At 47.2% G+C, this 72,089-nt stretch overlaps 1 protein-coding gene across 4 annotated transcripts; it reads right to left on the bottom strand.

Moving 5' to 3' along the window:
- Positions 1-12,869: 12,869 nt before the first annotated feature.
- Positions 12,870-66,107, bottom strand: LOC144770962 (uncharacterized). 4 transcript variants are annotated; one of them, XR_013599071.1, is made up of 8 exons: positions 65,949-66,107; positions 57,630-57,756; positions 42,942-43,034; positions 38,240-38,350; positions 37,337-37,441; positions 35,769-35,864; positions 14,087-14,875; positions 12,870-13,668 (listed from the first exon to the last, which is right to left on the bottom strand). XR_013599071.1 is itself a non-coding variant. In XM_078655820.1 (7 exons), exons 1-7 carry the CDS (start codon positions 65,970-65,972, stop codon positions 14,172-14,174), a joined length of 1,257 nt encoding a protein of 418 aa, XP_078511946.1. In that variant the 5' UTR covers positions 65,973-66,097; the 3' UTR covers positions 14,045-14,171. The 4 variants fall into 4 exon arrangements, 3 of the variants coding, with proteins under 3 accessions (XP_078511946.1, XP_078511944.1, XP_078511945.1); XM_078655820.1 differs by lacking the exon at positions 12,870-13,668 and having other exon boundaries at positions 14,045-14,878; positions 57,630-57,750; positions 65,949-66,097; XM_078655818.1 differs by lacking the exon at positions 12,870-13,668 and having other exon boundaries at positions 14,046-14,878; positions 65,949-66,097.
- Positions 66,108-72,089: the final 5,982 nt, after the last annotated feature.

Below are 72,089 nucleotides of genomic sequence, written 5' to 3'. Positions count from 1 at the left end.
AAGGAATAGTTGACATGATTAGAGGAGTTAGCTCCTATGAGACAATGCCGAGCGATGAGACACTAGCATATATTGGGTGGAACGTGACTGGATATGAAGTTAGTCTGAGTGAGAAACAGCGAGCGAAAAGATCCTCTCCGATTTGGATTGTGCCCCATCAGGGTCATCTTTGCCTGCAAGGTGATGGCAAGAATCCGAGAGCTCAGTTAGGGAAGAGTATCTGCACGGAGACGTATGTCTTTGCGTCCCAGACTTCAACATTGTTTCTAGCAGCTAAGGGTACCTATTTTGTCTGTTACGATAGGGCATATACATGGTTGCCCCTGACTTCTCAGGCACATGTTTTGTCTCATTCCTGTTGCCTCCTACCTACACAGCTGCGGCAGATTACCACAAGACGAGAGTTGTTAGAGGTGTCTTCGGTACGGAAGATACTGCAGGACAAGAATTTGGAGATTTCTTGAAGGGTTTTCTGCCGTTTTGGGGACCGATGGTCAACAGCAGGAACATACAGCAGCTGACGAGAGTGGTTGAGTCCACCGTAATTGAAATTGCCGGTGCCCTTAGTAACCTGACTGCTGAGCTCCAGTCAGATCGTCTTATGACACTCCAGAATAGAGTTGCGTTAGACGTCATACTTGCAGATCGAGGTGGGGTATGTAAAGTGATCCAATCGAGCTGCTGTGTTTTCATTCCAGACAATGCTCCGACAGTATACCAGGCCATTTCCAAGTTACATAAGATTTCCGATTCTATACACCTGGATAAAGGAGATTGGTCGTTAATGGGATGGTTCTGGGAGCTGTTATCCACCTGGGGATGGAAGATTCTGATGGTCATTGGGATAGCTTTAGCGATTCTGTTTCTGTTCTGTCTTTGTGTACAATGCGCTCCTGCTATATGTGGCCTCTGTGCTACTACGTGCGCAAGGAGCCCTGTGCCAAGAGAGGTACGAAGCAATAGGATTATGCTTCAGCAACATCTTGATGATCTGATGAATATAGACCTGGACTCAGATTAACGTGAGTGTAGGTTAATTGCCTATGTAAGGGCAAAAGGAGGGTCTGAGGTTCCGTGAATCCTGAACCCGTTACATAAAAGTCATGGTTTCGCTACGAATTTGGTATTAGCGAACCGTAACCAGTTAGTACGACAAGCATGAGTGTTTTCGTCACGTTACGCCGACGGATTCACCACGTATTTAGAGATTCGTTCTGAACCCTTGGGTTCCATTTTGTATATGGCAGCCATTTTGTGGTTGCCCTCACATAGGCCGATGATTTCGGCCAAGCGAGTCCTTAGCACACGTACACTTTAGCTGACTTCTGAATGACCCGAGCGAACGGCCCTCTTGCCTGAAGCCAAACTTGTTAGACCAGTTCCTTTCCCAGTAGCTGATCGAGATTGAGGATCAAGGCATAGGAGATCATAAACCTTTTATTGCACACAACTATGTCTTATCTTACTCACACCTGTCTCTGCTCCTTGTTCCTCTGGCTGTTTACGATGGGGAGGTGCCCGGTTTTATGGTGGGTTTCGATCGACCTGTCTGATGAAGAATGTTGGGTTCGACCAATGATCGATCGTGGGCTGGGCAACTGGAAAGTGGGTTTTACCGTCATACGATACCTCTGATTTGGATACATGTGATTGGACAGTTTGTAAATGTAAGGTATTTGTCTGGAATGTGATTTTGTCATAAAAAGGATGGCTTGCTGTGTAAAAATTGAGCAGTCTCCTACGAATATACAGCCATTGTACTTCGTGGACCTCTGTTTCTGGTTGCAGCCAATAAATTCGATCTTTGACGTCACCAAGAAGAATCCTTGTCTCTGTGTTTAGAAGACAGGTGAACTCGGAGACTTTGGGCGTGTCCCCTGACGCCGCTGGGTCTTAAATAACCCGGTTCTTCAGCCTGACCTTACCTAGGACCTAGCACAGCCGTCGGGCCGAGGGCGCCATCCCAGCGCGGCCTTCCGAGACGGGGCCCACAGCTCTGCATCAGAGGGGAGCTTTGCCCGGGCCGCCCGTGAGGGGGGGTGACGACAACGCCATCATAGACTAAAGCACGGTCACCAGGGCCCGCCTGGTGGAGGGACGCGACGGCCCCCGTCTCTCTCGCCGCCTGGGGTCCCAGCTCCTGCGTCGGAGGCCGGACGACCAGCACGGTGGGTCGACCCTCGCCTGGGCCCTACATTAGGTGAGCTGCACTGGAGGCGCGGGCCGAGATTGGCGCCATCTTGGGGTGACGGGGACAGCACTGCTCCCGGGGTCGTCTTGTGAATAGACCCCCTGCTACAGTGGCTGCTACGCAAACACGCTGGACCAACGTAGTGCCTACTGGGACAAGAAGTCGGTGGCGTACTGCGGACCCCTGGACCCAGGCGAACACCCCTGCGAGGGCTGACTGCTCTGGCCACCCGAGGTGACCTGTCCCATACTGAAGTGGAGGCCTGTGGGGCGCAACAGGAGGCGAGACCCGGATCCCGCGGACCGGACACCTCGAGCGGGGAAGCACACCGGCTGGGGGTCGAAAAAGTTTGACCTACCGTTTGCAGAGGCCAACCCTGAGGCCCGGACTGCGCGGAGCGGCCAGTGATTCGGTGGGGCTCAGAGCCTGACCATGGCGGGCAGGCAGCGCAAGGACAAACCTACCAAGGAGGGGCCGGTCAAGGGGGGGCCCCAGCGGAATGACGATGAGGCCCCAGCCACTAAGGCGTTTATGGTCGAACTTTTTACGGCCATCAATGTGTACATTTCGGAGCTCCGCTCCCAGCTGGCGTCGGACCTCCGTGAAGTAAGGAGAGATGTGGATGGCATAGGGGAACGAGTGTCCCCCTTGGAAGACAATGATCTGGGACTAGCGGAGGACGTGTCGATCCCCGTCATGGCAGAGAGTGGGTGGCGCTGCAGCAGCAAGCAGACCAGACACCTCCGCCAGCCTTCAGGAAAGAGGGGCCGCGGTGGCCTTTGTGGCGCTGGTCACTGACGCTGCATCGCGAGAAGGGCCTTCCACTGAGTGAGCCCTGGGAGGCGGTACCGTGAGCGCCGGAGGGACACCTCTTCATCAGGTACCGAGAGTACTTTACGTTTCCCCCAACAACACGCCTTCCTAATGGGGTTAAGGAGTGTCTCCTATCGCCTCTATGAACCTCGACCCTTGCGGTCGCACTCAGGGACTTTTTCTTCAGGCCCTTACACCATTTTCTTCTGCTTTGTTTGGCTAGGCCTGAGGTTCTTCAATGTTGGGGAAGGGTGGGGAGGCCTGTTGGGAGCAGGGGGAGAGGGTGGGGGGGGATAGTGGTGGTAGCTGGGGTGGAGTATCACGAGTTTAGTTTCAGACGAGTCACGGCCCGGGTGGAGGGGTGGAAAGACTGAATGGGGGGATCGAGAGAGTGGCTGATACACAGGAATTGCCCCGCTCTGGAGTGCACAAATGGCTGGGCTGTATGAAATGAGGTTGGATCATGATTGAAGGGATAGGGAGGTGGCGGGCCCAGGAGCCCTCCTATATAGAGCTTGACCTGTCTTCCCAGTTGTAATGACGCTCATTCTGGGAACATGGAATGTGAAAGGGCTGAACTCCCCCCAGAAGCGTCAAAATATCTGGAAGTACATACTCGACCGTCACTTAGATGTGGTGGGTCTTCAGGAAACACACTTGACTAGGTCAGAAGACTCCCGCCTCAAGCATAAGCAATTCCCCCTCATATATAGATCCTCAGACCCCACAAAGCATAGAGGAGTGGCTCTCATGTTCCGCGCATGCTTGCACTTTCAACCCATGGTAGTTCTTAGCGATAAAGAGGGACGTTGGCTGGTGGTTAAGGGGGTGTTACGGGGTAAGCCCTGCACGTTTCTGGTCCTGTACGCCCCCAATGTGGGCCAGAACGGATTCATTCAGGGTCTCTTTAAGAAGATCTTAGATTTTGCCGAGGGGCCTTTAATTGTCATGTGGGATTTTAACCTCGTTTGGCATAGGGAGTTGGACAGTGCTCACCACCAGAGATCTGACACCGGCTTGTTTTCCAACGAAACACAGCAATTAATTATAGACATGGGGTTAGTTGACGGATGGCGGTCTCTCTATCCACACTCTAGGGATTATACCTTCTTCTCGCATGTCCACCGCTCCTACTCCCGCCTCGACCATTTCTTCCTTAGCCAATCCCTTCAGGGGGACCTGCGCGAGGCCAAGATCTTCCCTTTATCAGTATCAGATCATAGCCTGCTTACTATCTGCCTCCATTGGGAAGCGGTCGACCATACTCGCCGCAAATGGTACTTTACAGCCTCCCTGGTGCGGGATACAACTTCCTGCCTAGCGCCACGGAAAGCTGTCAGGGAATTCTTTGATCTTAACGCCATAAGCGACACCTCGATATTCAACACATGGGATGCTTTCAAAGCCGCTATACGCGGCAGCTGTATAGCACTAAATGCGGCCCTCAACAAACTACGACGGAAAGAGCGGAAACAATTGGAAGAGGAACTCTCTGAGCTGGAACGTGCTCATAAGCAGAACCCCTCCAGGAAGGCTATGCGCCAGCTCACGGCGATTAGGGGTAAACTTAGGGCCCACTATAATAACAGTGCGGAGCTCACTTTCCAGAAATTACGGCGCCTCTCATACTCCCAGGGGAATAAGGTGGGGAAACATCTAGCCCGTCAACTCCGAGACAAGAGGGAGAAGGAGTATATTGGGGGTATTCGAGACGCGACGGGGACCCTCATCCACCAGGACGGCCTCAAGGCAGGGCTTTTCAGCGACTTCTATGAAGCGCTTTCCACCGGAGACACCCTTAACGTCAGGGCACAGGAGGAATACCCAGGTGTCGGCTGAGTGGAACGAGTTGCTCACGGCCCCCTTCACCAGAAAGGAGGTCCTATCGGCCATCAAGGATCTGAAGCCGCATAAGGCCCCAGGATCCGACGGGTTTACCGCGATTTTTTACAAACCTTTCGCCTCTGAAATAAGCGACTTTCTGGTGCAATTATTTAATAGCATGGCGGTAGATGGTATGACCTCCGGGTCCATGGCAGAAGCAATAATTTTGGTTATCACCAAGCCCTGTAAGGACCTCTCGATATGCTCCTCGTATAGGCCAATCGCTCTACTTAACCTGGACGCCAAACTCTACTCGTCCATAATTGCCGGAAGGCTGAATGATCTAATGCCAGCGTTCATTCACCCGGACCAGTCCGGTTTCATCAAGGGCCGCCAAACCCACAACAACACCAGGAGGGTGGTGCACCTCATCGAAAAAGCTAACAAGTTTAAGATCCCGGCTGTCCTAGTGGGCCTTGACGCCGAGAAGGCCTTTGATAGGGTAGACTGGGGCTTCTTGTTCCAGACCCTGGCTTCATTTGGTTTTTCGCCCAAATTCTTAACGATGCTCAAGGCCAACTTCAGCTCTCCCCGATCTAGGGTGGTCGTCAACGGCCACATGTCGGCACCCTTTCCACACTCCCGCGGCACTCGTCAGGGATGCCCTCTTTCCCCCCTACTTTTTGGCCTGAGCATAGAACCATTGGCTCTCGCAGTGAGAGAGGACCCGGACATCAGGGGTCTTCCCGTTACTGGGGAATCACACAAGATCACCCTATTCGCGGACGATGTTCTGCTCTCCCTGTCGGATCCCGCCCACTCTCTCCCCCACGTCCAGGAAGCCTTAGTACGTTTCGAGGGTGTGGCTGGCTTTAAGATCAACTACGGGAAATCTTTTGTCCTTAATCTCACTCTGCCGCCAGCGGAGGCTGCTCGCCCCCAAACTCTCACTTCCTTGTCTTGGGCCTCAGCCTCACTCCAATACTTGGGGATTCACCTGACCCCCAAGGTTGAGAAGCTTTACTTCGCCAATTTTCCCCCACTACTCACATCCATCCAGAAGACCCTGGCTCGATGGCAACCGATGTTCATATCCTGGCTGGGGCGTATACATGCAATCAAGATGTCCCTTCTCCCTAAGTTCTTATACCTCTTCCAAGCCCTGCCCATTACCCTGGATGGGGAATTCTTTCTACGCATTAAAACCGTGATGCTTCGCTTCATCTGGCAGGGTGGTCGAGCCCGTTTCTCTTATGTCACTTTGCGTCGCCCGAGGAAAGAGGGGGAGGCAGGCCTTCCCGATATGCACCTATATTTCAAGGCAGCACAACTCCGAGTGTTAGTGGAATGGTCCCAACTTGAGTCGGAAAAACACTGGCTACACATGGACAGGAGCATAGCAGGGAGGACGATATGGGACCCTGTGTGGAAACCCAAGGGTGACAGACCCAGGAATGCTTATATCAGCACCCCCACGACCACTACCCTTAAGGTCTGGGACTCGATCTCTGGTGATGACCGCTGGACAACGTTCCCTTCCCCCTTTACTCCTATACACTTTAACCCAGCTTTCCCGCCCACAGCGCTTGAGGGCCCCTTTGATAGCTGGAGAGAGGGGGGGTGCCAAGCACTCACACACCTATTTCACGGCGTTGCACCACTCACGTTTGATAACTGCATGCGGGACTATGGAGTCCAACAAACCGAGAGATACCGCTACACCCGGCTCTTACATTGGGCGTTATCTCCCCCGGTGAGAGACGCAGCCACCAGGCCGCCAACACCTTTTGAGGCCTTCCTCTCAAGAACCTCTACCATGCGAGGGACCATCTCCTTTCTTTATAACCACCTTCTGTCAACTGTAGCATCCCCGAGACCACGCTACATGTCCATGTGGGAGGGGCTGCTTGACCGGAACACCACTGAGGCGGAATGGTCCCACCTGTGGACTGACTTGGCTAAACACAACCATTCCATGGAACTGAGGGAGGCACACCTCAAAACGATGATGGACTGGTATCTCTACCCAGCCAAGTTGCGACAGATTTTCCAGAGCTCCTCGGACAGGTGCTGGAAGGATTGTGGCCTGTTGGGGGACTTCCGCTATATCTGGTGGGATTGCCCCATCATTCGTCCTTTTTGGGCAGAGATTTTATCCCACATCAAGGAGATCCTGGGCTACCCAGTCGAGGACTCAATGGCTCACATTTTGCTGGGCCTTCGGGATCCAGAGCTGGAACACCAAACCAAGGCTGACAAGAGGATATTATGGCTATGTGTAGGGGCGGCTAAACTCACCCTGGTAGCAGCTTGGAAGCAGAAGGGGCCCTCGCGATTTCCCTTTGGCATGCAAGACTCTGGAAGTTGTTGAGTGTGGAGAGAATGGCTGACATCTTCCGGGACGATTTTAAAAACTTTGAATTTCGCTGGGGTCCACTGGTTAAGTTCCTCTCCAGGGGACTCCCTTCAGCGGTCTGCCCGCCCAGTGTGCGTGCTCTCCACCTGTTTCAGTTCTAACCTTTTTTGGAACAGTTCCACTCTATTAACTCGCTACCACACTGGGGAGGGTGGTCGTGAGGTGGGGGGGGTTATGTTCTATGTTCAAGCAGGAATACCGACACTATGATTTAGCGAAGCCCTGCCCTCGCACGGGGGTGTGACCTGTATACCTTGGCGACAGTACCTACTGACGCTCTGCAGCCCTCTCCACATCACGGACTTTGTTCTATCAACTAGTGGGACTCTCGACGGATTACTCTCGCTTCCCGATGCTAAAGACTTACTAGACCAGATCTCACAGCTTACCTTTGGAGTAAAGGGACTGTTTTTCTCGCCTTGACTCTAATTTGCCCCCTGCGTGGGAAGTTGTGAGGGATTGTCGCATATTCTCTCTTGCTTTAACTACCAATAAAAACACCTTTGACAAAAAAATAAATACTGAGTATAAAATTGAAGACCCGTAGCAGCTATCGAAAAAAATTTAAGGGATAGGGCGTATTGGAATACCGGGACAGATACTTGGAATATCTGAGGACTAAGAGGTCGAATTTTTATTTAAGGGACTCCTGGGCTTTCTCATAGCCCTTTCCCTGCCTTTCTAAGGAACCCGACCCAGTAAAGCGTTCAGCAATTCTAAGATTTCGGGTGGGGTTGAATCTGGTTTATGCAGGGCCTGTGGGAGAGTTAAGGTTATGGACAGAGGAAGGGATTTGTTCTTGCGTATTAGGAAAGCGCTACTCTCCAGTTCACATTTTAATAGATTGTTTATACCTTTTATCTTCAGGCTGTTGTGTTTTTTTAAAACCTGTTTTTATGAAATATGGGATTGTGATGAGGGCAGAGGCATTAAGACTTGTATAAGACATGAAATGTCTGGACAAAACCTATGCAGTGGATGTGTTTTGACAGGCCTAGAGGAGAGGTGGGGGGCTTTTAAATAAAAAAAAGTAACGTTTTGTATTGTATTTAAAACATAGTTTATCAAACCAATTGTTTAAATAAACAGACATCTACTACTACTTGAGGTGACAGCCCAATATTTTACTTCTTTGGCTATAATGAGAAATTCTAACTTGGCCTAAGAGAACCAGTTATCGCTTTATCACCTTCTTTTATGAGACAAAATAAACATTTGATTTTGGGCTCTCACTAACTCCGACTTAGTCTTCAATGGAGAGGGATCAACAGCATGATGCTATTGAGGCAACTCTGCCTCCTGTATCACAAATTAAGAGTTGAAGGTTATCATCAGTGCATCTCAGGGGTGCCCCTTTAACTCTCCATTGATAGGCACCGGAAAAGCTCATATTGGGAGGAGGGAATGTAAATAGCTGCCCATACATCTTCAGGTTATTGGCTTTGAAACTGCTCAACCAGAAAAAGACACTGCTGTGATGCTAAGTTACAATTCAGTTCAGCAAGGTTCAAGGACTGAAAGGGTCACCTCACGCTGGACAGCCCATGGTCGTTATTGTCAAGTAAAGACTCTTGTTTCTGAAAAGTCAGACTCCGGATCACACCTCTATAAACCTCACTCCCATCCTATAGCTGATCTCCAAAATATTCGATTGGGGCAGGAACCAGAATTTCATTGGAACCACTATTATCAGATTCTTTCGAATCCTTGACAGTCATCACCACTTTCTTTCTTCCCAGTGACCTTTGACCCCTCACCTTGCGTGCTACATATGAAAGGTACAGGGAGATAGTTAATCCTCAGGCAATACTGATCCACTCAGTGTTTTTTATGTTCCAACACAACATCAACCCTTGTTACTTATCTCTATTATTCCCTGGAACAGCCCTAAACTCGACCAGTTACAGATCACTCAAGCATGGACCTGTGCGCTGTGGGAAGAGATGCAGCAGGCCCACAGTCCAAGATGTGCTTTGTGGCTGGTCCCTCCTGGAGAATATTAAAAGAACCAGGCGATGGGTGTGACTCAATGTCAATCTTCTCTCTTGTCTTAGCTTTTGAAGATGGAATACTCTTTGAGGTTGATTTACTCCACAGACCCTCCCGGAGCCCCAGGGAGTGCTTCTCAGCTGTCCTGCAAAGGAGAGGGCATTGCTATTTCTGCCAACCTGCTCAGGCGCAATTTTGGTGTGCATAATTGTTTGTTTAGCTTTCTTTTTAGATTATTCAATATATTTGCCTTTTTATCTATGGAATCACCTTAGTAGGAACACTTATCCATTATCCCTTTTTCTGTCATGCAGTGTTTGCACATCCAGACTCTTACAAAATTTCTTCCAAAGAACATTCAACACTTTCTCAGATCTCAGAATCTCATTACTCTAATCTTGATGGGTAGCATCCTACCTGTGAACCTGGTACGTTAATGTAGTTTATCCTCTTCGAGGCTCATGACGAGCTCAGCTCGTCATGAGCCGTGGAACGCTCAGGTGCGGGGAGAATTCCCCTCCTGTGCTGAGCGTTCCACGGGAGGTAATGCACCTGTGACGAGCTGAGCTCGTCATGAGCACAGGAGCGCCGTGCCTCATGACGAGCTCAGCTCGTCATGAGCATGCGGGCTCTGTGCGCCCCCCCCAGCACAGCGGGGGAATAACCCCCGCAGCGAAGGGGTTATAGAGTGGTATTTGTACAACTCAACCTAGCTGGAGAGCAACTGAGAGGTGAACTCTAACCTCACAATGTCAAGTGAGCATTCAACAATCCCACGTGTCACTAAATGTGAAGGCACAGTAACGTGCCTGGGACGATGTGCCCTCTTTAATTTAAGATGGAGAAATATTGCAAATGAGTTTATGGAAGACACTGTTGCCCTCTCACTGGATGCAGAAAAAGCTTTCGACCGTATTGACTGGAGATATCTTTTTGCAACCATGAAACTCTTTGGCTTAGGCGATCAGTTTATTTCTAAAGTTCGTCTTTAATATGACAACCCGATAGCTCATGTCAATTGTGGTGGATTTCGCTCAGACCCTTTTCCAATCGGTAGGGGCACCTGCCAAGGTTGCCCTCCTTCCCCCCTTTTATTCTTACTAGCAATAGAACCTCTCACCTCACTTATTAGACATTCACCACAAATTCAAGGTATACCCATAGCAGGAGGTGATTCTGAATTATATTAATATACTGATGACATTCTCCTCACGTTGAAAGATATTCCTCATTCTTGACCAGCTTTACTTGGAATTATTGATGGCTTTGCAGTCGATTCTGGTTACAAAGTGAACGGGGATAAAAGTGAGTCTCTGTACTCTTCTGGTACCACAAAAGCATCAATTGACGGATATCCCTTCTGCTGGAATTCATCACAATTAAAGTATCTGGGATTCTGGTCAATAGAGGTTTGTCAAGTATGGCCTCAGACAACCTCTCACCCCTTATAACACAAATGGAAACTGATTTTGCTAAATGGTCTCTCTTAGGTTCCTCCATGCGGGGAAGGGTACAGGCCATTAGGATGGTCACCTTACCCTGCTTTACTTATGTACTTGGAATGCTTCCAATTGTAGTTCCCTTATCCACACTACGTCGGGAGGATGCCCGTATTCGGACTTTTGTTTCGGGATCTACATGCCCTTGATTAGCTGCTACCACATTAACGGCTCGCCACTCCTATGGTGGTTTGGGTTTACCATCTTTAGAACATTACTCTTTAGCCTTGCACCTATCTCAATTAGTTTATTTACTTCCAGATACTCCAAATCCACGGTCTTCCCCTCCGCACCCGGTGATGCAAGCCACTTAGGGGTAATGAGAGTATTCGAATAAATGGTCAAGCGCTCCAATGATCCCGTTGGATATCAAGAGGCATTCAGACACTTGATCAGGTCATATTAAATGGAGATCTAAAATCCTTTGATTGGCTTTGTGAAGAGTTTGCTCTCCCATTACACCAGACCTCGCTACACTTGCAGCTACAGCACAGTCTAAGATGATGTCTAGGCTCTCCTCCCTGGGCATTATGTCCTTATTTGGGGACAACATAAAGGAGTGATGTCAGGTCTGTACGGTGTTTTAACTTATCACCTATATTCACAACCACTTCTTAAAGTACTCCAAGAGAAATGGCGAGAGCGCCTACGCATTACTATTGAAGAAGATGTCTGGTCGGATATGTTAGAAGCCAGAAACAAAGGTACTTGAGAAGCTCGTTTGAAATTCTGCCTTTTTAAAACTCTACACGATTGGTACTGGAGACCTCTGAAATTACAAAAAGCGGGATTACTGTCACACTCTAAATGTAGGAGGTGCTCTGGAGTCAATCGTGACCTACCCCATATACTTTGTGAATGTCCTACCATGCAGTGTTTTTGGATTTATATAGGGGACACTCTGCAGGGAATAATCCCTTCCCTTAGTCGTCCCCTCACCCCTGCCATCATTATATTGCATGATCTTAAGAGTCTTTTGGCCATTACACGTTTGTAATGTTGTCTTCTGCACTCTGCACATTCTACAGCTAAAATTTGTATCTTAAAACATTGTCAATCACCTAGTCCTCCCACGCAGGAAGAATGGATGGCAGCAATGATTCAAACGGCATCCCATGAACGCATTATATATCGATTACAGGACCAAGAGGAAGTTTTCCAAAAAGTTTGGACTCCTTTTCTCCGAGATCTCTTAACATTTCCTTTTCCCCTCATAATCTTTTTTATCCTCTATCTTCCTTTTTTTTTATCTTTCTCTCGCCTCTACCTGGGCAAGCAGTCTACATTTATTTCCCTTTCCACATTCATTTACTTTATATATATATATATATATATTATATAATAATTTATCTATTTATGACTCTTCAATAATTATCCCCATCTCTTTCAATACTTAACCCATATTCCGCATTTTATGCTTCATGGATTTATTTTTACTTTCCCTTTTTCTTTTCCTTGTAATTCTTTTTTTATGCTCATAATCATATCCATGTTCCTCTCTGTCTAGCAATTTTTCTACGGTTATTTATATAATGAGATTTATGAATTTATAAATATATCACATAATATATCCTTTTTCTTTCACTATTCATCTTATATTGTCTATAAGATCCTTGATGCAATACGTCTTCCCTTTAAAATGGAATGACAATCCTTACTGATGACAATCTTTGCGAGCTCTTAATGTTATACGGTATTTCTTTGTATTTTTTTCTTCTATGTATCTTACATTTTTCCAATAAAAAATTATGAAACAAAAATAAAATAAAATAATAGGATGGAGAAATATGAATATCCGCAGGTCCATTACGTCAATTCTATGACTCCAAATGACAATCTTTCAGGCCATTCAATACTACACTAATTGCCATACGAGCATTTCATTGCTCAGCAGGTCAGGCACTGTATTTTGAGGGATACGCTCGCTGTGTGCTTCACTCGATGTTACCAGACAGCAGAGCACAATGTTCAAAGCGCACAGAGTGACTGAATGAGGCTAATTTTACACCACCAAATCCAAGCCATGCGCTGCCATACCATGCCAAAAACATTACCAGCTGCCAAACATCAAGAACAACCTGTAATCTGATGCGTACGCCAAGCCACCCTACGTCACAAGATGCATCCAACGCCGTGATCACTTGAAGTGTTAATTTTACTTTGACAGTGTTACAGGACACCAGCTTTCTGAAACATCACACGTGTGGGGTCAGCCTCTTGCCAAAGGGAAAGGGCATTACATATAATTAATTAGGGCAGTAGAAAAAAATTGCAGATTGATAAAGGATACCTGTGTTTTCATTGTGGGATTGTCTGTCAGAAGGAAGCCTCACTCACACATAACACCTTCTGAATGAGTAAAGATGTGAAGAGGGCTTCTGTTTGAACACGTGTTGATAAATTAAACATTTACATATTCTTTTTAAAGCAATTTTTACATCAAGTACAAGATAAGATACCCCTTCTCCATGTTTCAGTCAGACAGCACTTTACACAAGTCATAATATTAAAGAGCCTAAGCAGAGTCAAGGCAAGGAATAAGGTACTCATATTAGGTTTCCAAGTTCACTTCAAGTTCGTGATTGAGGCCTACTGTCAGGTTATTGTATGTCTGCTTAGACCATGATTATTTCCTGAAAACATTCTTAAGGCAGTGATATGTGACCATTCTGGTTTTTCTGGTAAAAAACCTTTTCACATTATTTTAATTGATATTGTCAGCTACTGTATTCACTTCTTGACGTGTGCTCTCTGCAGTATTGGTGACTTGAGGATGGCCTCTTTCTCATCTCCACAAGGAGAACGCCTTGGGGCTAGCTTCGTTTGCATCTTCACAGGGATGGTGCCTTCAGGCTGGCATCTTCCATCTTCAGAGGGGTGGTGCCTTCAGGCTGGCACCTTTCATCCTCAGAGGGGTGGTGCCTTCAGGCTGGCATCTTCAATCTTCAGAGGGATGGTGCCTTCAGGCTGGCATCTTCCATCTTCAGAGGGATGGTGCCTTCAGGCTGGCATCTTCCATCTTCAGAGGGGTGGTGCCTTCAGGCTGGCATCTTCCATCTTCAGAGGGGTGGTGCCTTCAGGCTGGCATCTTCCATCTTCAGAGGGGTGGTGCCTTCAGGCTGGCATCTTCCATCTTCAGAGGGGTGGTGCCTTCAGGCTGGCACCTTCCATCTTCAGAGGGGTGGTGCCTTCAGGCTGGCATCTTCCATCTTCAGAGGGGTGGTGCCTTCAGGCTGGCACCTTTCATCCTCAGAGGGGTGGTGCCTTCAGGCTGGCACCTTCCATCTTCAGAGGGGTGGTGCCTTCAGGCTGGCATCTTCCATCTTCAGAGGGGTGGTACCTTCACGCTGGCACCTTTCATCCTCAGAGGGGTGGTGCCTTCAGGCTGGCATCTTCCATCTTCAGAGGGGTAGTGCCTTCAGGCTGGCACCTTCCATCTTCAGAGGGGAGGTGCAGTGAGACAGGTTTCTTTGGTTTCTTCTGGGGAATGGCATCTTAAAGTAGCCTTCTTTGGAAACTTTACATAGATGGGGCCTGGAGGTTGACGTTTTTGGTACGCCACCATGTGCATTATCCGGTGCCTATTGAGGTTTCCTTTCATGCTGAACCGTTTCTTGCAATCGGTACACTGGTACGGTCTCTCACCCGTGTGAGTTCTTTGGTGTTGTGTAAGATGGTGCCGCCGGCTGAAGCTGTTACCACAAACTGCACAAATGAAAGGCCTCTCTAACAAAGCTGCCCTCTCATGCCTGCTAAGTTTCCATCTTGATTTGAAAGATGACTCTTGTTCAGGGAACATGTGTGGTGCAACACTGATCTGTGTGTTTGGGTGCACTGCGAGAAGGTTTGCGTTCCACACACTGCATTCAAAATCTTGGTTCTGATCGGATCTCTGAATGTTGGAAGTCCCGGGCTCGATCTTGCAATGTTCTGGAAGCACATAAACACTGTCACGTTGAGTCATTGCCTCTGCTCTCGGTTCCTCAGTACCTTCTGACCACAAATACCCTCTGGAATGTGTTCCTTTCTCTGTGTTCTTTACATCCTTCACTCTGGCTCTTCCCTGCACCTCTCTGTCTGCTGGTTTCTCAGTGCCCCCAACAGAGTAGTTGGCTTTCATTTTCACGTTCCTTCTTTCTTCAGCTGCTGGATAAAAAAAGAAGATGAAAGCATTTAGGTTCGACAGTATGGCAGAGTCCACACAAGGAAGGTATGGCTCAAAGATTATGATATGATGCTTGTGAAAGAAAACTAAGATCAAGCCAACAGAGAGAACGAAAGCCTATTTTTTGGTAAGCTTTCATAGATCCATTAAAGTTTTTGGACATGTTTTCAGTAAATGGTGAATATTACAGTTTTATTTAGTTGAGAGGAACTTGCTACTATTGAAATAACATCGGTATTCTTTTTACTAAAGTACGATCTCACTGAGAAGTGTTGTAGAAGAAAGGAAGTGATTTGAAAGCTGAAATGAAGAACAAATTAATAGCCATCGGTTTTACCCCGCAAAAAAAGCATCTCATTCTAGACATCAGAAAAAAGTCAGGTAACAAGGATGATGGTAGGAAGTGCTACTGAATATTTAATTTAGGATTTTGTTAACTATTAACTGTTCAATCCTCTTTGGAAATGCATACGTTTGAGGTAAGTGGACAATTTACTTTCTTCGGGATTAGCACAGAGGTAGTTTGGGGATGGCTGTAACAGTCTTCCATGTATGTTTATGAATTATCGCCTCAACTTAAAGGTAGCCTTTCTTCTCCAATATAACATCCGTTGATCTTGTTATCAGCGTCAAAATAAAAGTTTCACATAGTGAGTGTTGCAAAAAAGGATAGTTTCTTAGTAGGTTATCATATAACCTATGATCATATAAATCAGATCATATGATATAGCTTAATTGAAGAAGATAACCGGTTATAAGGTAAAGTATTTGACCCACCAGGAGCAGCATTCTACTGCTCAGCCCACTATTTTCAACTCACACTCCCACAAGCCAGGCACTCCTCAACATTTCATTACATCACTCACACTGGCCGAGTAGCAGGTAACAGGGAAACTAGAAAAAGAATGCATTACACTTAAATCAGAATATAAGTACTGGTATCTTTCATAGATTCACATGCTTGGATCATTCTCATTTGTCAAGCATTCACTTTAATAGCCTATATATGTTGTTGGTTTTTTTTTAAAAAAAAGAATCAATCGTCAGCTAATGATGCAACAGCACCAGCTAGAACACTGCCAAGAGAGGCTGCACCCTTCAGATTTTCAAGCACAAGCGGGAATACAATAATCCCGAGCTACAAGGGGAGCCTCTTTTGTGAGGGGGGTTGCATGTGAATCGATGAAAGATACCAATATCTGAGAAATGTATATACACACAAACATGCACACACATGTATATCATATATTACAATTTGCATAAATACATAAGCAAACACATAGAACCAAAGAGGCTCTCCTTATTGAGATCAGTGCCGTAATCAAACCGGTCCAACCGCTGTATCACTGCGCTGTGCCAATTCCAGGTGATAATGCTGCGTGAATGTATGCACACTCTTCCAAGTTGCAGCTGGACGTGATTCTTGCAGAGACACTCCCGCAAACAAAGCAGTTGTGGTGGAAAGTGACCTAGGTGAATGCGCCCTGGTTTTCGCTGTGAGTGGCTTGCTAGCCTTTGCATGGCAGGACTCGACCGCAGCTGAAATCCATCAGGCGATGGTTGCGTTTGTGACTGGAGCATTCTTTTAAGTGTGATCATACGAGACCAACAGTTGGTCAGTTGTCCTGAGTTGTAAAGTACAATGTAAGTAGATTTTGATATCTTTTGCTAACTAGCATATGACCAGACTGTCATCTGGTGATGATGGATTTGGGAAGAAAGCTCGAAATATGATCGGTTCATTGAGGTGATCCGAAGGAACCGTGGAAATGAATTTTGGATTGGTTCTGAGAAGTACCAAATTGCCTGTGAGGCGCAGGAATGGGTTTTGAGTTGAGAAACTCAGTATGCTCCCTTACCATCCTGGCTGAAGTGAGCGCTAGTGCCTTCACTTGTGGTTGTGCTGTTCTTGGTGGGACTACATGTCCCACGCTCCTGAGGGTCGCTGGAGGAGGCATCTGCAGTCCATACCACCGAAACTGGACGAGGTGTAACGTGCGTTTGCTGCTCCTGAAGCGCAGGGGCCTACACTTGTGGTTGTGCTGTTCCTGGCAGGACTAATGTCCCCGGCTCCTGAAGGCGGCTGGAGAAGGCGCCTACAGTCTTTACCGCCCGAAACCAGATTAGCACTATAAAGCGCTTTCACTGTCCAGAGGAGGCTGGGATGGGCCACCCTTCGAACATCTTGCTTTAAGCTACAGAATATTATGTTGCTGTGTTCTCCTTTCCCTTGTTTAGTCCTCCATGTCTTATAACAGACTGAGTGCAGGCGGGGAAGCATTTACTTTGACTTACTCTCCTGCCTATACTTATGAGACTTTGTGATGGGAAAGAGAAAGGCCTCGGCAGTGGTAACTGGGCCCCTCACTGCAAAACAAAGGCCATAGTTCAGCAGGAGGGGATTGTGCTAAGGATAGAATCGATGGCCTTTAAGAGGAAGTAGAGGAAATAATAAATAAAGTCGATGATTTGAATACGACTGCTCCACCCAGCTCACAGCTGATCCCTACACAGAAACAAGGTCTAAGAAGAGGTCCGAGACATGTTCACTAAGAAAAAGACTTTGACTATCTCCTAGAGAATCATCTTCAAGATAAACCCCGATTATTGGAACCGCTGGTTATAAAGGATGAAGAGACTTTAGTGGACCCGGACGCATTATGTGAAAATAGGTTAGGCGTTCTTTGTTCACAGGATGGTGGTACGCCTAGTGGAGGGAAAGAGGTTATTGACGTCCAGGCTAGTGGGTCTATAGAGATAGCAAAGCGAACGGAGTTGATCGAGGGATTAACGGGTGAGGTTCGGGAATTGCAATCAATTAGAAGATCCCTTGAAGGGAAAATCAATGAAGTCAAGCTAGGGAAGGGGATCTTAAAGAGCATCACCCCTGTTGCACCTCTGTGGGGGAGAGGGGCATGGGGGTGTCATTCTATACATAATCCCCGGATTACAAATCGCAGGTGCACAAATCCCGGATTCCCAAGATGCTGTTCGGCCTTCCTCAACAGAGGGTAGAAAAGAGTTGAGAGGGAGGGATCACACAAAGATGGGAGGGGCACTCTCGAACACCCAGGGCATCCCGTAGTATTAGATTTTCCCCCTGAAGCGTGCGCGCCCTTAGGGGCTTTAATAACTAATGTACCACGCCTGTCTGAAAATATTACGGAGTCATCCACACAGACCCAGATGAATAATAAAACACTTCATTGGATACGCGTGCATGCTAACGGCTCACACTCCATGGCATCTAGCATGTTGATGAAACATAGGGTTGGTTAGGTTGATGCTCCCCTGAAGTATTTCCCAGGTGACTGTGTGGTTCTAGATTTTAATCCTGTTTCCATCGTCCAACAATTATTGTTAAATTACCACAGTCTGTAACACGCAATCTGGCACAGTTCTCCACCCGCTGAACTTCTTTTATCCATCCCTGTAAACCCAAATCGCTCCTCCACTTCCAAATGAGGAGAAGCGTACAATATAGGGACGTCAATAGAGAGAACAGCAGAAGGGATTTACCACTGCAATGTAATGACCACGCTCTCTTGACTGAGACTGACTGACTCAGTAAAAATGGCCTCTCGAACTCTAAGGTTTCTTTGTCCCCTAGGCAGCCTGTTAGGTAACTAAACCCAATGACTCTTAGCACATATTCATTCTGACCAATGTACACCGGTCCTCACGATAGACTGCTGGAGTCATTCAGCACTGACACAGCGAGCTGTGGTTCTCTGCCTGTAGATACAATTCTGGTGGGGGCATGTGACTGTGAGGAACCTAGAGAACCTTCACTGGTTCCTTCCCCCAGAAGCCAGCAAATCGAGGCCCGTTCCCTAGTAAGTCCCTCACACAACCTGGTTGCTCGCTTAAGTTTGAATATTACGGAGGTTAGATCAAACATAGATAATCTAACATGGGGGGAATTCACAGACAAACACCAGTTATGTATCTTTCAAGACACATCGGTTTTAAACCCAATTCACATGTGCGGCTATAAGAGCTGAAATCAAATCAGGTGTATGTTAATCGCGACTACTCACCCGTAAGGGTCTCAAGGCGCTGGGGTGTGGGGGGATGAGGGAGTGTTCGCAGGTTCCAGTCCATCAAGGAGGGGGTCTGTCAAAGAGTCAGGTTTTGAGGTTTCTTGCAAAGATGGGAGCAATGTTATCTGTCTGCGGTGGAGCGGAAGGTCGTTCCAGGCTCTGGCCGTGAGGAAGGAGAAGGAGCGGCCTCCCAATCTGGTCTTTCTGGTGCGGGGGTCCACGGCGAAGGAGAGCTGGGCTGATCGTAGGGTCCTTTGGGGTGCGCGGAATTTGAGTCGGCTGTTCAGGTATGCGGGTCGGGTGTCGTGGAGGGCCTTGTGAGCATGAGTTAGCATCTTGAAGGTGACTCTAGCTTCGATGTGGGGCCAGTGGAGTGTGCGCAGGTGCTGGGAGATGCTGCAGAGGCTTGGCAGGTTGAGGACCAGTCTTGCGGCGGCGTTTTGGATGTTCTGTAGCTTGGGGGTGAGGTTTTTGTTTATTACGTCGTAGAGTGCGTTGCCATAGTCGAGTCTGCTGGTGACCAGGGCGTGAGTGACTGTCTTTCGGTGTTCGAGGGGGAGCCATTTGAAGGCCCTACGTAGGAAGCGGAGGGTGTGGAAGCAAGAGGACGAGACAGAGTTGATCTGGCGGTCCATTTTGATATCTGAGTCCAGGATGATTCCCAGGTTGCGTGCGTGGTCCGTGGGGGTGGGCGGGCTTCCGAGGGCGGGGGGCCACCAGGTGCCATTCCAGGCATCTGGGTTTGGGCCCATGATGAGTACTTCTGTTTAGTTGGTGTTTAGTTGTAGGCAGCTGTTTTTCATCCATTTGGCGACGGCTTCCATGCTTTCTCGAAAGTTGTGTCTTGGCGGTGTTGGGTTCGTTGGATAGGGAGAGGATGAGTTGGGTGTTGTCTGCGTATGACACAATGTTGAGTCCGTAGGGTCTGACGATAGGGGCGAGCGGAGCCATGTAGACATTAAAGAACGTAGGGCTGAGGTAGGAGCCCTGAGAGATTCCGCAGGTGGCAGGTGTAGGGTCTGAGAGGAAAGGAGGGAGTGTGACCCGCTGCGTTCTGCCGGAGAGGAAGGAGCGGATCCATTCGAGGGCCTTGTCTTGGATCCCTGCGTCGTGGAGTCTGCTTATTAGGGTGCAGTGAGAGACTGTGTGGAACGCCGCAGAGTGGTCAAGGAGGATGAGGGCTGCTGTTTCTCCTTTGTCCAGTAAGGTACCGATGTCGTCTGTTGCGGCAAGGAGGGCGGTTTCCGTACTGTGTTTTTTTCTGAAGCCGGATTGGGAGGAGTCGAAGATGTTGTGCTCTTCGATGAATGTGGTGAGTTGGCTGTGGATGGCTTTCTCGATGACTTTCGCTGGGAACGGGAGCAGGGAGATGGGTCTGTAGTTTTTGAGGTATGTGGGTTCCGCCGAGGGTTTCTTCAGGAGGGGGTTGATTTCAGCGTGTTTCCAGTCGTCAGGGAACGAGGCTGTTGCCAGGGAGCGGTTGATGGTGTGGCAGAGCATAGGTGCGATGGTGTCGGCAGCTCTGTTGAAAATATGGTGGGGGCAGGAGTCCGTGGCGGCCCCGGAGTGGATTGACTTCATCGTCTTCAGTGTGTCTTCGGTGGTGAGGGCTGTCCAGTTGTCGAACGCTGGCTTCAGGGTGTCGGGGGTGGTTGGTGATGGTTCAGTGTGTTGGTTGTCTTCTTTGAAGTTGTCGTAGATGCTCTTGATTTTTTGGTGGAAAAAGGTGCTGAGTTTGTCGCAGAGATCTTGTGAGGGTGGGATGTCGGTGGACTTGCTGGTGGGTTGGGCGAACTCCTTGATTATGTTGAAGAGTTCTTTGCTGTTGTGTGCATGAGTGGAGATTCTGTCTTCAATCGCTTTTTTCCTCGTTTTTCTGATGAGTTGGTGGTGGGCGTTAGTGGCGGCTCTGAAGTTGTTGTTGGCTTCTGTGGATTTGGTGTTGCTGCAGGCCTTTTCGAGGCGGCAGCAAGTGCATCTGGACTCTCGAAGTTCGGTGGTGATCCATCTAGCTTTCTTGGCGTGGGTGTTGTTTTTCTTGAGGGGGGCTATGGTGTTGGTGCTGTTGGAGATACATCTGTGCAGGGTTCGGGCTGTGGTGTTGGCGTCATCGTTTTCCACGATGGTTGGAGTGGAGTTGCTGAGTGAGGAGGTTAGCTGGTCGTCGGTGATTCTGGTCCAGTTTCTTCGTGGGAGCAGGTGCTGGTGTCTGTGGATTGTGGGTGTTCAGAAGGTGCAGTGGTCGCATCGATGGTCAGTCCATGGGAGTTCGGTGGTGTGGCTGAAGGTGATGGAGTTTCCTGTAGTGAAGAGAAGGTCGAGGGTGTGTCCTGCTGAGTGCATGGGTTCGGTCACGATCTGGTAGAATCCAATGCTGTGGAGGTTGTCCAGGAGAGATGTGGTGCTGGGGTTCAGTTGGTTGTCGAGGTGGAAGTTGAGGTCTCTCAGTAGGGTGACCTCAAGAGCTACTGGGATCCAGCCGGTGGATCGATGGCTGGTCAGCCGTCGGGAGGCCTCCTTGCATGGGTGAGTGTGTCATCCCCTGCCCTTGGAATGCAGAGATAGTCAAGGGTGCTCCAAGAGTGCTAATTAACTGCATATATAACAGAAGCACAGGGAAGAATTGTGAGTCTCCAATTTTCCAGGCACTGAATAATATCCTGGCGGGTCTACAAGGCTCTCACTGTACAACTGCTATGGGTGATTTCAACCTTGCCTTCGAGCCCAATGCCACAGTGCAGGATCGATCCTTAGAGGAGGATCAATTCTGGAGTATTCCGGAGCTGAAAAAATCTCCCAGTAAATCTGTTTCTAGGGCTGCCGTACAGGGGCTAGATATCCATTCTGCCTACATGCCGGCAAGGGTGGCTTGAACTCCGATACACCTTTCCCTACATTCTGGCGTGGGTCGTATATAGGATATTTTGATTATGTGTTACTGGATGTTAGATTATGGAAACAATGGGTGGATATGGTGGTGATTACAAGGGATGAGATTGATCATGAACCTTTAACACTTCAAGCCCACAGCCTGAAGGCTCCCAACACCTGCAGGAATGTAAAATGGAAGGCTATTAATTGCTCTCCTGATGCAGCCCGAACTATAGTCGACCGGGGTGGGAGTTAGGGGGAGGGGGCAGTTAAATGATCATCATGGAACATGCTAAACGCTTTAATCGACTCAGGGACATTTTCGTATTTAAAATCACTAGCTCAAGAAAAAGGAATACTATCACTGGATGGTTTAATGATTCCAGCAGGAAAGCCAAAGATAGTTTACCTAAAGCTATCAAAAACAGAAACCGCAGAGAGATTAGGGCAACAAGGGCGGCATATAGGCGGGAAATACAAGATGCAAATGCAGGCTGGGATAGTAAACTCTGGGCAAAGCTGCGGGAAGCTTCACAGAAAATGACCAGAAAAGCTTTGGGCGCCTGGTAAGCAACAGCAGAACGAATTTTCGTACTCCTGCGGGTCCTCCATACTTCCCTGCGATTGGATTGCTGGCTTTAGCAACCTTTATTCATGCCCACGTGATACTGACCAACAATCTGTAGTATCTGCCCCTTTCTCTCCTTGTGATGACCCTTTGTTACCTTAGAGTTCTCTCTTAAAGAAACCACTTTGGCAGTTAGTGCACTTAAGCTGGGGAAGGAACCCGGCCTAGAAAAGATTCCTGGTGACCTTTACAAATATAGTAATATGGTTTGGGTTCCATACATCAATACAATTACCAATATAAATGCAGCTGGTGCACTGATTCAATCTACCTGGAAGGGGCCGAGATCGTTCCAGTTTTCAAAAAGGGAAACCGGGGTGATCCATCCAACTATCGCCTTATCAGACTCCTGGATAATCTCCAAAGAGTCTTTTGCAAGTAAATCCCGAATCGTTTAGTGGAGTGGATTGAGGATAACCATGTAATCTCCAACCTTCAAGCCGGGTTTAGGCTTTTGACCAGCTCCATCAATTAAGTTTTCCCCTTTTTGCAAATAAAATGGAAAACTATTGACACAGGGGGTGGTGATCTTTTTGTGACCTTTGCAGACCACTGTACTGCCTTTGGCTTAGTCCCAAGGGACAAGTTATGGGCTACCCTTCAGGGGATAGGGATTCCATGTAATCTGTTGAGAATTCTACCACAAAGGTATTGTGCAGAGGGGGCAGGACTACAAGTCCCGGTAGCCTCTGCGGCTGTTGCCGCCGGTGTACCCACCCAGCCTGCGCCCAGAGGCGCATAAGTTCAGCAGTTGAGCCCCGCAGCGCAGGAGCCCGGTATTGTACAGAGGGGTCAGGACTACAAGCCCTGGCATTCTCTGTGGGATACTAAACTCTCCGTGCCCAGTCCGGGGCACAAGAATGACTTGTGCCCGGTCGCTCCGGATCTTCTTAATCACTCTGGGCAGACGAGGTATGTGCATAAGGCATATAGGAGGCCAGAACTCTACTCGCGACGCCTTAGAAACTCCAACGCGCAAAACAGCTGACATTGCACATTCTCTTCGGAGGCAAACAGATCTAACCAAGGCTCTCCCCACCGCTGAAAGAGACCGTGTGCCACCTCCGGATGGAGACGCAATTTGTGATCCGTAAGGCACCTTCAGCTGAGCTCGTCCCCCCAGGCATTCAGAGAACCGGCCAGGTGTTGAACCACCAGGGAAAATTCCCTCATTTTCCAGCCAAGTCCAGAGCCGCAGGGCCTCTTGACAGAGAGTCCACGACCCCACGCCGCCCCGTCTGTGGCAGTACCACATGGCGGTAGTGTGGTCTGTGAACACTTGAACAAGCCTTCCCTTTATGGATGGCAAGAAGGTTTTAGTGCCAGTCGGATCGCGCGAAGCTCCAGCAGATTGATATGGAGCTTGGTTTCCGCCAGAGACCAGAGTCCTCTGATCTCCACCTCTCCTAGATGGCCACCCCAGCCCAGAAGAGATGCGTCCGTCACTACTATGAGATCTGGGTGGGGAAGGATGAGGGGTTTGCCGTTAATCCATTACCGGTTTGTCAGCCACCACTGCAGATTTTTTGCAGTTTCCTCTGACATCTGGACCAGGTTGGCGAGATTTCCTCGATGCTGTGGCCACTGGAACGTCAAGTCCCACTGAAGAGCCTGCATATCCCACCTTGCATGGGTCACTAGCAGGATGCAAAAGGCAATGAGGCTGTTGGGTGAGTCTCAACGGTACCCAGGATAGAGGCTGAAACATCAGTATCATAGTCTGAATATCTTGGACTCGCCGTTCAGGAGGATAGGCCAGAAACTGCACCGTGTCCAGAAGCGCCCCAATGAAAAGAAGCGAATGCGATGGAGTCAGGTGTGACTTCGGCACGTTGATAGCGAACCCCAGCGAATGAAAAAGCTTTGCCGTCGTCTGGTGGTGGGAGATGACTGCTTGGGGCGAGCCCGCCTTCAATAACCAGTTATCGAGATGGGGAAAAACTGGGACCCAAATCCCCGCAGATGAGCTGCGACCACCGCTATCGCTTTTGTGAATACTCGAGGGGCACTGGTGAGGCCGAAGGGGAGCACTGTGAACTGAATGTGCTCGTGGCCCACAGTAAACCGCAGGTAGCGACGATGGGTAGGCAGGATGGGGACATAAAAGTAGGCATCCTGCAAATCCAGTGCTACCATCCAGTCTCCTGGGTCCCGGGCAGACAGGACCGGAAGCAAGGGTGAGCATTTTGAATTCTCCTTCTTGAGGAAGAAATTTAAGGTTCTGAGATCTAGGATAGGAAGAAGGCCTCCGTCTTTCTTGGAGATCAGGAAGTAGCGGGAGTAGCAACCACTGCCTACTTTGGGCCTGGGAACCCTCTCTATAGCTCCCTTGGCCAAGAGAGCATTGACTTTCTAGCGGAGTAAGGCAAGATGATCCTCCTTCAGCCGATCGTATGTTGGAGGCGTATAAGGAGGGGTAGTCTCGAAAGGGAGGGAGTAGCCCCACCAGACTATTTGCAGCATCCACCTGTCCGATGTGATGATTTGCCAGTGGTGGGACAGATGGCATATTCTGCCACAAACTGGCAGAGAGTGTACCTGGAGGATCGAACTAGCAAGGTTTTGCGGTGGTGGATGGGATGGTGGCTTGGCTCAATTTCTGGTTCCCAGACCCACGGCCCGCAGAGGTTGCTGAATTTGTGGTGCCCTCTGGCCAGAGTAGGGTTGGTGCGGCTGGTAGCCCCTCCGTAGCCACGAAAAGAGCGAAAGCTGGATGAAGCCCTGGGGGCAGTAATGAGGCCCAAGGACTTGGCCATGGCCAGCGAGTCCTTGAAGCGCTCGAGGACAGTATCCGCCTTGTCTCCGACGAGACGGGAACCATCAAAAGGCATGTTCATGAGGTTGGCTTGGACATCCCCCGAAAAACCAGCTGTTCTTAGCCAGGCATGGCAACGAGCTGCCACTGTCGTGGAAATCGATCTAACTAGTGAGTCCCTAGTGTCCAAACCATATCAGATGGGGACCATAGCTGTGTCTCACCCATCAGATATAGCTTGGGAGAACAGTGCCCGGTCCTACGAGACTCTGGGCAGCACCTGTGCAACCGTATCCCATATAGAATGGGAATAACGGGGGAAACAACCATTACAACGCAACTTTTACAACGAACTACCATTACAACGAAATTTTTACAACGCAAAAACGTTTACAACGCATACCATTACAACGCAGGATTTTACAACGCAAGTACCTTTACAACGCATACCATTACAACGTAAGTATTGGTAAGTATATAATTATTTTTAAAATATTATATGTTTGGGTTTTTGGGTAAAGGGGTATTTTTAGGGTTTAGGGTCAGTTTTCAGTTTTTGGGTAAAGGGGTATTTTTAGGGTTCAGGGTCAGTTTTCAGTTTTTGGGTAAAGGGGTATTTTTAGGGTTCAGGGTCAGTTTTCAGTTTTTGGGTAAAGGGGTATTTTTAGGGTTCAGGGTCAGTTTTCAGTTTTTGGGTAAAGGGGTATTTTTAGGGTTCAGGGTCAGTTTTCAGTTTTTGGGTAAAGGGGTATTTTTAGGGTTTAGGGTCAGTTTTCAGTTTTTGGGTAAAGGGGTATTTTTAGGGTTCAGGGTCAGTTTTCAGTTTTTGGGTAAAGGGGTATTTTTAGGGTTCAGGGTCAGTTTTCAGTTTTTGGGTAAAGGGGTATTTTTAGGGTTCAGGGTCAGTTTTCAGTTTTTGGGTAAAGGGGTATTTTTAGGGTTCAGGGTCAGTTTTCAGTTTTTGGGTAAAGGGGTATTTTTAGGGTTCAGGGTCAGTTTTCAGTTTTTGGGTAAAGGGGTATTTTTAGGGTTCAGGGTCAGTTTTGGTTTTTTGGGGTACAGGGTTAATTTGTAAAAATAAAATAAAATTATATTTAAATTAAATTATTTAAATGTAATTAAATAAAAATTAATTATATTTTAATAATTTAAATTAATTTAAATTAAAAAAAATATTTTTAGGGTTCAGGGTCAGTTTTGGGTTTTTGGGGTACAGGGTTAATTTGTAAAAATAAATTTAAATTATATTTAAATTAAATTAATTAAATAAAATTAAATAAAATTTAATTATATTTTAATAATTTAAAATAATTTATATTAAAAAAATATTATATACTTACCAATATTTACGTTGTAATGGTATGCGTTGTAAAGGTACTTGCGTTGTAAAGTCTTGCGTTGTAATGGTATGCGTTGTAAAAGTTTTTGCGTTGTAAAAAATTCGTTGTAATGGTAGTCGTTGTAAAAGTATGCGCTGTAACGTCATACATCCAATAACGGACCATGAGGCATGCGGTGTTCACCGACTGCAGCGCTAGGCTGGTGGTAGAGAAAATCTTCTTCCCGAAGTTTTCTAGACTCTTGATTCCCTGTCTGGGTGTGCAGAAAGGAATGCGCCTCAGGACGTGGAAGCTTGGATTACCAAGCTTTGGGGGTGGGGTGGGTGGTGAGGAAAAGTGGGTCCCCCGGGGTGATGGCGGCTGGTGATCGTCCTATTCACAGGAGCTCCTGTGCCGGGTTTGGACCATGTCCCCAAAGGACATCTGTCACGGCCTTACTGAAAGGCAGTAGGGGTTCCGAGCTCGAAAACCCAGGCTGCAGGACCTCTGTCAACACATTAGTCCTAACCGCACTGTAGGAAGCTGTAGGTCAAGGACCTCCGCAGCTCTACACACCACCATGGCAAAAGTTGCTCCCTTCTCCGTAGCCAGCGTAGGATGGGAAGGCATGCCAGAATCTGGGGCGCTATCCAAACCACTGGCGACATCAGACTCCTCATACCAGTCCAAGTCTTGCTGAGGTGGAATTTCTTAGGGGGCTGGCTCCCCCTCCCAATCCTCTTCCTTCATTTCTACCCCTTCAGAATATGACAGAAAAAAACAACATTGAGCTGTACGGCTCTGTCGGCCCCGGGAATGAGGATCAGGGAGGTGCTGCTGCGGACCTTGGTGCTTAACGCGACGCCGGGGAAGGGCACTGTGGAGGTGCAACCGCCATTGGTCCGGACCTGGGAATGGATTTGCTCAGAGGCCGTGGAGCCAGGATGGAGCCACCGGCAAGGGAACCAGGGGGGCCCCTCCATAATATCAGCCTGTGGAGCGTGAAGGAGCGCCAGCAGGGTCAGGCTGCCCAAATATGACGCACATGGCGTCAAAATTCCTTGAGTTGGGCAGGGGTCGCACCTAGCCCTGGAGAGGGAGGGAAATGCGGAGCCGACCCAGACACCCACTCTGCGGAGCAGCCTTGAGCGCCCTGAGGTTCGAGGGCAAAGTGCGCTTCGACTTCTTGTGCTTTTTGTTGTGCCTCTTACCTGACTTCGCCGAAGAAGACTTCGAATCGCCGGAGCGTTGCTCGAACCTTCCTCTCGACCGGGATGGAGACCGGAGATGCGACCTCACCGGTGCCAGATGCCGGGCTCCGAGAAGCTTTAGGGATCGCTCCCTCAAAGCCTTCGGCGCAATGGCCCGGCAGTGGCAAAGTGCCAATCGCCACAGACAAACTAAATGGGGGTCCGTAACTGACATGGCATGATGACAGGCAAAGCACGGCTTGAACCCCACGGTCTTCTTACTTGATAACCTAACACACCAATGAAGTCACCAAAAGTTGAAAAAAGTCTGTCATAAAATGACAGAGGGTAGCTCTCTTCAATGGATCGGCGCTGGCTGGTGCAGAAAGAACTGATGTCAGCGCGCCGGAGTGGCAGTTATATTGAGGGCTCGGACGTCTCGATTTTGACAAACACGACGATGTCACGCAGTCGCCCTACGCCACCTACCGGCGCGCGGGGTACTGCTATGAAAAATCTTTCGGATCCAGCCTGATGCCTGAAAGCTCATAGGTAAGGAATCTGCGGCAAAATATTACTGTTTGCAAGTAATGTTACGGGGGATTTGCTTTTGGACATAATTTTCACGGCAGTCTCAGTTGCTCCTCTTAACTTGGCATAGACACTATAGTTTTTGTAGTTGTTACTACGACATATGTTACTAGTTACAAATCTTTTACTCCTGAATATTCTTAAGGGTTCTGTCATTTCACCACCATACTTATTTCTCCATAGACTTCTTGGTTTCGAGCTTATCATGGACTCCTATACCCTGAGATATACTTAGCTATTATACTCTTTCATTGCCCTATGATTATATGCTTTTTGGCTGTTTTGTTACCTCATCCACGCTTCACTTCTATTCAACATGGGTTTTCGTTATTTGTTAATAATTAGTGAAGTGCATCCAGCATGGAAATTATGCAGAAAAACAGTTTATTTAATGTGTTGGTTGCTGTAACCCTTCCATCACCCAGGGAGGATAAGTTTTTAGTATATATTGTTGGGAAGCACATTTTCTATTTACGAGTACTAAAATGTGTTCCCCTTCGCTCGGTTTATTGATATACATGTTTCATTTACGGCAGGAATGACACATTAAGACCGTATAAGAATAGATACAGAACTGTCTTCACTTATCATCTCAACATTCGACTGATCACTAACCTCTTCTTCTATTTGAATAGCCCACTACGGCCATTTCAAGTAAGTTCTCTTCTAACAATGAGGCCATCCATTTCATCCAAAAGCTAAACTTACATTTCAATATCTGCATTTGTTGTTCACTAATATCCAATACCTGCGATACCACAAGATAAGACTATACTTATCCATATGACATTGCCCACTTACCGCTCCTACTATTTGGACCTTGATTTCTGTCCACTAATTTTGAAGGTTGGTTCCCTAATTTAAGGGGCCTCATCGACACTGACGTTTGTTCACATGGATTTATTATACAATATTCACAGTTCATTTGTATTTTCTTTCTTTTATTAACACATAAACGTTTCCTTCATCAGTGCATCATGGTTCATTTGAGCCATCTCCTCTATTAACTGCTATATCTTAACATAGCGTGTAACACTGGGTTTATTCCTGGGATAGTCGCGTTATTTTAAGAGCACTGGTTGTTTCCTCTCTCCTTGCAATGTTATTTTAAGTCTGGAATTCCTTGCTTATTACTCCCTATTTTCTTTTCTATGTCTCAAATCTCGACTCAGACCCTACTTTTTTCTACTTTACTGTCTCTATACAAACATAGTCAATGATTAAAGTTTATAAATTGATCTTTTTTGAACTTCTCAGAACCTTGATAAAGTCATTTTGTGACGAAACGTGTTGACTGTTTCTGAAGAAAAGAAACTTGTGAGTCTTTAAATGTACTAAAGTTAACTTATTTTTATAAAGATAAACTATAATTTATGTTGGAAAAAGAAGTCCTTAACGTTAGGACCCTATTTCTATGTTCAACTTTTTTGGAGTGCTTGGTTATTTTAAAATAACTGTTTACATACGGTATCACTAGGGTCCGGTGTATTAACCACCCCTTGAGCAGTAGGGTGTTTGTAACCTGATAGCACCACATTACTGTACTACATGAGAATTGCAATTGTAATGTACCCACTAAAATATAGTTCTTTTATGAGGTGCGAATAAGAAAGCCACCACTATCCCTTCCTCTTATTAATGAACATCCTGGTAACACAATAACAAGCAGAGAAAAAAAATCAAGTGGGTCTCTTCCACTTGGCTCCACCTGTGGCCGATGCTGCAAGTGGACGTCAGGAACAGTAGGTAATGCTCCTGCTGGCGTACATGGGCCCTGCAGGAACTGTCATTTCATTATAGGAGAAATAGTGGTCAGCGGAAAAGGTAAGATCCACCTAACTTAGCCCTCAAGTCCTGCTTGTATAGCCACACTAGCATCTCAGTCCGCTTCTCTAGAAGTGACGAGGAGAAGCAGAGAAGGGTGAGCGCTAAGTTCCGCTGTATTCTGGATGGAGTCCCTGCTCTTCCTGCTCCTTGCCAAACCCCATAGCTAATACAGACAGGTCAGGGCAAGGAAGTTGTAGTATCGTATCATTTATTGATATTTCAGACCATTGGTTTCATAATCAAAACTGAATTAATTAAAAACTGTTAAAACTAAATGATAAAACAGATAAAAGCAACAACATCTATAATTAAAAGACCCATGTACAGATATCCTCCAAACAATTATAGTGACATAAGAAGCGTTCAGTGCCCATCTTTAGTGGGTTTCAGTGCTTTACTTCCGATTATCCTTGAGTGCAGGAATGTGGAGACAGCCACAACCACAATCAAGGTGGTGTCACTTCTGCATATTCTATATGCCTCTCACCTCGTCAATAGACAGAGGGAGCTGCACATAAGGACAATCCATTTGGACCTTCGTTTCACATAAAGTGGACAAAAAAACTACACATGCTCATCACTTTAGCGAGCAGTTGTGCAGTGTGGGCAGCAGTCAGGCTCCTGATTCACCAACCTCCAATTCACAGCCGAAGACTGCGACAGGTAAACACCCATACCGGAATTGTAAATAGAGGGTCCGCGCCCATCCTGAGCGTATCAAATCCAGAAACTCCTCAACCTTGTAAGCATATGGAGGAGAAACACACTTGTCAAGCTCTCTGCAGAGGACATGTGGTCTCTAAGGCTGTTACAGGTAAACACCCATGCCTGAATTGTAAATATAGGGTTTGCGCCCATCCTGGGCGTATAAAATCTAGAAAATCCTCAACAATGCAAAATTATGGAGGAGAAACACACTTGTCAAGCTCACTAGAGAGGACTTGCGGTCCCTAAGGCTGCTAGCTTTCTCTTCCACCATCTTTTTCACTGCAACAGCATCCCCTCGCCGAATGGTTTGAGGCTCACTCCAAAACGTCCCTAGACCCACATCAAGCCAGCTCTTTTTAAGCCCCCTTAACCAACCAACTCTCCCCACCCCACCGGCCGAGATGACGTCCCTCAAACACTCCTTGAGGTGGCACAATTAGTCAGTGCTCCAAACTCGACTCCAGTACAGTAAAGATTTTAACCCTAACACTGTCGCTATTTCATGGATTTCTAAATCTAAATCGAGGGGGACCAATGACGTATCCTTCCCTAGACTCAAGAGTCCCCTGAGGAAGTTATTTCCTGCTGTGGTTAAGGGGCTATTGTTCCAATAGACTTATAGTTCTGCCCCATAAAGTGCTTACCCCCTAAGCTGTTTTTAGCAAATGTTTGTATGGCACCAGCCCAGTGTTTCACAATTAAGGTACTTTTTTAAAATCTGGGTGTTCCATAACCCCGTCTCATCTAGCCTGATACCCAGGTAGTCAAACTCCTGTACCCTTTTCAGTACCTCAGAGCCCACCTGGATGACCCTTTTCGCCCTCCTCTTCTTTCGTCTTAGAGGGGTTAATTTCAAGACCACAATCTCTGCAAAATTGATTGAAATTATCGACCAAATTTTGCAGGCCCCTCCTAGTTTTAGATAACAACAGCATGTCGTCTGCAAAGAGGAGTAATGGTATTTTTAACCCCGCCAGGGAAGGGGAATCATTTCAAGGGAGGCAATGCAGTTGTTGATATATAGGAGGAAAAGTGTTGGGGCAAAGACACACACCCTGCCGTATACCTTGGTTCACGGGAAAGGCATCATTTAAATCTCCGTTCACCCGACACCTTCCTTTTGCTAAAGTTCCCCTCATGGAGCAATCTGATCAAATGAAGGTGGCCAGGTGGGGGACCCATTTCCTGGAGGACTTCCAAAAGCTTCCCTCTGGGGACCAAGTTGAAAGCGGAGCGCAGATCAATAAACGCCACATAAAGGTCGCCATTGGCCGAATCCACCACCTTCGATTTGACCAAAAGAAACCGCAAGACCTGATCAATAGCACTGACTTTCTGCCTAAAACTTGCCTGGAGGTCTGAGAGGATCTGGTTCTCCTCACCCCAATCTAACAACCTCTCCAACACCTGCTTGCTGAATATTTTTTTAAGGATGTCCAGCAGACTGATAGGGCGGTAATTGGAAGACACAATAGGCCTCTCCTTTTTAAAGATTGAAACAATCTCTGGCCCTTTCCAGGAAGGGGGGGGGGAATTGCCCCCTACGCACCAATGGTGTTGGAGACCACATTTATATAAGGGACCCATACCCTGAGAACGGACTTAAAAACAACAGCTGGGATTTTCTCAAGGTCCGGGGCTTTCCCGAGCTTAAATGAGGCCACTGCTCGTTCTATTTCCTCAGGAGAGAAAATTACTGGATGCTGTGTCCGATTCATTCTGCTGGAGGCACCCTCACCCTCAAGCTGGCTCTCATCTACCACAGTTCAGGAATACAATCTCCCAAAGGGTGCAACCCATTTACAGGGAAGAATGGACGCTTCTCCGGGATTATCCAGATTTCTTTTGCTCCTGCTAACGAAGAATCAAAACTTTTCTGGTCATTGTTTACCGCAGCATCCAGTCGATCAGCTCACATGTCCTCATCCCATTCTGCTTTTGCAGCTCTCAAAATTTCCTGGTAATTCGCCTTACACACCCTGGTGGCTTAGATGTTCCCTCTTTTTATAGCTTGCTAGAGGCCTACCATGACCTTTTAACACCGTCATTAAACCATCCTCTTTGTGGTGTTGGGACCCCCCCCCTTTAGTTTGAATCAAAAGCCAGGAGTTGCTGCGCCAGAACCAGGTAATTATTCTCCCAGTTTGCACATATTCTCTCCATATGGGTAGCCAAAATTGAGTACGGAGCCATGACTCGCTCAGGCGAGGAACTTACTGCTTCCCATCTCATATTCCTTCTGATATTCATGGCTGCAAGCTGCCCATGGCCCTTAACCTTAGCGTCAATGGGTAATGATTGCTCTCTTCTCTCTCCACTACAGCCATGTCATCCAGCTTACACAGTCTTACATCTAAAAGGATGTAATCGATCGTACCCTGGTAGGCCCCCCTTCTAAAGGTTGGGCTCCGGTGCTTCTCTGAGAGAGAGTGGTCATCACGTGCCCTGATCCCATGGATAATAGTCAAGTCCACAACCTGGAGCGCTGCTCTTGAGAGAGGTCTCCCTTTGGAGTGGCCTTGGTCTGGAATGCCCCACACCTTACTCTCATCTCTAGTCAGATCACTACCCAAACTACTTGGCTCAAACATCAAATTAAAATCCCGCTACAATCTCATGGCGGGTACTTGTATACTCTCCGATTATTCTATCCAGGAGCTGTAACACTTGGGATTCTTGTCTATGGCTACGACTCCTATTGTAGATACTAATGAGCATAAGGGAATAGGAGTTGGCCAATGAGAAGAACAGTCCTCGGACTTACAAGGAATCCAAATACAGGGGGATAACTGTATAGGCAAGGGTGTCCAGGACCGGCACCATTAATTATAGGATCTTCATGGTTCGGAGGGAGTCAATCGACCTCTGCTAATGGGGAAGGAGGATTAGATGGAACAGAATTTCTACGTGGGCCATGATCTGCCCCCCAGAATCTACTGTACTGGCCTATTCTTGGTGGCTGTAAGACTAGACTACACCTCTTGTTCTAGTGCCGATAGAGGATGCCCAGGGGTTGCAGAACAATGTTAGATCCTACCTGGTTTGATTGTGCACTGGACGTGAATAAACAACAACCAGTCGCTGGGTCCCTAAAGGTTACAACAACAAAATGACCCCTATAGGACTTGGGTAGGTTCCCTACCCAGGCGACTCTCGTGACCGTCAAGATTTGACGTGCATATGCGTAGGAGAAACCAGCATGGATGCATAGCCAGTGCAACGTTTTGTTTTTGAGCTGGACAAATGATTCCCCTGAACCTTCTGCTAGGCTTGGAACAATGGACAATATAGCAACAGATGGAGAGACCTCTGGGGGCAACTTCAATGAAACAACCTTCTGCCCCAGTGCTGCAGGCTTTTCTACACAGGCCACCCACCCACTTCCCATCCCTCCTTAGCACCCACCATTTGTACTGCGGGTCCTTGCCCTATACCTCCGGTCGCAATAAGGGGGTGATTGCTACTCTTTGGAAGCTTGTTGTCATGTCTCCACTCAATTTCAGATATCGGCTAATACTAAGCGCACATGCAAAAGGTAACTGCACCCGTTTTTGCAAACATTATTACCGCTAGCATCGTCGATTGCACAAGCAAGTAGCACCAGGTAAGATGGGTGGTACATGACAGAGAACCACTGGAGTGGGCACAACTGCGCTCATCTCCCGATTGTAACTGGGACAATTTCAGCACTACTACATGATCCAACCAGTGGTGAAAATACAGGGTTCCAACCATCAACTTCTTGACCGTTAGCAAATAACGTAATGTTGTTACCCAATAAAACACATTCTGTGCACTCGCAATCTGTTGTATGAGAATGCATTTGGGATAAGGGTTTCCATAACGCTATCATCAGTTACTGATAATGTAAAGATCTGAGCGATCAATAAAGAATTACCCAAGTCAAATGCTCCAGACCTGAGGGCCTATTTATTTCATTATAGAAATACAGGTGGGGCTCCAAAAAAAAAAAATCCTAATTCAACCTGCCAAGACAGAGGTTGCCGGAGTGAACTGTGAGTCTGGTAACTCAGGCCGCTGTCCACTGCTCATTTAAAACGTGGATACCGGCGTGCTTTTTCAGTGGTCTAGTCACGACTCGGTTTCCCCTCCGCTCCATCAACTTCACTGGCTCAGTATTGAAACGTATTGAATTCAAGGCCCTTTGGTGTATGTTTCGAGCTCAGCATGGCTTGGCCCCCTTGTACATACAAAGTCTTGTCAAGCCTTACCAACCCACTCGTAAACTAAGATCGGCCAGCCTTTATCTTTTCTCAGTTCCTAGAGTGTGGCAGACCCGTAAGGGTGGTCGCTCGTTCTCCTACCTTGGACCTAAATTGTGGAATTCCCTTCCGCTGGAACTTAGGATCTGTCGGTCTCTCTTAGCCTTTCATAAAAAAGCTGAAGACCTTTCTTTATAGTCCGGTTTAATTCCTCACCCCCCAACAAACTTTAACCTTGCTGGTCTTGCTTAGCGCCAGGAAACCCTGTTGGGAAGCTGTGCTCTTTATAAATCTTTCAAATAAATAAATAATTGTTCTCCATTTGCTTCTAATGGAAGATCTGGCAGTCGCCTCCCTATGGCTCCCTCTCTTTCCTTCTCTGCTGTCTGACATTTAGGGACCCAAGACCACCTTTTCAGCACAAGATGTACCATTTCCTAGCACAGTGCAGTGCCATGCCAGCCAGAGGTCGCCAAGACAAGGGGCGCTTCCCTGGCGCTGGTAGCAAACATTTCAAATCCCCCCTAGCAGATCTGGAGGTATGAATCGGAGTCCCCACAAAAGGATCTAGCTAATAATGTCCTACAGGAAGATGCCACTTTGCAAACATCCCATTTTTCATGTAACAGTCTGTAGTACGAAGCAGTGCGCTCTGTGCGCCTGAAGCCTGGCCGCATGTCAACTAATCTTCTCACCAGTTACACGTTGTGACTCACCTGAGATTCTCCTCTCGTGCTTGGCATTCTCTTGTCGACACATTCCTTCCTCTGATTTTATTTTTTGTGAAAAGATAGATGAATGAACTGGTTGCCCTGAAATGAGAGAACACAGTTATTGATTCTGATAATGCACAAGCACACAGTGCGTATACAAGGAAGAACATTTACGCTTCGGAAAGAAGAATGAGCGAATAAGTGCTGGTTACGGCTGGGTGAAGAGACGAGCAAACTTAATTCACAACAAAATAAAACACCAATACAAATGGCTGTCCTATCTTTCATGAAACAAACCAGACGCCAGTGAAAATTAAGCTGGGTATTTATGTTTATTCAGGGATATACATTGATGAAAAAAGAAGGAAAAATCTATTACGATTCTAAGATTTTACAGATTACAGCACGTCTGACGTTCCTCGAGTGGTCACCATGTCGTAACAGTTGTTACATCTTACCTCGTGACAAGTAACACATAAAATTCACTTTACCACCACTTGCATTCAGAGGCCTTCTGGAAAAAAGTAACCGCTTCCATATTATTGAAGAAGGCAATGCGAATCAGGTGCTGCTAAAAAAGTGCATATGATTCTTTGAGCCTTTCTTGAGGTGTGACCACTTATAAATAAAATCGGAATCGGTGTAAGTTTGGTCTGCAGTACTCGGTGGTAAGACATCACGCTAAAGTCGAAAGAGATCCACGCCAGTCTCTGAAAGATATTGCTGCTGCTCGAGTCTGACAAGGGTTATGAAGCGATTTCCCAAAAATATGAAGTTCACAGTAAGAAAGATTCTTTACAAATCGAGAACCCTCAACACAGATGCCAATGTCTGCAGGAGTGGCAGCCCTAGCAAATTTCCCCCAAGATCAGACTTTATGATACTCTTAGAGATGGCAAAGAACCCCAAAGACAATGGCTAATATTAGAATTCATAACTCTATTATATAAAGACTGGACAATGCAGTGCTGGGACGCCCCAGGGTAGCTATGCGCTTTACAAATCTGAAATCAATCAATCAATCAATCAATCAATTATGGCTTTTCTGGGCATTGCTGCACAGCTTAAGTTGGCAGAACAGTATCCAAATAAAATACAATACTTTTGCAACAATGTCCTACAGACAGATGAGACCAAAGCTGAGCTGCTTGGTTCTAATGCACAAGAAGATGTTTCAGTGAAGCATGTCTTAGACTTGGGATGGAAGCCACTTAGCCAAACAATGTCTGCCCATCTAGAGGCAATATTTAATTATGGCAGGCTGCCCTTGGCTGATCACCACTGTGGTGCTGTTTGTATCTGTTAGTGCCTTATTTTTTCATATTTGCTGTGCACATTCATGCATACTGTAAATGCTCTGCATGTTCACTTGATTAAGGAACCTATTTCCAGAACAGCACTTGGTCATTGGGGGAAACACACACTTTATTTAATTTCAATGTATTACTAAATAATCGATTTTTGACACTGAAAAAGACGCCTGTAACGTGGCTTTCCACAAAAATAACAAAATGTGTTCCCTGAAGACTAAAGCTCTTCTGATGCCAGGAAGTGAAGGAAGACTCGCTCACCCGCCTGGCTGCCGGCGCTCCCGATCTCCTTATCATCCTGGTGATCGAAGCAAAGAGACTCCTCCTCCTCTTCTTCCTTAATGTAAACGGGGGTAATCTCATGCCCTAGTGCAAGGAGAAAACAGAAACATGAAGATGTCTGGCCTCACCGGCCCGCTAAGTATGAAGACAACAACAAAAGGTCTTATGAAGTTATGAAGAGGTCCCAAGATCTGGTCGACCAAAGGCACCGAGAAGCTGATCACTGTGCACATATCCAAGGGTTGCGTTGAGAACTTCAAGGTCCCAACCGAGTCGCACACTTTGTGCATACATGACTATGAAAGAATCACACTAGAAGAGCTGAGGCTATCAAAGAGCTGTGTGTGTAGAGAGAGCCCATCACCTTGCACATGTCTCTGAGATGGTCATGTCAGGAGCTTCAAGGTGCCGGGGGAGTCAATCACCTTGTACGTGTCCAATAAAAGTCCTTTTAAAGAGCGAACGAGGCGTGGGAGTAGGAACAATCACACACTAAGCATGCAGTAATACATGTAGAAGAGATATTCATCCTGCTGTGCTTGCTATTAATAGCCATTAGCAAACAATGGATCACTTACTCACGCAGCTTACAACCAGAGTTACTGAGTCCTACGCTGTAAGAGTGGAAAGGAGCTGCTAAGTGGCGCCTACAGCCACAACCACAGCAATGTAGCAGCAAAAATGACTTGTTGAAAAAGGTTGCGACTGTGACTAATGCCAGTACCGTATCAACAGAGAAGCAGAAATAGGTGGTTGAAAAGGGGTCAGGGACAGCCAATGTCAGCACTGTTCCACTACAGGAGAAATACCCATCTGAAAAGGGGCAATCCAGCCCCAATTCAAGCATTGAAAGCTGTGAGTAGCGTCTGCAAATAAACTCACCGGAACTGAGGTCAGGGCTGCTTTCAACTTCCATCCAATGACGATCAACGAAGACTGAAATGGGCTCTTCGTCTTCCTTTGGACACGAGTTGTTCTTGAGAGAAAGGTTTGCTGGAGAACAAGGAGTGCTGTGTTAACAAATATGGGTGACTCAGACCAAAGTACAATTAGGCTGATATTTTAAGGACAGATGCCCTTGAGGTTGGAGCCAACCAAGGTAATAAGTCATAATCTCATTAACTCTTGGACCCGAGTCTAAGCGATTCTAACTGCCTGCGCTTAAATTCGAGCCACCACTAAATGAAGGCCTAAGACCACCACCAAGCTAGCACCAACCCCCTTAGGATAAACAAACACCAGCCTAAAGAGCAGTCCCACAGCGTTTCACTGAGCGCAGAGTCGGACTTGTTAGAAGGATTGCCCAGTTGCACCCATGTTCCCTGATCCCACAGAACTAGCCTAAAAGTATCCTGTCTAGTTTAACTGTCCTTAAAACTATTTCACTTAAAATTAAAAAAAATATTAAAATGTATATTTCCAGATTTGAGGATGCAAACCTTTACAATGCCACAAAGAAAGTCACTGTCATTAAGGGCTATTCCGTGGCGCACGTTTGTGGTGCTGTAATAATGACAAACAGTCTGGCTCAGGAGTAACCTTATGTGTGCATTTTGTCACATGCTGTTCCTACAGTGACTTATTTTGCACCCCGGGGTGTATTCTTCTGTCTGCTTGGCTCCTTCTCTCCTCCATGTCTCACGCCCTCTTTTTCTCGTATAGGTGTGTGTGCTTCCTTCTCACTCTAATGCATGCTGGTTTCTCCCCAGGGTGGTTCTGTTTCCACACTGATACGGTTCTGCATATCTTTCTATTCGCAACGGGGGTTCTTCTCTACATATGAATATATGTATATCTCCGGCTCGTAGTCTCTTTCTCTCGATATCTTTCAGGTCGCTCTTCTTCTGGATTACTTAACTCTTTCCTGGATAACTCCCCGTTTCCCCCATGCTGGATCCAATATATCTTCCTGTTCGACCTCACCTCCTTGGCGTGGTATTCCCTCAAACCTTTTGCAATCACTCCTGTTTTGTTGAATTCGTTTTTGTTGGCTATAGGACTGTGTGCACTTTGCTAGCCAGCGCTAAAGGAAAATTGGACGACAACCAATCGGCACAATTAATTTACTGATAAGTCCCTAGTGAAGTGGCAGTACATGTACCTGGGGCTTGTAAATAAAATGTTACTCGTGGGCGGCAGCACTCGTTCTACCACCCAATAAAGTAGCACTTTAAACGTGTCTCATGCCTGGCATTGCAGCCAGTAGCGCGGTTTTAATCTGTCATTTGACCTGGAAAAGTAAACCTTTCGTCAGGCCTAAACCGATCTTTTTAACACTTCAGGCTGAAAGGCTCATAGGGCCGGGAGCATTGCATTTAAAAAGTAGGACTTGTGTGTTTAAGTTTTACCTGTTCTAGCAGTGAACACTCCTAAAGTTGTTTTTCACTATTGTACGGGTCCCCTTATTACAAGTAGTAAGTAATAACTGTAGATTGAGAGAAGATCGAGATATGCGGTTTACACTCACATTAATTCTAATTTAAAACCTTCTTTAACAGTGGTCAGGTTTTTAAACATTTCCATTTCCTTGTCCCAGCCGACTGTGCCTTTCTGCCAGTGTCCTGAGTCCCATGAATGTGAGTGGCTCGGCGTACGTGTGGATGGGCCATCCTGGCAGGATGACTGCACTTCAGAGGACACACACGGATACATGCAGTTGCCACCAGGCCTGCCCTGCTGTTTGTCACCCACAGGACAGTTAGGAGCCTTGTAGTCCCCATCACACAAACAATGGCCGCAGGTATAAATACTGGACTTCCAGAGGCACTCTTCAGAAGTCACAAAAGAAGAACTGTCCTGCTACCTGAGGTCTTCCCTGCTGCTTGATGCCTGCCTTGCTGTCTGAGAAGAAAGCCTGGGCTGGCTACCTTCATCCCAGGCTACCCAGAGTGACTCCCAGGGTCCGTCGCTAACCTCCTGTGTCGGATACAGGGACACAACAAGCCTCAGAGGCCTTGTGGCAACTGCCCATCTGACCTGCTGCAAGTGGACCTGCCTGAGCCCTGCTGGCCTCTGCTGGAATGAGTCCCTGATCCCCAATAGGTGCCGCCACAGGTCCTGACTGGCATCAGAGTATACTCCTCCTAAAGAAATGGTGACATTTCTGATGTTTGTGCTCCTTGCAATAAGAGCATTCATGCCAAGACTCTACTGCCCATGACGTCTACCAACGTAAAGGTCCGGTGAGACCTGCTTGTCGTGCTACAGCGACCACCAACAGTGACTGGCAACGTGAGAGCGCCACACTTCGTGGTGCACTGACAGCCCCCTGTGACCGCCAACGTGAAACTACAGCAACAACTGTAGAAAAGGCTGCGACGCCCAGCTGGCTCTTCAAGCGACAGCGACGACCACTTACGATGTTCTACCTGCTCCACGCAGCCTCCTCCACTGCAAACAGAACTCTTCACCCCAGACTCAGACGTTACCTCTTCAGTAGGACTGATCTGGTCCCTGTATCTGACCTGTGCTCGATCACCCTCTGCCTGAACTTATGACTTTCTCCCGCTGTAGCGCCACCAAATGAGGGCGAGTGCCGCTTTGTGCATTTAGGTGCCATTTTCACTTAAAACTCCCAAAATAAACATCTCTGGTTCTGCTGATTGGATTTTTGTCATTCTGGTAACATTTTATTTAATAAAATCTTCTCTATTGTTCTAAATTGGCTTGGGATTTTTCTTGTGCTGTGTTTTCACTTTATTGCTGCATAAATACTTTACACATTGCCTGTAAGTTCAGCCTCACTGCTTTCATGCCGAGCGACCGGAGGGTTAAGCACGGGTTAATTTTGTGACTTTTGTGGTTCACCCTGACAAGGATTGTGGTTGTTGCCTGAATGGGCCTTCCATCCCCCTCAAGCAATATTTCTTGCGCTTCCTCTTCTGTTCTAGTCTCACTACGTCACTCCTTTGAGCGTCCTTCTCTCTGACCAGAGCTATTCTCACATTTGATAGGATGCTCTTATTTTCTGCCTTTCACATCCCACTCATACACGCAGCTCCCCTCTTGGATTCTAACTCTTTTGTCTCGCACTTGGATGCATTTTGGGTTCTGTGTGGTGCCTCATACCATCTCATCTGGGTGCCGCCCTCATTTCTTCTCTCCATAGGCTTCTACTGGGTGTTTTGTTTTCTCCATCACTTTTACTTTCTTTAATATTCCTGTCTTTTTGCATAAGTTGGTCACACCTTGTCTCATCGCTGTATTTCTATGTGGGGCAACACTAACCGCTTAATCTGGGAGTGTCACTGACTATTGCTCTCTTACTTTCCCTCACCCCCTATAGTCTCTAGACTAAGGCTGGTTCCTCGTTTCGAAGTCTTCCAGGTATTTCTCCTTTTATACATTTACAGCCACATGCATCAAGCTAAAAACCGATCGCAAACGGGCAGATTCTCAGAATCTGCCCCTTTGCGACCGATATTTTTGCATTTGGGATGCATCATCCTAAATGCAAAAATCATAATTTAAGGAATCTCTAAATTGAGATTCCTTAAATGCAATGCATCAAAGTAAAAAAACTAGCGATTTCGCTAATAGGGGGAGCAAATTACCATGAAGTTCATCTTCATGATAATTTGCAAAAACTTTTGAAAAATGCACTTTTGTGCATTTTTCAAAGTTTCATGTTGCGCACACACATGCCCTAAGGGCATATTTGTGTGTGCGCAACATATATGCACAGATCAATTTCAGGGGTGCAACAGGGTGTCCTTTGGACACCCCTGCACCCTTGAAATTGCATTCTCAATTTGAGATTAGCTAATTGTGATTCGCAAATTGAGAATGTCTTCCCATTCATTCCTATGGGCCTACAGGCCCATAGGAACGAATGGGAAGGTATTCCTTAATTGCGACTCGCAATTTGCGATGTCGCAATTAAGGAATATTAAGAAATCGCAATTCTTTTAGCGATTTCTTTATGCATAGCCTTTTGCTATTCCTTATAGGCTAATCCTTCTTTTTCACTAATAAGGAATCGCAAATGGCATTGTTGATGCATTTGGGCCTTATTGTTTTGTTTGTTTCCTACCATCTTGCAATATATTCACTCATTGCTACCTTGCCCTCATTACACGGCTTATATCTTTGAATCCAATTCTTATGGGGTCCAATCACCGACTATTACTTAAATTGCTCTCCATTTCTTTACACTCTTTCTTCACTTTCTTGCTGCCTTCTTACCTTCCACACTGACTAGCCTTTATGCGTCATTCCCATTGTTACTAAGTCCTTTCTGTTCATTTTTAAAAGGTACTTCAAGATAAGTTTTTGGTATGCAAGAATAACAGAGGGGGATTGTGGATGATAAAGATTGTTTTCAGGGGTCTACCTGACGGCAGTTTCTTCCTGTGTCACCAAAGCAGTGTCTCTTGCCCATCCCCATCGCAGGTCTAAGCCTTGGTGCTACTGCAGCAAGTAATTCTAAGTGTGTCTGCGATATACTATATATTACTGTATTTCTTCTGTTCCTGTCCCAAAAACTGCATCGATCTGCACTTGCAACCATGAGACAGTGGAAGTAATGCCCAAGTCTGCAGCCAGCTAGCAGCTACCACACGCTTCACTTAAGAGAAATGTATACCATGGCTCCTCTCAGACTCCTGGGTGTCCGTGGAATGCAGCTCTTGCTTTTCTTTGGTTGTGAGCGAAGAGACTGTGGTTGCGATAAGAGGACCTGTCAAGAATAAGAAAAGAGACATTAATGGAGATCGAGGCACAAGAGAAGTGAACTATGCAAGGGGAGCAAGGCTAAAAACCAAAGGGGTTCACGTCTAATGAAGGATCCTACTAAAACCCTCTCGTATTTAAACTTGTGACACTCAGGTGATAACTCAGAGTTACGGGTTTAGTTTTGGCCAAGGCTGCCACCTCATCATCAGGTGTAGGTGTGAGATGCTGTACACACTAAGGAAGAGTAGAAAGGTATCACTCTAGCTGCACCACGATCGAACACTCAGAGGAGAGACCTCTTCCTCCACCAGCTCCTCGAAAGCACACTTTGGACTCAGATTTTCAATGTAGTTGGGGGAAGACCTTGTGATGAAACATGGTGCTGTTAGTCGCTGAGGGGTTGACGACGTTTTACTGAGTATGTAAAACAATACAGAATGAGTACATAAAACCATACAGAGAGGAGGGCAGAGAGATACATATAACTCAAACAGTGGTGCAGAGAAAAGAAGTAGAGTAGTCGTAAATTTAAACAAATACACGTAAAGTGCACAAAAGCACTCAAAAAAAATGAAGCAGCTCAATAGCCAATGGCAGCTACCAGGCCCTCCAAAAACTAAATATTAAATAAAGATGTTTTTTGAAGGACCGCAAAGGAAGGGATGAGGAGTAAGGGATGGAATGGGTGGAGAGCATCTGAGGAACCGATGGGTGAAGAAGTGAACTCATTCGGGGCAGCACGAAGAATGTATGGAGGAGCAAAGGAGGAGGCAGAGGCAGAAAAAGAGATACAAATTAAATTAAAAGCAGAAAAGGCGGGATCAGTGTGCTGAGTCATTGGATTAAGGAGAAAAACAGGGTGTGTGGGGGCTGCATTAGAGTGAGAAAGTAGTACAGAGGGAGAGATAAAGGAAGAGCATGCACTCATGAAATGCTGAAAGAAGAAGAGAAAAGTAAAGTAAGTAGAAATGTTGGACACTGCGCGATTGCTGAGGAGTCCGGACGCTAGGGTTACTGAAAACAAAACTGAGTACGAGTTGCAAGTGATTAACAGGCCATGCTGCTCTTAAACAGCCATGTCTTTAAAGACTTTCTGAAGAAAGAGTGGTTCAATTCTGATCTCAGTTCCAATGGCATCAAAATCCAAACTTTGCAAGTTACAAAAGAGAAACTTCTCCCTCCCCATCTTTTTTATTTTATGAAGAGAGAGCAGTCTTGCTGAACTAGATCTAAGAGTTTGAGTAGGCACATGCCAGACAAAGGTCTCCTGGGAGTACGCAGGCCACCTTCAGTGCACTGCTTAATGTGCTATACACAAAGCTTTGAATTTAATCACATCACTGACAGGTAGCCAGTGAAGATTGCTAACGCTCTCTGAAACAAGCAAATTTAGGAATTCCCAACAGTAGATGAGCAGTAGCGTTTTGGAGGGATTGAAGTTTCCGAAGCAAACGTTTTTGGGTACCTGGGTACAATACATTACAATAATCTAATTTCGATAGCACCAGAGCCGCCACCACTGTTTTCTGTCATTCTAATGGAATTGACAGAAGTATTTTCCTCAAAACTCTGAGGACATGAAAACAAGTGGAGGGGATCTGGTTGATTTGGGCAGACAAATTCAGCTGAATATCAAAATAGCACTCCCAGATTTTTTGCTCTCAACACGGGGCAGGGAAGCTGTCCAAGATTTGTCTGCCACCACAACGTATTCCAAAAGGATGTATTGGCACCTAAAAGAGCTACTTCCATCTTTTCTGAATTCAACTTTATCAACATCAGATGATATTGATACCAAAATGTGTGTTTCGTCTGCATAGGATACTGCCACCAACCTAAATGATTGGCTGAGTTTCAATAGAGGAATAACGTAGATGTTGAACGATGCGCGTGACAGATACGATCCTTGTGGTACTCCGCAAGGTAGAGAAAAAGGATCAGATGCAAACTCTCCAAAGGACACCCTTTGTCTGCTAGACAACATTTTTTGAAGAACAGTAAGGGCTGCACCTCTAATCCTCACGTTCTCTAGCCATCTGACAAGCGTAGGATGGTTCATCGTTCTCGACTTGCAGCTGAGAGGTCGAGAAGTATCAATGCAGCCCAATCTCCTATATCCACTCATTTATGCATCTCCTCTGTGGCGATCACTGACGCGGAGTCTGTGCAGTGTTGAGATCTAAAACTGTGTTGAAAAGGATCTAAAACCTTATGTGAGTCCAGGTAGTCTCCAAGTTCTTTATTAATGGCTTTTTCTAGTAGTTTTGCAGGGAGAGAAACCTTTGGAATACGTCTATAGTATCTGGTATCACCTGGGTCCAATGAAGCTTATTTTAGGAGGGGCTATATCGATGCTTTGTTCCATTTCGTTGGGTAGTGATCTGAAACTAACGTTTTATTAAGAAGAGGGATCAAATGCATTGAAATAGTGATAGAGACCATACGTAGACATATAGGGGAAAGGGTCCATAGGGGAACACAATTTGGTAGCTTCTAATAACCTATTGACTCTATCTTCTGTTAAAGGGATAAATAAATGTTTCCAAAAGAACTGCGTACCTGTCTCCCTCTTTCCAAGGGGAACATTGCTCATTTTTGTGACTCGGAGAAAATTCTTTGTATAAATCATTGACTTTGGTCTGAAAAAATTCAGCCAGTTCTGTACAAATTGTTTAGTGGGTGTAAACGTCTGCGAGTTATTACATTTAGATAGAGTCCTCACTGTATCAAAACGCTCACTGGGAGAATTTTTAGCTGCGCTAATTTTTTCAGTATAGTATCTTGTTTTTGCTATCTTAATCAATGCTTTATATTCATCAATCGTGCCTTTATATTTTCCTTTCTCATCATCCTTACATTCCTTCTTCAACCTACGCTGTTGAGCCCTAAATGTTTCTTCATGCATTTTTATTTCTAGAGAGAACCATAGAGCAGAGGGGTTTTATAATATGTTTCTTAGGTTTCCTCAGGAGCTAGTTTAGTAGAGGCTTTGTAAATCACTCTTTATTTAAATCTGGTGCATGCTCATTCAACAAAGCCTCCAACTCATCCTTGTTTTTAAAAGTGTGAGCAGTGGAAGGATAAATACCATCCAGGGAAAAGGATAGTAAAGAAGCTATTCTCCAGGAGAGGGGCAAACACAAGAAGAGAAAGAAAAAGCACCAACTAAGAAGCAATCCCTCTCTTCTGAGATTGAGAAGGAAACCAATGGTAAGCAATGGGCTGTCTCTAACACTAAGCATTGGTATAGTACAGAAGAGGTCTTTCAACAACTGAAAGCAAGAAGATGCCTGCAGCCAAACATTAAGAAGGGAATTTAGAAGATGATGGATAGACTTTGATGAGAAAGTGGGCACAAGCAGGTGGTCATTGTACCGACAGCAACACAGACCTACAGAACACAATTCAAACAGGTGAATAATCAGTGTAGAGGGAATGCAGCAAACGGAAAAGCATGCCTGGGAAAAGAATGTCACTGACAGACTAATGTGAAACAAAAGGTCAATGAAGGGAATTTGTAGAAAACAATACATTAAATATAAAACATGTAAAGCCAAGAAAGTATTGGAATTCACAAGGTGAAGATGGAGAGATTTAACTCTGACGGCAGATCTATTGGACAGACACAGAGTGAACTTCACGCTAGTGATACTGGCAGAAAGTGAAGGTCTTGGAGATCCTTCCTTCTCAGAGAGCAACAAGACCCCCCTTGAACATTATCTTTCTGATGCGACCCCCTACCCAGCTGTGATACCCAGGAGGAGCTTCTACATGAGACCCTCTAGGAACATTATCCTTCTGATACGACCCCCGTCCCAGCTGTGATACCCAGCAGCAGGTTCTACATGAGACCCTCCAGGAACATTATCCTTCTGATACGACCCCCGTCCCAGCCGGGATACTTAGCAGCAGCTTTTAAATGACACCCGCCATAAACATTATCCTTCTGATGCGACCCTCGCCATAGCAGTGATACCTAGCAGCAACTTCTAGATGAGACCCGCCATGAACATTATCCTTCTGATGCGACCCCGCCCCAGCTGTGATACCTAGCAGCAGCTACGACATGAGACCCACCTTGAACATTATCCTTATGATGCGACCCTCGCCCCAGCTGTGATACCTAGCAGCAACTTCTACATGAGACCCGCCATGAACATTATCCTTCTGATGCGACCCCCACCCCAGCAGTGATACCTAGGAGCGTCTTCTACATGAGACACTCCTTGAACATTATCCTTCTGATGCGACCCCCGCCCCAGCTGTGATACCTAGCAGCAACTTCTACATGAGACCCGCCATGAACATTATCCTTCTGATGCCACCCCATCCCAGCTGTGATACCTAAGAGCGGCTTCTACACGAGACCCTCCTTGAACATTATCCTTCTGATGCGACCCTCGCCCCAGCAGTGATACCTAGCAGCAGCTACGACATGAGACCCACCTTGAACATTATCCTTATGATGCGACCCTCGCCCCAGCAGTGATACCTAGGAGCGGCTTCTACATGAGACACTCCTTGAACATTATCCTTCTGATGCGACCCTCGCCCCAGCAGTGATACGAAGCAGCAGCTTCTACATGAGACCCTCCATGAACATTATCCTTATGATGCGACCCCCGTCCCAGCTGTGATACGAAGCAGCAACTTCTACATGAGACCCGCCATGAACAATATCCTTATGATGCGACCCTCGCCCCAGCAGTGATACCTAGCAGCAGCTTCTACACAAGACCCTCCTTGAACATTAACCTTCTGATGCGACCCCCGCCCCAGCTGTGATACCCAGCAGCAGCTTCTACACATGAGACTCCTTGAACATTAACCTTCTGATGCAAACCCCCCTCCCAGCTGTGATACCTAGGAGCGGCTTCTACATGAGAACCTCCTTGAACATTATCCTTCTGATGCGAACCCCGCCCCAGCTGTGATACCTAGCAGCAGCTTCTACACAAGACCCTCCTTGAACATTATCCTTCTGATGCGACCCCGTCCCAGCTGTGATACCTAGCAGCAGCTTCTACATGAGACCCTCCATGAACATTATCCTTCTGATGCGACCCCCGTCCCAGCTGTGATACCTAGCAGCAGCTTCGACATGAGACACTCCTTGAACATTATCCTTCTGATGCGACCCCGTCCCAGCTGTGATACCTAGCAGCAGCTACGACATGAGACCCACCTTGAACATTATCCTTATGATGCGACCCTCGCCCCAGCAGTGATACCTAGGAGCGGCTTCTACATGAGACACTCCTTGAACATTATCCTTCTGATGCCACTTCAACCCAGCTGTGATACCTAGCAGCAACTTCTACATGAGACCCTCCATGAACATTATCCTTCTGATGCGACCCCCGTCCCAGCTGTGATACCTAGCAGCAGCTTCTACATGAGACCCTCCATGAACATTATCCTTCTGATGCCACCCCATCCCAGCTGTGATACCTAGGAGCGGCTTCTACATGAGACCCTCCTTGAATATTATCCTTCTGATGCGACCCCCGTCCCAGCTGTGATACCTAGGAGCAGCTTCTACATGAGACCCTCCTTGAACGTTACCCTTCTGATGCAACCCCCGCCCAAGCTGTGATACCTAGCAGCAGCTTCTACATGAGACCCTCCTTGAACATTATCTTTATGATGCGACCCCCGTCCCAGCTGATACCTAGCAGCAACTTCTGCACGAGACACTCCTTGAACATTACCCTTCTGATGCGACCCTCGCCCCAGCAGTGATACCTAGCAGCAGCTTCTACATGAGACCCTCCTTGAACATTATCCTTCTGATGCGACCCTCGTCCCAGCTGTGATACCTAGCAGCAGCTTCTACATGAGACCCTCCATGAACATTATCCTTCTGATGCGACCCCCGTCCCAGCTGTGATACCTAGCAGCAGCTTCTACATGAGACCCTCCATGAACATTATCCTTCTGATGCGACCCTCGCCATAGCAGTGATACCTAGCAGCAACTTCTACATGAGACCCGCCATGAACATTATCCTTATGATGCGACCCTTGCCCCAGCAGTGATACCTAGCAGCAGTTTCTACACAAGACCCTCCTTGAACATTATCCTTCTGATGCGACCCTCGTCCCAGCTGTGATACCTAGCAGCAGCTTCTACATGAGACCCTCCATGAACATTATCCTTCTGATGCGACCCCCGTCCCAGCTGTGATACCTAGCAGCAGCTACGACATGAGACCCTCCTTGAACATTACCCTTCTGATGCGACCCTCGCCCCAGCAGTGATACCTAGCAGCAGCTTCTACATGAGACCCTCCTTGAACATTATCCTTCTGATGAAACCACCCTCTCAGCTGTGATATCTAGCAGCAGCTTCGACATGTGACCCTCCATGAACATTACCCTTCTGATGCGACCCCCGTACAAGCTGTGATATCTAGCAGCAGCTTCGACATGAGACCCTCCTTGAACATTACCCTTCTGATGCAACCCTCGCCATAGCAGTGATACCTAGCAGCAACTTCTACATGAGACCCGCCATGAACATTATCCTTATGATGCGACCCTTGCCCCAGCAGTGATACCTAGCAGCAGCTTCTACACAAGACCCTCCTTGAACATTATCCTTCTGATGCGACCCTCGTCCCAGCTGTGATCCCTGCAAGAAGCTTCTACATGAGACCCTCCATGAACATTATCCTTCTGATGCGACCCCCGTCCCAGCTGTGATACCTAGCAGCAGCTACGACATGAGACCCACCTTGAACATTATCCTTATGATGCGACCCTCACCCCAGCAGTGATACCTAGGAGCGTCTTCTACATGAGACACTCCTTGAACATTATCCTTCTGATGCGACCCCCGTCCCAGCTGTGATACCTAGCAGCAGCTTCTACATGAGACCCTCCATGAACATTATCCTTCTGATGCCACCCCATCCCAGCTGTGATACCTAGGAGCGGCTTCTACATGAGACCCTCCTTGAATATTATCCTTCTGATGCGACCCCCGTCCCAGCTGTGATACCTAGGAGCAGCTTCTACATGAGACCCTCCTTGAACATTACCCTTCTGATGCAACCCCCGCCCTAGCTGTGATACCTAGCAGCAGCTTCTACATGAGACCCTCCTTGAACATTATCCTTGATGTGACCCCCGTCCCAGCTGTGATACCTAGCAGCAACTTCTGCACGAGACACTCCTTGAACATTACCCTTCTGATGCGACCCTCGCCCCAGCAGTGATACCTAGCAGCAGCTTCTACATGAGACCCTCCTTGAACATTATCCTTCTGATGAAACCACCCTCTCAGCTGTGATATCTAGCAGCAGCTTCGACGTGTAACCCTCCATGAACATTACCCTTCTGATGCGACCCCCGTCCCAGCTGTGATATCTAGCAGCAGCTTCGACATGAGACCCTCCTTGAACATTACCCTTCTGATGCGACCCTCGCCCCAGCAGTGATACCTAGCAGCAACTTCTACATGAGACCCTCCTTGAACATTACCCTTCTGATGCGACCCTCGCCCCAGCAGTGATACCTAGCAGCAACTTCTACATGAGACCCGCCATGAACATTATCCATCTGATGCGACCCCCGCCCCAGCTGTGATACCTAGCAGCAACTTCTACATTAGACCCGCCATGAACAATATCCTTTTGATGCGACCCTCGCCCCAGCAGTGATACCTAGCAGCAGCTTCTACACAAGACCCTCCTTGAACATTAACCTTCTGATGCGACCCCCGCCCCAGCTGTGATACCCAGCAGCAGCTTCTACACAAGACCCTCCTTGAACATTATCCTTCTGATGCAAACCCCCCTCCCAGTTGTGATACCTAGGAGCGGCTTCTACATGAGAACCTCCTTGAACATTATCCTTCTGATGCAACCCCCGCCCCAGCTGTGATACCTAGCAGCAGCTTCTACACAAGACCCTCCTTGAACATTATCCTTCTGATGCGACCCCCGCCCCAGCTGTGATACCTAGCAGCAGCTTCTACGCAAGACCCTCTTTGAACATTATCCTTCTGATGCGACCCCGTCCCAGCTGTGATACCTAGCAGCAGCTTTTACACAAGACCCTCCTTGAACATTATCCTTCTGATGCGACCCCTGTCCCAGCTGTGATACCTAGCAGCAGCTTCTACATGAGACCCTCCATGAACATTATCCTTCTGATGCGATCCCCGTCCCAGCAGTGATACCTAGCAGCAGCTACGACATGAGACCCACCTTGACCATTATCCTTATGATGCGACCCTCGCCCCAGCAGTGATACCTAGGAGCGGCTTCTACATGAGACACTCCTTGAACATTATCCTTCTGATGCCACTTCACCCCAGCTGTGATACGAAGCAGCAGCTTCTACATGAGACCCTCCATGAACATTATCCTTCTGATGCGATCCCCGTCCCAGCTGTGATACCTAGCAGCAGCTTCTACATGAGACCCTCCATGAACATTATCCTTCTGATGCGACCCCCGTCCCAGCTGTGATACCTAGCAGCAGCTTCTACATGAGACCCTCCATGAACATTATCCTTCTGATGCGACCCCCGTCCCAGCTGTGATACCTAGGAGCGGCTACGACATGAGACCCACCTTGAACATTATCCTTATGATGCGACCCTCACCCCAGCAGTGATACCTAGGAGCGTCTTCTACATGAGACACTCCTTGAACATTATCCTTCTGATGCGACCCCCGTCCCAGCTGTGATACCTAGCAGCAGCTTCTACATGAGACCCTCCATGAACATTATCCTTCTGATGTCACCCCATCCCAGCTGTGATACCTAGGAGCGGCTTCTACATGAGACCCTCCTTGAATATTATCCTTCTGATGCGACCCCCGTCCCAGCTGTGATACCTAGGAGCAGCTTCTACATGAGACCCTCCTTGAACATTACCCTTCTGATGCAACCCCCGCCCTAGCTGTGATACCTAGGAGCAGCTTCTACATGAGACCCTCCTTGAACATTACCCTTCTGATGCAACCCCCGCCCTAGCAGTGATACCTAGGAGCGTCTTCTACATGAGACACTCCTTGAACATTATCCTTCTGATGCGACCCCCGTCCCAGCTGTGATACCTAGCAGCAGCTTCTACATGAGACCCTCCATGAACATTATCCTTCTGATGTCACCCCATCCCAGCTGTGATACCTAGCAGCAACTTCTGCACGAGACACTCCTTGAACATTACCCTTCTGATGCGACCCTCGCCCCAGCAGTGATACCTAGCAGCAGCTTCTACATGAGACCCTCCTTGAACATTATCCTTCTGATGAAACCACACTCTCAGCTGTGATATCTAGCAGCAGCTTCGACATGTAACCCTCCATGAACATTACCCTTCTGATGCGACCCCCGTCCCAGCTGTGATATCTAGCAGCAGCTTCGACATGAGACCCTCCTTGAACATTACCCTTCTGATGCGACCCTCGCCCCAGCAGTGATACCTAGCAGCAACTTCTACATGAGACCCTCCTTGAACATTACCCTTCTGATGCGACCCTCGCCCCAGCAGTGATACCTAGCAGCAACTTCTACATGAGACCCGCCATGAACATTATCCATCTGATGCGACCCCCGCCCCAGCTGTGATACCAAGCAGCAACTTCTACATGAGACCCGCCATGAACAATATCCTTTTGATGCGACCCTCGCCCCAGCAGTGATACCTAGCAGCAGCTTCTACACAAGACCCTCCTTGAACATTAACCTTCTGATGCGACCCCAGCCCCAGCTGTGATACCCAGCAGCAGCTTCTACACAAGACCCTCCTTGAACATTATCCTTCTGATGCAAACCCCCCTCCCAGCTGTGATACCTAGGAGCGGCTTCTACATGAGAACCTCCTTGAACATTATCCTTCTGATGCGATCCCGTCCCAGCTGTGATACCTAGCAGCAGCTTCTACATGAGACGCTCCTTGAACATTATCCTTCTGATGCGACCCCCGTCCCAGCTGTGATACCTAGCAGCAGCTTCTACACAAGACCCTCCTTGAACATTATCCTTCTGATGCGACCCTGTCCCAGCTGTGATACCTAGCAGCAGCTTTTACACAAGACCCTCCTTGAACATTATCCTTCTGATGCGACCCCTGTCCCAGCTGTGATACCTAGCAGCAGCTTCTACATGAGACCCTCCATGAACATTATCCTTCTGATGCGATCCCCGTCCCAGCTGTGATACCTAGCAGCAGCTACGACATGAGACCCACCTTGAACATTATCCTTATGATGCGACCCTCGCCCCAGCAGTGATGCCTAGGAGCGGCTTCTACATGAGACACTCCTTGAACATTATCCTTCTGATGCCACTTCACCCCAGCTGTGATACCTAGCAGCAGCTTCTACATGAGACCCTCCATGAACATTATCCTTCTGATGCGACCCCCGTCCCAGCTGTGATACCTAGCAGCAGCTTCTACATGAGACCCTCCATGAACATTATCCTTCTGATGCGACCCCCGTCCCAGCTGTGATACCTAGCAGCAGCTTCTACATGAGACCTTCCATGAACATTATCCTTCTGATGCGACCCCCGTCCCAGCTGTGATACCTAGGAGCGGCTTCTACATGAGACCCTCCTTGAATATTATCCTTCTGATGCGACCCCCGTCCCAGCTGTGATACCTAGGAGCAGCTTCTACATGAGACCCTCCTTGAACATTACCCGTCTGATGCAACCCCCGCCCTAGCTGTGATACCTAGCAGCAGCTTCTACATGAGACCCTCCTTGAACTTTATCCTTATGATGCGACCCCCGTCCCAGCTGATACCTAGCAGCAACTTCTGCACGAGACACTCCTTGAACATTACCCTTCTGATGCGACCCTCGCCCCAGCAGTGATACCTAGCAGCAGCTTCTACATGAGACCCTCCTTGAACATTATCCTTCTGATGAAACCACCCTCTCAGCTGTGATATCTAGCAGCAGCTTCGACATGTGACCCTCCATGAACATTACCCTTCTGATGCGACCCCCGTCCAAGCTGTTGTATCTAGCAGCAGCTTCGACATGAGACCCTCCTTGAACATTACCCTTCTGATGCGACCCTCGCCATAGCAGTGATACCTAGCAGCAACTTCTACATGAGACCCGCCATGAACATTATCCTTATGATGCGACCCTCGCCCCAGCAGTGATACCTAGCAGCAGCTTCTACACAAGACCCTCCTTGAACATTATCCTTCTGATGCGACCCTCGCCCCAGCAGTGATACCTAGCAGCAACTTCTACATGAGACCCGCCATGAACATTATCCATCTGATGCGACCCCCGCCCCAGCTGTGATACCTAGCAGCAACTTCTACATGAGACCCGCCATGAACAATATCCTTATGATGCGACCCTCGCCCCAGCAGTGATACCTAGCAGCAGCTTCTACACAAGACCCTCCTTGAACATTAACCTTCTGATGGGACCCCCGCCCCAGCTGTGATACCCAGCAGCAGCTTCTACACAAGACCCTCCTTGAACATTATCCTTCTGATGCAAACCCCCCTCCCAGCTGTGATACCTAGGAGCGGCTTCTACATGAGAACCTCCTTGAACATTATCCTTCTGATGCGACCCCCGCCCCAGCTGTGATACCTAGCAGCAGCTTCTACACAAGACGCTCCTTGAACATTATCCTTCTGATGCGACCCCTGCCCCAGCTGTGATACCTAGCAGCAGCTTCTACACAAGACCCTCCTTGAACATTATCCTTCTGATGCGACCCCGTCCCAGCTGTGATACCTAGCAGCAGCTTCTACATGAGACCCTCCTTGACCATTATCCTTATGATGGGACCCTCGCCCCAGCAGTGATACGAAGCAGCAGCTTCTACATGAGACCCTCCATGAACATTATCCTTATGATGCGACCCCCGTCCCAGCTGTGATACGAAGCAGCAACTTCTACATGAGACCCGCCATGAACAATATCCTTCTGATGCCACCCCATCCCAGCTGTGATACCTAGGAGCGGCTTCTACATGAGACCCTCCTTGAACATTATCCTTATGATGCGACCCCGGTCCCAGCTGTGATACCTAGGAGCGGCTTCTACATGAGACCCTCCTTGAATATTATCCTTATGATGCGACCCCGGTCCCAGCTGTGATACCTAGGAGCGGCTTCTACATGAGACCCTCCTTGAACATTATCCTTCTGATGCCACTTCACCCCAGCTGTGATACCTAGCAGCAGCTTCTACACAAGACGCTCCTTGAACATTATCCTTCTGATGCGACCCCCGCCCCAGCTGTGATACCTAGCAGCAGCTTTTACACAAGACCCTCCTTGAACATTATCCTTCTGATGCGACCGCTGTCCCAGCTGTGATACCTAGCAGCAGCTTCTACATGAGACCCTCCATGAACATTATCCTTCTGATGCGATCCCCGTCCCAGCTGTGATACCTAGCAGCAGCTACGACATGAGACCCACCTTGAACATTATCCTTATGATGCAACCCTCGCCCCAGCAGTGATACCTAGGAGCGGCTTCTACATGAGACCCTCCATGAACATTATCCTTCTGATGCGATCCCCGTCCCAGCTGTGATACCTAGCAGCAGCTACGACATGAGACCCACCTTGAACATTATCCTTATGATGCGACCCTCGCCCCAGCAGTGATACCTAGGAGCGGCTTCTACACGAGACACTCCTTGAACATTATCCTTCTGATGCGACCCCCGTCCCAGCTGTGATACCTAGCAGCAACTTCTACATGAGACCCTCCATGAACATTATCCTTCTGATGCGACCCCCGTCCCAGCTGTGATACCTAGCAGCAGCTTCTACATGAGACCCTCCATGAACATTATCCTTCTGATGCGACCCCCGTCCCAGCTGTGATACCTAGTAGCAGCTTCTACATGAGACCCTCCATGAACATTATCCTTCTGATGCGACCCCCGTCCCAGCTGTGATACCTAGCAGCAGCTTCTACATGAGACCCGCCATGAACAATATCCTTATGATGCGACCCTCGCCCCAGCAGTGATACCTAGCAGCAGCTTCTACACAAGACCCTCCTTGAACATTAACCTTCTGATGCGACCCCCGCCCCAGCTGTGATACCCAGCAGCAGCTTCTACACAAGACCCTCCTTGAACATTATCCTTCTGATGCAAACCCCCTCCCAGCTGTGATACCTAGCAGCAGCTTCTACACAAGACCCTCCTTGAACATTAACCTTCTGATGCGACCCCCGCCCCAGCTGTGATACCCAGCAGCAGCTTCTACACAAGACCCTCCTTGAACATTAACCTTCTGATGCAAACCCCCCTCCCAGCTGTGATACCTAGGAGCGGCTTCTACATGAGAACCTCCTTGAACATTATCCTTCTGATGCGACCCCCGCCCCAGCTGTGATACCTAGCAGCAGCTTCTACACAAGACCCTCCTTGAACATTATCCTTCTGATGCGACCCCCGTCCCAGCTGTGATACCTAGCAGCAGCTACGACATGAGACCCACCTTGAACATTATCCTTATGATGCGACCCTCGCCCCAGCAGTGATACCTAGAAGCAGCTTCTACATGAGACCCTCCATGAACATTATCCTTCTGATGCGACCCCCATCCCAGCTATGATACCTAGGAGCGGCTTCTACATGAGACCCTCCTTGAACATTATCCTTCTGATGCCACCCCATCCCAGCTGTGATACCTAGGAGCGGCTTCTACATGAGACCCTCCATGAACATTATCCTTCTGATGCCACCCCATCCCAGCTGTGATACCTAGGAGCGGCTTCTACATGAGACCCTCCTTGAATATTATCCTTCTGATGTGACCCCGGTCCCAGCTGTGATACCCAGCAGCAGCTTCGACATGAGACCCTCCTTGAACATTATCCTTATGATGCGACCGCTGTCCCAGCTGTGATACCTAGGAGCGGCTTCTACATGAGACCCTCCTTGAATATTATCCTTCTGATGTGACCCCGGTCCCAGCTGTGATACCCAGCAGCAGCTTCGACATGAGACCCTCCTTGAACATTATCCTTATGATGCGACCCCCGTTCCCAGCTGTGATACATAGCAGCAGCTTCTACATGAGACCTTCCATGAACATTATCCTTCTGATGCGACCCCCGCCCCAGCTGTGATACCTAGGAGCGGCTACGACATGAGACCCACCTTGAACATTATCCTTATGATGCGACCCTCCCCCCAGCTGATACCTAGCAGCAACTTCTGCACGAGACACTCCTTGAACATTATCCTTCTGATGCGACCCCCGCCCCAGCTGTGATACCTAGCAGCAGCTTCTACACAAGAGACTCCTTGAACATTATCCTTCTGATGCGACCCCCCTCCCAGCTGTGATACCTAGCAGCAGCTTCGACATGAGACCCTCCATGAACATTATCCTTCTGATGCAACCCCCCTCCCAGCTGTGATACCTAGCAGCAGCTTCGACATGAGACCCTCCTTGAGCATTATCCTTCTGATGCGACCCTCGCCATAGCAGTGATACCTAGCAGCAACTTCTACATGAGACCCTCCGTTCTCTAACCCAGCAACTAAGAACTTGCGTTACAAATCTGAAATAACAAGCGAGTCTGGTCACAGACTCTAATTCCACTTGCAAAAGACTGGCTTCATAACATTACCCAGAGCAATCAAGGCCTGGTGAATTTCCTTCATCACGTTTCGGTACAATTCTCTCTGCCATTCCTGTAGAAGTTTCCACTCCTCTTTCGAGAAACAGGCAAAGGAGTCTTGGATGGTGATCTGCACCTGCAACAGACAAGTTCACATTACACTGAGCCGTTCAAGACAGTGACATACAGCATACAACTAGCAGAAGTAAACACTGCCTCCGCTCACCCCCTCTCTTTTATTTCCAATAAACAGAAATCTGTAGAGGATGGTAATAAATAAGGCTTGTTATTGAAGCAGAAGGGGAAGGAAAGACCCTCAAACACTGTCCCTGGAACTGTCCTGCTCGTGTCAGCTCTGAAAGCCACAGGAGCCGGGGGGCAGTCATCAGTGCATAAGACTCACAAACACAGTCCCTGTAACTTCCCTGCTCGTCTCAGCTCTGAAAGCCAGGGGAAGTCGTCAGTGCATAAGACTCTCAAACACTGTCCCTGCAGCTGCCCTGCTATTCTCAGCTCTGAAAGCTATAGGAGCTAGGGGCAGTTGTCAGTGCATTTAAACTTGAAGGATTTTTTTTTTACCATCAAGTGAAAAGCAACATAAGTAGAGTATTCAATTAAATTAAATTCAAAATCTTTATTTGGATACAAACATATCCGTAAAAGCACAGGTCAAACAGAAGCATAATTGTACACAGATCAACAATCAGGTAAAATCAACTACACCTTGCTGGAAACCTCAATTTCCGCCTCGACAACCAACTAGACCCTAACACCACATCGCTCCTGGTCAACCTCCACAACATAGGACTCCGCCAGATTGAGACCGAACCTACTCACTTAGCAGGACACACCCTCGACCCCATCTTCACAACAGGAAAATCTATCACTTTCAGCCACACCAGCGAACTCCCGTGGACAGACCATTGATGCATCCACTTCACCTTCAAAACACCCACCATCCACAGAACCCAGCACCTGCTCCCACGAAGAAACCGGACCAAAATCACTGACAACCTACTCACCTCCTCACTCGGCAACTCCACCCCAACCATTGCGGAAGACGACGACCCCAGCACCGCAGCCCGAACTCTGCACAGATGGATCTCCAACAGCGCCAACACCATAGCCCCCCTCAAGAATAACAACACACATGCCAAGAAAGCCAGATGGTTTACCACCGAACTTCGAGAGTTCAGACGCACATGCCGCTGCCTCGAAATGGCCTGGAGGAACTCCAAATCTACAGAAGCCCAAAACAATTTCAGAGCTGCCACCAACACACGCCACCAACTCATCAAAAATATGAGAAAAACAGCGATCAAAAACAGAATCTCCACACAAGCGCACAACAGTAAGAACTCTTCAGCATCCTCAAGGAGTTCATCCAAACCACCAGCGAGTCTACAGACATCCCTCCCTCACAAGACCTCTGCGACAAACTCAGCACCTTCTTCCACCACAAAATCAAGAACATCTACAACTTTGACAAAGACAACCAACACACTGAACCATCACCAACCACCCCCAACTCCCTGAAGCCAATGATCGACAGCTGGACAGCCCTCACCATCGAAGACACACTGAAGACGATGAAGTCAATCCACTCTGGGGCCTGCCCCCACCACATCTTCAACAGAGCAGCCGACATCATTGCACCTATGCTTCGCCACACAATCAACGGCTCCCTAGCGAACACCTCCTTCCGAGACGACTGGAAGCGTGCCAAGATCAACCCACTCCTGGAGAAGCCCTCAGCGGACCCCTCCAACCTCAAAAACTACAGATCCATCTCCCTGCTCCCGTTCCCAGCGAAAGGCATCAAGAAAGCCATCAACAACCAACTTGCCACCTTCGTCGAAGAGCACAACATCCTCGACTCCTCCCAATCCAGCTTCAGAAAAAACCACAGCACAGAAACCACCCTCTTCGCCGCAACAGACGACATCCGCTCCATCCTGGACAGAGGAGAGACAGTAGCCCTCATCCTACTCGACCTCTCAGCGGCCTTCGACACAGGCTCTCACTGCACCCTAACTTCCAGACTTCACGACGCAGAGATCCGGGGCAAGGCCCTAGAATGGATCCACTCCTACCTCTCCAGCAGAACCTCGGGCCCGACTCCCTCCTTTCCTCTCAGACCCTACACCAACCACCTGCGGAGTCCCCCAGGGATCATTCCTCAGCCCCAATCTGTTCAACATATACAATTCAACTGGACTAATAGTTAAACCCCCCTGTCCTTTAATTTGGTCTGATCATTTTTTTATTCCATTCGACGTTGCACTGAAATACAAAGCCTCGGTAAATAGGACAAAGAATAGAAGGCCTGATAAAAATCACAAACCTAACTGGAAGAAACTCTCCAGTAGACCTGATCTCGTAGACATGTTAAAAGAAAGCATTCCCGTTCTTACGGGTGACACTTCTACTGATAACCAAAAATTCTGCAATTGGATAACAACCACTGGCGCCTTATTAGGTTCTACCGGCAAAAATACTTCCGGCGTCACCAAGAGCAAAATTAATGCTCCGTGGTTCTCGCCAGACCTGAAATTAAAACTAGGGGAGGTGAGAACAGTGGAACGAAGGTGGCGCAGGAACTACGATGCTGATGCCCGTAATGTCTATAAATCAGTTAGAAGGCAATATCATGCAGGGATCAAGCTAGCCAAAAAGACCCACTATCTACAGGCCATATCCATCGCAGGCACTGGGCAAAAGGAAATTTTCAAAATAGTAAATGATTATATCAATCCTCCAGCTTTATTGCAGGAGATTCCTCCGTCTCAGGACTTCTGCAATGCGATTGCAGACTATTTTGAACAGAAGATCTCGGATATCGTGAAGACTTTTCCTCCGGTATCCTCCAATCCAGGGAATTTAGAACAGACAGAGGCGGAGAAGTTACCTACTAGGTCCCCCCGTTTGGACTCATTTGATCTTGTCCCCCTTGATGATACCCTTAAGGCCATTTTGGCCAGTAAATCTGGATCTCCTTTCGATCCCTGCCCACCTTCAGTTCTGCAGACACTAGTAGAGGTGGTTAACCCTACTATTAACAACATCATAAACTCATCATTAGCCACGGCAGAAATTCCCAATGAATGGAAGCTTGCTGCAGTCAAGCCCCTCCAGAAAAAGGCCCTATCGGATGTGACTACCCTTTCCAACCTGCGCCCCATTTCCCTGCTCCCATTGGTATTCAAACTGGCCGAAAAATTTGTAAATATCCAACTTACAAATTTCCTAGAGGAGAACAACATCTTGCACCCTAACCAGTCAGGGTTTCGGTCGAAACATTCTACCGAGTCGGCCCTGCTGTTTACAGCAGAGACCCTCCGAACTGCCATGGACCAGGGAAAGAAGGCTGTCCTGATTTTACTCGACCTGTCGGCAGCCTTCGATACGGTCTCACACACCATCTTAGTGGACCGGATGGTTAATGCAGGAATAGGAGGGGTAACTCTGGCCTGGCTCAGAAACTTTCTCCATAATAGACGCCAAGTCACAGTCCTGGGCCAATTTCAATCAGAAGCTAAAGTCATCAGCTCTGGGGTCCCTCAGGGCTCTAGTTTAAGCCCCATACTTTTCAACTTGTACATGGTGCCCCTGGTTGAGCTAATTACGTCATTCCAGATTAGCACAATATCATATGCTGATGACACGCAGCTCATTCTGGTGTTGGATAATGAACTGCCTGGTGCAGAGGAAAACCTGAAAAAATGCTTAACAGCTACGTTTGAGTGGATGACTAACAATCACCTCAAATGTAATTCCGGCAAGACGGAAATCTTGCCGTTTGGAAATGAAAATCTGTTTTCCCCGAAACACTGGTGGCCTGATGATGCTGAAGCCCCCCCCAGTACCATCTCGTCTTCCCGAAACTTGGGCATTAAATTTGACGACCAATTGTCCTTCAAACAACAAGCAGTGGCCGTAGCTGCCATGTGTTTTCACCTAATTAAATCTTTGAGGAAATTTTTTGATCTTCTTCCTCTGCCAGCTAGGAAAACGGTAGCAGTTGCGTTAATAATTTCGAGGATGGACTACTGTAACAGCTTATATGCTGGAGTTAATAAGTCCATACTCCATAAGCTACAGATGGTCCAGCACGCAACTGCCCGCTTGCTACTACGGTGGCCGCGTAAGTCATCTGCTTCGGCCGCACTTAGTGCACTTCATTGGCTACCAATTGGCAAGAGGATCTTATTTAAGATCCTTTTGATCACATTTAGAGCCGTCCAACAGCAGGGACCGAAATATTTGTCCAGTGGCTTCAAGCGGTATCACCCCACCCGATGTTTGAGGTCTGCTAGCCAAAATCTGTTAATAGTCCCCAGATTCAGGCTGTCAACTAAAGGAGGGAAATCTTTGTTTGCCCTGGGAGCTAAGGCCTGGAACAAGCTCCCGCTGCACCTTCGATCACTGTCCCATGAAAGTCACTTCAGGAAATCCCTGAAAATTGGGTGTTCTCCCTCACTGACGCTGCGTGCAGGGCACTAGTGTAATGTACGCGTTCACCGAATGGCTTTTTTCCTAGAACCTATTTTCATCTGGGTTGGCAGAGCGCCAAGATACTCCTTGGAGTGGTAGGAGCGCTATATAAGTGTCCATTACATTACATTACATGGCTCGGATCGACTCAAACTTCCGAAACCACGGACTCAACATTGTTTCATACGCTGACGACACCCAACTTATCCTCTCCCTATCCAACGAACCCAACGCAGTCAAACACAACTTTCAAGAAGGCATGGAAGCTGTCGTCAAATGGTTGAAAAGCAGCTGCCTACAACTCAACTCAGACAAAACAGAAGTAGTCATCATAGGCTTACACCCCGACGCCTGGAACGACACCTGGTGACCCCTAGCCCTCAGAAGCCCGCCCACCCCCACGGACCACGCACGCAAGCTCAGACTCCTCCTGGATTCCGAACTAAAAATGGACCACCAGATCAACTCCGTTGCATCCTCCTGCTTCCACACCCTCCGCCTCCTACGCAAGACCTTCAAATGGATCTCCCTCAAACACAGAAACCCCATCACCCACACCCTCCTCACCAGCAGACTTGAGTACGGCAACGCACTCTGTGCTGGAATAAACAAAAACCTCACCCACAAGCTACAAAACATCCAGAACGCCGCCAAGACTTGTCCTCAACCTGCCAAAACACTGCCACATCTACCAGCACCTGCGCACACTCCACTGGCTCCCCATCAAGGCTAGAATCACCTTCAAGATTCTCACCCATGCACACAAAGCCCTCCACAACACCGGAGCAGCATACCTGAACAGCCGACTCGAATTCCACGCACTCCAAAGGACCCTACGGTCAGCTCAGCTCTACAACCCCTATAACTAATGAACTGGCCACTAACTTTGGGCTCCTGGGTAAAGCGCTGGATGCCTCAACAAGGGTAGTAAGCACTATATAAATACAACTTAAACCAGTTAAACATAGCATCACATGGATATTATTATGTCGAGCGTAGCAGAGTGAAAAGTAGTTGCACAGAAGGAAATGCTTCCCACAAATCAAGGTACCACTCCCCCAACCACCCTCAATTTTGAGGCACATTGACAAATATGCTTGCAATTCCCAGAAGTGAATAACTATGACTGGAGACTGATACAAAACACACGTAGGAGTGACACAGAGCACTGGTCATGACAGAGGTTAGGTGGGCTTTCTTTCTGTTATATCCCTCTGTTCTGTTACCTTTCACTTCATTCGTTTCTCTCTTGTTCATAATCTTGGATTGACTGTTCTTCTATTTGTGGACTCATTACCTGTTTTATGGTTTACGTCCACCGCCCTGAACGACAACCTCACCAACCTTGGCCTCCGACAACTCGTCACCAAGCTCACCCACGCCGCCGGCCACTCGCTCGACCCAGTTTTCTCCACAAGCACCCATGTCGCCTTCAACCACACCACCGAACTCCCTTGGACCAACCACCGATACATCCACTTCACCTTCAAGAAATCAATCATGCATCACCGCAACCAACAGCTGCCTCGCCGCTGCTGGACCAAAGTCACCAAAGACCAGCTGGCTTCCACCCTCGCCCAGAACACACCCACCGACACAGATGCTGCTGCCTGAAACTTCAGGCAGTGGATCGACGAATGCGCCAAACCCTCGCCCCGATCAAGAAACCCTTCATCAACAAAACCAGCAAGAAAGCCGCCTGGTTCACCGAAGTACTCCAGTCCTCCAAACGATCATGCTGGTAACAGGAAAAGAAATGGCTCCACGACCCCACACCGGACAGCCACGCAGCCCACAAGGACGCCATCCGCAGACATCACCATCTCATCAGAACAACCAAGAGATCATCCTTCAAAGCCCGACTGGACAACAATGCACACGACAGCAAAGAACTTTTCAACATAGTGAAGGAACTCTCCAACCCCAGCGCCAACACCAACGACATCCCACCCTCGCAAGATTTGTGCGACTCACTGGCCACCTTCTTCCATCGCAAGATTGCCAACATCCACAACAGCTTCAACTCCCCATCTGCCCCGACCACAACAGACCCCACCCCGAACGCCACCTGTACCAACCAGCTGACCTCTTGGTCCCTCGTCAACGACGAAGAGACACGCAAAGCCATGAACTTCATCCACTCAGGATCCCCATCAGACCCCTGCCCACACCACGTTTTCAACAAAGCTGACGCAGCCATCGCACCCCAACTGCGTAAGGTCATCATCTCCTTTGACACCTACGAGATTCCCGGAAAGCTGGAAGCACGCCGAAATCAATGTTCTCCTCAAGAAGCCCAAGGCGGACCCCAAAGACCACAAGAACTTCAAGCCTATCTCCCTGCTCCCCTTCCCGGCGAAGGTCATTGAGAAAATCGTCAACATGGAGCTGACTTGCTACCGCGAGGACAACATCCTAGACCCATCCCAGTCCGGATTCAGAAGCAAACCACAGCACCGAGACAGCCCTCATCGCCGCCACAGACGACATCAGGCGCCAACTAGACAACGGCGAAACATCAGCCCTCATCCTCCTGGACCCGTCAGCCGCCTTCGACACGGTCTGCCATTGCACTCTAAAGACACGCCTCCTAGAAGCCGGAATCCAAGAGAAGGCCCTTGACTGGACCACGTCCTTCCTCTCCGGCAGAATCCAGAGCGTCCGCCTCTCACCCTTCCGATCCGAAGCCACCGACATCATCTGCGGCGTACCCCATGGCTCATCCATCAGCCTGACGCTGTTCAACATCTACATTTCCCCCCTCGCACAAGTAGCCCGCTGTCGCGTCCTCAACATCATCTCCTACGCCGACGACACCCAGCTCATCCTCTCCCTTACCAAGGACCCACGCACCGTCAAAACCAACCTCTACGAGGGAATAAAGGCTGTTGCCGACTGGATGAAGATCAGCCGTCTGAAGCTGAACTCGGACAATACGGAGGTCCTCATCCTTGGCTCCAACCCTTCAGCCTGGGACGACTCCTGGTGGCCGACCACACTTGGAACAGCACCAACACCCAGCGACCACGCACGCAACCTGGGAATCATCCTCGACTCAACGCTGTCAATGACCAAGCAAGTCAACGCCGTCCCCTCCTCCTGCTTCAACACTCTCCGCATGCTCCGCAAGATCTACAGATGGATCCCGACAGATACAATAAAGACAGTCACCCAGGCCCTCGTCAGTAGCAGACTCGACTACAGAAATGACTGCAACGCATCCAGAACGCCTCGGCACGACTGATCCACGATGTACCACGCCACGGCCACATCACCCCCCACTTGCAAAACCTGCAGTGGCTCCCCGTCAACAAGAGGATATCCTTCAAGCTCCTCACCCACGCACACAAGGCCCTCCACAAGACCGGCCCAGCGTACCTCAAGACGGCTCTCCTTCTACATCCCCAGCCGCCAGCTACGCTCCGCCGACCTCTCACTCGCCACCGTCCCGCGCTTCTGAAGAACGACCACCGGCGGGAGATCCTTCTCCCACCTCGCCGCCAAGACATGGAACACCCTCCCACTGAGCCTACGACAGACCCAAGACCTGCTGACCCTCAGGAGGATACTCAAGGCCCGGCTCTTCGACCAGTAGCGCCCCCCCAGCGCCTTGAGACCCTCGCGGGTATGCAGTGCGCTTTACAAATGATTGATTGATTGATTGATTGAGGGGCAGCTCGCACACCTCTACATTGCTTCAGCTTCGCCTGTTTTGTGCTGTTTTTGGTCGTTTCACTGACACCACATCCAGTTGTGTTCCTGATGTCACAGGTCGAGTGACGTCACTTCCTGTGAGGTCATCGAGCACCCCAGAGCCCCACCCCCCCAGCTCACCTCGTCGAGCTGCGGCGTCGGCATCTCTGAGTCGGCCCCGAGGGCGTGGCTTCGCTGGGCTCCGAGGCCTGGTCTGGGCCGCGCTGACCCCGAGCGGAGAGGGACGAGGTCCGGAGGATCCACCGGCGAAAACCTCTCGGTGCAAGAGGCCCGAGGGACTACTGCGCATGCGCACACTGGAGCCTTCCGTTCTACTGCGCATGCGCACACGTCTGACACGCTTGACCCGCGTACTACTGCGCATGCGCACACATCCGACACTATTACCGGCGATCCACTGCGCATGACCCGCAGCTCGGCGAACTAACGCGCATCCGTAGAACACAGGACACTAGTTCCAATGCTTTCTTACTCATTAACCCTTAGTCTGCTATATGTCCAAAACGTTGCTACACGTGCCCGGATTCTACTGCACATGCTCACAGCACACGCTACTCATCAAACCCCTCCTCGTACTCCGCATGTACGGCGGACGCTTACTTTCCAATGCGCATGCTCAGAACAAGTAAATTAGTCTCTGGGCGTCTCGAACATACTGCGCATGCGCAGACCCGCGGTTCGAAAATCTTATGTACAGAGCAGAGCTGGCCCTGAAGCATCAAAGCACTTTACAAAAGAACCAAAAACATAACAATCACAGCGTGGATAACAAAGATAAGCATAGGTAACAAAGATAAGCATGGGTAACAAAGATAAGCATGGGTAACAAAAGAATGGGTAACAAAGATAAGCATAGGTAACAAAGATAAGCATGGGTAACAAAGATAAGCATAGGTAACAAAGATAAGCATGGGTAACAAAGATAAGCATGGGTAACAAAAGAATGGGTAACAAAGATAAGCATAGGTAACAAAGATAAGCATGGGTAACAAAGATAAGCATAGGTAACAAAGATAAGCATGGGTAACAAAGATAAGCATAGGTAACAAAGATAAGCATGGATAACAGATAAGCATGGATAACAAAGATAAGCATGGGTAACAAAGATAAGCATAGGTAACAAAGATAAGCATGGATAACAAAGATAAGCATGGATAACAGATAAGCATGGATAACAAAGATAAGCATGGATAACAAAGATAAGCATAGGTAACAAAGATAAGCATGGATAACAGATAAGCATGGATAACAAAGATAAGCATGGATAACAAAGATAAGCATAGGTAACAAAGATAAGCATGGATAACAAAGATAAGCATGGATAACAAAGATAAGCATGGATAACAAAGATAAGCATGGGTAACAAAGATAAGCATGGGTAACAAAAGAATGGGTAACAAAGATAAGCATAGGTAACAAAGATAAGCATGGGTAACAAAGATAAGCATAGGTAACAAAGATAAGCATGGGTAACAAAGATAAGCATGGGTAACAAAAGAATGGGTAACAAAGATAAGCATAGGTAACAAAGATAAGCATGGGTAACAAAGATAAGCATAGGTAACATAGATAAGCATGGGTAACAAAGATAAGCATAGGTAACAAAGATAAGCATGAATAACAGATAAGCATGGATAACAAAGATAAGCATGGGTAACAAAGATAAGCATAGGTAACAAAGATAAGCATGGATAACAAAGATAAGCATGGATAACAGATAAGCATGGATAACAAAGATAAGCATGGATAACAAAGATAAGCATAGGTAACAAAGATAAGCATGGATAACAGATAAGCATGGATAACAAAGATAAGCATGGATAACAAAGATAAGCATAGGTAACAAAGATAAGCATGGATAACAAAGATAAGCATGGATAACAAAGATAAGCATGGATAACAAAGATAAGCATGGGTAACAAAGATAAGCATGGGTAACAAAGATAAAAATGGGTAACAAGAATGAGTAACAAAGATAAGCATGGCTAACAAAGATAAGAATGGGTAACAAAAGAATGGGTAACAAAGATAAGCATAGGTAACAAAGATAAGCATGGGTAACAAAGATAAGCATAGGTAACATAGATAAGCATGGGTAACAAAGATAAGCATAGGTAACAAAGATAAGCATGAATAACAGATAAGCATGGATAACAAAGATAAGCATGGGTAACAAAGATAAGCATAGGTAACAAAGATAAGCATGGATAACAAAGATAAGCATGGATAACAGATAAGCATGGATAACAAAGATAAGCATGGATAACAAAGATAAGCATAGGTAACAAAGATAAGCATGGATAACAGATAAGCATGGATAACAAAGATAAGCATGGATAACAAAGATAAGCATAGGTAACAAAGATAAGCATGGATAACAAAGATAAGCATGGATAACAAAGATAAGCATGGATAACAAAGATAAGCATGGGTAACAAAGATAAGCATGGGTAACAAAGATAAAAATGGGTAACAAGAATGAGTAACAAAGATAAGCATGGCTAACAAAGATAAGAATGGGTAACAAAAGAATGAGTAACAAAGATAAGCATGGGTAACAAAGATAAGAATGGGAAACAAAAGAATGAGTAACAAAGATAAGCATGGGTAACAAAGATAAGAATGGGTAACAAAAGAATGAGTAACAATTTAGTGGCTATTGATGCCACCAAATATGATCCTGCTCGCAAGGTTGCCATTCTCTATGGCTGCCTAGGTGTTGCAGCTCAACAAGTTTTTGAGAACCTCCCAGTGATTCCTTCTCCTGACTCGGTGACAATTGGAATGCTTACCAAGAAGCTCTTGCACGTCTCAACAAGCAATATGACGATGAACCCAGCATTGTTCTGGAACATCACAATTTTTTCAAACGTAAACAAAATGTAGATGAGAGCGTGGAAGACTACTATGCCCAACTCAGAATTTTAGCTTCTACTTGTGAATTTTGTGCGAGCACAGACGCTTCTATCAGAGATCAATTCATTTTTGCCTGTTTTAAAAAAAAAATACAAGAACGCTTGCTAAGTTGTAAAAATCCTACTCTGTCTGAAACAATAGATATTGCCAAAGGCATTGAACGTGCAACCAATTCGGCAAAAAATTTTCAAGAAAGCATTTCTAAAACCTGTATTCACATGATTGACCAAGGTTCTCATTCTTCTTCTACCACCTGCTCTGTGGACCTTGTTAATAATTCCTTCTGACAATCAGTTAAGAAACCCATCGTTTGCTATAGGTGCGGCTCAAGGAGTCATCTTGGTAATTATCCTAATTGTCCCGCATCTGGAAAAAAATGTTCATCGTGTACAAAAATTGGACACTTTCCATCCGTTTGCAGGGGTCGTAAAAAAATTCACTAGAGTTAACAACATAGAATTTAACGAGAATTTAGAATCCTGTCCAACCAGACTTAACGATGTCTTATTGTCAATTGAATGTGATTCCATTGAATTGTCCAAAATTAAGGGTCCTTGGTGTGAGCTAATTGTTGGTACGATTTCACTTCAAGTCAAAGCTGACTCAGGTTCACCTATCACCATTTTATCAGATCTTACATTCTATGCAAATTGGGGTAAAAGTGTTGTTCTTTGCAAATCTGACGTCAATCCTAAAGCATTTGGTGAGAAAGATATAGACATGTTAGGCTACTTTCACTCCGATATTGCATGTCTTGGCAGATACACCTTCACGAAAGTCTATGTTGCTCTTAAAGGCAGAAATATTTTAGGTTGATTGGATCAAGCCAGGATGGGTTTAATTCTCAAACCTGTTTCTGATCAACCCATTGCTTTAGGTGATATCCCACATGCTTATTACACTAGTTATGAGACTGGAAACTTCAATGTTGCAGAGTTATCGTTACCTAATCATAAAGTTGATAATCTACTCAATTTATTTCCAAATGTCTTCAAGAATAAGGGGGGCACGGTGTTGGGTTTCAAACATGAAATTCGACTTAAACCCAATGCACAACCCATTATTCACAAAGTATGTCCCCTTCCTTTAAGTGCAAGGGATGAATTGAAAAAGGTTTTAAAAAACTTACGTGATGAGGAGATTATTGCACCTTGTGATTCATCCGAATGGGTTTCTCCCATAGTTTTAGTGCGTAAAAAATCAGGCGAGGTAAGATTATGCGCTGATTTACGTTCTCTAAACAATAATATCATCGTGGACTGCCATCCCTTACCCAAAATTCATGATTTACTAGCTAATTTGGGTGGGGCTAAGTATTTCTCCCTTATGGACCTGAGGTCCGCTTATCACCAAATTCCTTTGTCTCTTAAGTCTCAAGAATTGACAACTTTTGTCACTCGCTTACAAGTACTTGAGACTCCTATTTGGCCTAGCTTCAGCAGCTAGCATTTTTCAAAAGCTAATGGATAACTTACTGGGGTACAAGCCTACCTGGATGATATTCTAATTTTTGACAACGACATTTCTCAACATGATCAGACCCTTGGTAAGGTTTTGGGAGTTTTAGAGAAAGCTGGAATGACTGTCAGGCACAACAAATGCAAATTCGGTGTCCAAGAATTGGATTATTTGGGCCATTCCCTTACACCTAACGGCATCAAACCTAAGTTTTCTTTAATAAAAGCCATTAGAGATGCCATGCCTCCCAAAGATAGGGATTCCCTTCGCTCGTTTCTTGGTTTGGCAGAATATTATGCCAGATTTGTTCATGGCTATGCCCAAATTGTTGAGCCATTGAGAGCGCTCTTGAGAAAGGGGGTGAAGTTTTCCTGGTCAGACGACTTTCAAAAAGTTTTTGAGCATGTTAAGAAGCTTATTGAGGATTCACCAGCCTTGCATCCTTTTTCGGATGGTTCGAAGTGTTTTATCACTGATGACGCCAGCCTCACTGGTTTAGGGGCCGTCTTGGGACAATGGGTGGAAGGCAAAGAACATACGGTTGATTTCGCATCCAGAACACTTCTTCCAGTCGAAACTAGGTACAGCACAAAAGAGAGAGAGGCCTTGGCTTGTGTTTGGGCCATACAGTAATTTAAATCATATATTTGGGGTCGTGAGTTTGAGATTTACACCGATCACAAACCTCTCATGCACATGCTTTCTGACAGCACTTCTAACAGGGCTTCTGCAAGACTCGTTCGTCTTCTGTCAAAACTTCATGAATTTCACTTTGTCATCAAACACATTTCTGGGGGAAAACATTTTAGGGCAGATTGTCTCTCAAGAATGTCTTTGAATGATAATTCTGTTGTTGATATTGAGTGTGTTCTCGCTACAATTGATGCTATTGCAGAATGTCAACCCATTTCTGAGCTCCAATGGAATTCAGCCTACAATAATGATGTCACACTTTCAAAGGTCAAAGATTTTATTGTTAACAAATGGCCTGAGCGTAGAACTCTGTCTCCTGATTTAAAGACTTTTGCAAATGTATCGGATGAACTTTCTTTAGTTAACAACATGGTTATGCGCAATGATTTATTTGTTCCACCTGAATCTTTGCGAAATCTGATCATTTGTTCAGCTCATCAAGGACACCTCGGTGTTATCAAAACCTGTCAACGCATCAAACAATTTTACTGGTGGCCCTCGATTGATGCACATATCAGGAGAATGATCGATAATTGTGCACAATGTCTCCTCTCCGACATACATTGGAAAACTCTTTCCACTCCTTTATGTTCTGTACCTCTTCCTGCAGGTGCATGGGACAAAGTAGGTTTGGACTTTTCTGGTCCTTATGATGTTTTACTAACTGAGAGAAATATCTGATTGTTTTGGTTGATTACCATACCAAATGGTTGTACTATTCTTTTTGTAACGCTGCGTCAACTGATAATGCCGTCACATTTTTACAATCTGTTTTTGAAGGTTTTCCCAAAACCATTGTTACTGACAACGGGACACATTTTGTCTCTCAAAAGATGTGCTCTTTTCTTAAAAAACATGACATTTCTCATTATAAGGTTGCATCGTATTCCCCCTCTTCGAATGGATTGGTTGAGAGGAGTAATCGAATAATCAAGGAGGGAATACAAACTGCAATCTCCGCCAGGTTAGACCCTTTGTCTTTTGCACATGACAAAGTTTGGGCATATAATACCACTCCACACGCCAACACTGGTGTTGCACCATTTACTTTACTTAGAAAAAGGAAAGTGCATTCACTCCTCAATCCCAGCTGGTTACATGGAAATGGTCATTTGTCTGTTAATGCTCACTCTATCCAAGAACATGTGAAAGCTAAACAACGTTCTATGAAATCACGTTTTGACGCAGGTAAAC

The sequence above is a fragment of the Lissotriton helveticus genome, chromosome 7 (assembly GCF_964261635.1).
Source record: "Lissotriton helveticus chromosome 7, aLisHel1.1, whole genome shotgun sequence".
Taxonomy (NCBI): domain Eukaryota; kingdom Metazoa; phylum Chordata; class Amphibia; order Caudata; family Salamandridae; genus Lissotriton; species Lissotriton helveticus.
The sequence above is the reverse complement of the archived record's forward strand: the minus strand, read 5'-3'. Positions and strand labels throughout refer to the sequence as shown.

Excerpts from the sequence above, each read along its gene's own strand:
- LOC144770962 (XM_078655818.1), bottom strand. The coding sequence starts at position 65,972 with ATGCCGACGCCGCAGCTCGACGAG. Across the intron at positions 35,865-37,336 it reads GAGCGCCGGCAGCCAGGCGG|GGCAACCAGTTCATTCATCT; the intron begins GTGAGCGAGTCT and ends CTCTCATTTCAG. Across the intron at positions 14,879-35,768 it reads GCACGAGAGGAGAATCTCAG|CAGCTGAAGAAAGAAGGAAC; the intron begins GTGAGTCACAAC and ends TTTTTTATCCAG.